At 44.6% G+C, this 72089-nt stretch overlaps 3 protein-coding genes across 5 annotated transcripts in view; 1 reads left to right on the forward strand and 2 right to left on the reverse strand.

The window, feature by feature from the left end:
* Positions 1 to 3014: 3014 nt before the first annotated feature.
* BCAS4 (breast carcinoma amplified sequence 4) lies at positions 3015 to 15070 on the reverse strand. Of its 2 annotated transcripts, none has more exons than XM_053453496.1 (5): positions 14910 to 15070; positions 13081 to 13152; positions 7656 to 7757; positions 7346 to 7480; positions 3015 to 3350 (listed from the first exon to the last, which is right to left on the reverse strand). In XM_053453496.1, exons 1-5 carry the CDS (start codon positions 15042 to 15044, stop codon positions 3222 to 3224), a joined length of 573 nt encoding a protein of 190 aa, XP_053309471.1. In that variant the 5' UTR covers positions 15045 to 15070; the 3' UTR covers positions 3015 to 3221. The 2 variants fall into 2 exon arrangements, with proteins under 2 accessions (XP_053309471.1, XP_053309470.1); XM_053453495.1 differs by lacking the exon at positions 14910 to 15070 and adding an exon at positions 14082 to 14357.
* Positions 15071 to 21976: 6906 nt separating this feature from the next.
* PARD6B (par-6 family cell polarity regulator beta) lies at positions 21977 to 38044 on the reverse strand. Its single transcript, XM_053453492.1, has 3 exons — positions 37687 to 38044; positions 30027 to 30249; positions 21977 to 23448 (listed from the first exon to the last, which is right to left on the reverse strand). The coding sequence occupies exons 1-3, from the start codon at positions 37750 to 37752 to the stop codon at positions 22616 to 22618; spliced, it is 1122 nt and encodes a 373-aa protein (XP_053309467.1). The 5' UTR covers positions 37753 to 38044; the 3' UTR covers positions 21977 to 22615.
* Positions 38045 to 52636: 14592 nt separating this feature from the next.
* Positions 52637 to 72089, forward strand: part of RIPOR3 (RIPOR family member 3) — a 73251-nt gene continuing 53798 nt past the window's right edge. The window contains exon 1 of one of the 2 annotated variants that reach the window (XM_053453488.1): positions 52637 to 52834. The gene's annotated coding sequence lies outside the window, so the exon portion shown is untranslated. The remainder of the gene's footprint in view (positions 52835 to 72089) is intronic. The other variant, XM_053453489.1, reaches the window with a different exon arrangement.

Consider the following 72089-nt stretch of genomic DNA (forward strand, 5'->3'; position numbering starts at 1 on the left):
CTGTGTGTTTTTAAACATTAACCCTGATTAAAATGAGTTTTTAGTAGTATGTGGTCGGCGACAGATCTCTGGTACAAACACTCGTTATTTATCAATAGCGGCTACAATGGGCAGAATCAAGTTTTTTTAGCGGGGGGGGTTGGCTTTGTCATCTTGTATAAATAAATGAGTATAGTGTTTTATATAAATGTGTGTGTATATAATATATAATTACACCCTAAGTAACAATTAGGGATTCCGATCCATATACATGCGCGCGCACACACGTGTGTTAACGGGGAAAGTTATGCTATTGCTTTATACAGCAGAGGAAGACTTTAGGTTATACAGGTAACGTGATGTATTAATTTTAGGAGCAGATTCCTGCTGCTGATTGGCTGCTTCAAAGAGCCAATCAGTGGCAAGAAATGCTGGACTGTGGAGGAGGCGGAAGGCACTTCTTCTTTACTCTTTCTGTCTCAAAGTACTCTTGAGTTCTTTCATATGCGTTCTGTAATTGGACAGAATATTTAAATGCGCATGGTCCCCCTCCCATCACAAATCTTCCCAAATCACCCGTATTTTAAAATGTCTGCGTATAATTGTATTGTAACCTCAGTCTGCAATGCGGTAAAGCATTTATGAAAGACCCTTTGGCACCTACATTATTGTACCTGAGACCGCCGCGTAAACTGTGCTGGCCTCGTAGTAATCTCTTCCAGCGGGAGCCGTCTCGCCTGACCCCAAGACTGCATTCTTGGCATACCCCGTCGGCTCCATCGTAGGGATATCTCGACTACATGCTTCCGAGAGCTTATTGCCGGAGCGAGGGAACGGTGGAGGCACTCGGGTAAGAAGTTTGTCTTTATTAAAATAACAAGGGCTGCAATGTTCAAATTATCTTCTCTCCCCTGGAGTTTCACGCAAATAAAAGCAACACCAAGAAGCTGGCGGTCCAACTCCTGGATATCTGAGAATGGCTCGTTTATTCCGGCACGTGATATGATAGCAGTTACTCCTCTCATACACCGGGGAGGAACACCTGCTATTATACACTAGGCGCTGGATTACAATTTTAGCACAAACAAGCCATTTTCAGCTATCCAGGCGTTTGTACTTTTATTTACCCGTAGCAGGGGTATTCCTCCCCTATCGCTTATTCCCATGCCTATGAACCAGCGCTAGGTTTAGCTCGAGTGCGTTAATTCTCATGTCTCCTACGGAGGTGTATCTCTGCGCTGATTGGGAATAAACAAGCCTTTTTCAGCTATCCAGGCGTGTAAGTCTTCCTGTCATATAATATTTGTAACGTGTTGCCGCCAACTCTTTGTGCTGTGATGTCGTGCAATATTCTGGTACTTTGCAGCTTTAACAGACAATGAGCGATGTAAATGATTTGGGGGACCTCTCGCTCGGTACGGCCTGCTAACCGTTGCGCATGCTGACAGTTGGGTTTGCTGCTGAGACAAGTCAAGGCAAAGTGGTTTTATTTATATTTTCCACTGTCAACATGTAGACTGATAGGTTTCCATGGTAACTGTGAACTTCCTCACACCACAGCCTTAGGAAAGGATAATGGGAACCAGACGAGTCGCAGACCAATCAGAACTCTTCTGTTTTCCATACGGTGAGGCAGCAGCGAACGGAATAAGTTTGGGTTCGTCGTCTGGTGACAGTCATCGGGTTTCAGACAAACTGGATCTATCTGCGCCTCATTCATTGTATTCATACCCATCAAACCCGTAACTACTACTGGGTCTGGAACCTTCTGTATGATATCATGAAACATCTTCCCATGAGCAGCTTTATTGGTTGTTAATATTTCATACCTTCCAACGTCACTTGGTGTTAGAGGGGCTCTTGTTTTGAGACGTGGGGTTATGAGATGTGGGGTTAAGACCCTTTGAGACGAGATGTTTAGCATTGAGTGAGGGATTTTTAAAAAGTGTTTCACTTATAAACCTGTTTCCTGCTGTTTCTTTACACATTATTGGTACTTTTAGGGTTTTAGAACCCTGCGATCCCCTCATCCCCAGCAAACATTCTGAGCTTCTAGAGCGAAGGAAGAACGGATAGAGGGATTTAGGTCCAAAAGAGGGACAGGTGGGATCTATGACGTTGGGTGAGGGTGCTAGTGCTTTACAAAGCCGTTGTCATTTTGCTTGTTGTTCATCTAAACGAGCAGCCGTCTCCTACGTTGGTTACTTGACCACCTTTTTTCTTCCAAAAAGTTCAGATCCACAAAGGGTTCTACCGGTTTCTCTGCAGTCGCCCTCATGTACCATCGTGTCCTAAGCTTTCTATATCATCTCATGGGGGAAGATATCCGTTCCTTTAAATACTAGCAAGGTTTATGGACAATTCGTGGCATATATATATAGTTACTGAGCCAGCGAAGGGAACGCGTGCTTTAATATTTTTTTCATTTTCACTTGTGAGCACCAGGTGTCAGCAACTCTCACAATGTCCTACAGCACACGACCCAAATTAATTTATACGACGCCTCCAGCTGCCCTTCAATAGTTTGTACAAAATCATGAAATCTCATTCTACAGAAAAATCGCCCCCCCCCCGCCCCACCGACTCGCAGGAGATCTGTTTGGCAAAACACTTCTGCTTACCAGAGCGTGCGTGCGCTCTACTGACTGACAGCCAGCTCGCTGTGCGACGGCTCCTAGGGGATCTTATGGCGATCGGCCCAGCCCACTGGACATACGCAGAAAGCATTTCAGCCACGGACCAGCTCGCCAATTTCTAGGTAGACGCAGGGTCTTTCGCACCACCGCAAATGGAGCGAATGGAGGAAGAGCCTCGATACGTTATGAAGATAGAACTGCTCTTTAACACGATTCAAACCTTCGTCTCACCGTTTACGAAGCGCTGGCCGGATTCTCTTCCATCTCCTTAAAATTATTCAGCGGCTTCGATAGAAGTTTATCGGAAAATGGCGAGCGAGCTCAGGGCAGAAGAAGACGAGGCTCCGGTCTCACAAAGCTATTAAAAAAGCTAATATAAAAATAAAAAATGGCGTAATGGGACGATAACCAGTTTGCTTTAATACAACCAAGAAAATAGAGCATTTTAGTTCACTTATGTAACGCTTCACACATACCCCCCCGTGTTTCGTTTCAGAATTACCCCAGTATTATGGTGGATGCTGCAGCGTGGGGTAGGGTTTTGGCACGAAGGGACGAGCATCTTGGAGCGAGCAGTCCGTCCAACTGCTCGTAATCCAACAGCTTTTAAAGCCCAGAGGGCAGAATCTGATAAGACTTTTCATTTTTCACGTAGATGTAGTGAGGAGGAAAATAATCTTCTGTCCTGTACAGCTTTGGAAGTTCGTACGATTTCGGCGGTTTTGATGCTTTTTTCTAAAGTGGGGAGAGAAAAAAAAGATTGATACATTTTCTGCATCTGACAAATAGCTACAGATACTGTATGTAATATATATATATTATAGCCTGGCGCGTGGGGGAGGGTTGACACTGTTCATGAGATTATCTCTAGAATTATTTAACAATTTTAAAGCAAGGACGCAGAGTTGTGGCAGTTTGGGGCATTTAATCGGATGAGGCTATAGGGGGCAGGGTCCGGGCTGGTAATAGGTCTTGCTGAGTTTATGAAACCTATGAATGGAAATAGTCTAAAGCTGTCACATGTTCCAATATTTTTTTTTTATTTAATAGAGCACCATCATATTCCATAGCGCTGTACAATACCGAATTACACTGAGTCCATTGAATATATTAAGGCTGCACTGCCTATGTATAGTTGGGTTGGTGATGTGACGTTGCCCTGTGTTGTGTTTGGCGTGAATATATATATATATATATATACACACACAATGATAGCCAAGCAGCCACCCAGTGGCATAATCTGGCCTAGGAGGGGAGATCTGGAGATACAGTAGCCCCTGGGCCGCTTCATTATGCATTGATCTCCGGGGAGTTCCCAGGTATGCTCCTGGGGCCCAATGTAGAGATCGAGGATTTCTCTTGAAACCCCGATGGACCAACCTCAATAGCGTCTTTCCGCCTGAACCAACGCACAGCGCCATGATATTATGGATCCAGCTGCTCTGAAGGAAGAAGGTCCAACCAGAGCAGGAGAGTCCCCTGCGGCTCAGTTGGTCTTGGGTCAGGTAGAAGACGTTGGGCGGATTAACGGTTTCAGAATTTACATTTCCCAGAAAAAGTAATCTAGTGTTACCTGCATATTCTACGCACATGACTTTTATAAGGTTTAAGAATTATTAAGGTGAATCCGTCCAGACAGAAAATCGACAACAACAACAAGTCCTGTTCTTGAACGTTTGTATCCGATATGTCCTTCAACGTGAATACCTGTGTTAAAGCAGGAACTTACTCCTACCACGTTGGCAAGGACCATAAACTGAGTATTTTCGGGCTACACTTATGAGCTACTTGACGCACAAGTAAGAACAAGTTGATTCCACGTAGCGAGTGGTCACGGCCACTATGGAATATGGTGTCTTGGCTCTCGTGCCAAAATTCTTCAACAGGGGTCTTGCCAAAGTTCTAAAAGGTTTTGTCCTTACTGAGAGCCACAGCGATGACTATTGGTCTGCCTGACGTGGAACCCCCCTCTGCCACCTAACCGGGATCTCACGGTGTCCGCGCTGGCCGTGCAGAGCGTATGGTGGGGGTGGGAAAGCTGAAGTGGAGCTGCAGTATTACTGGCGGCTCCTACAGGCTGAGTGCTGGCGGGTAAACTGCATCGAACACTTCGCAGAAGGGAAACGCTACACAGGAACTGCAGAGCCCCAGGAGGGAGGTAGAGGGAGTGGAGGGAAAAAAAAACGCAGAGAGAGAGAGAGCTGGCAGGAATCTAACAAGCTTAGCGTGGAAGCCTCCACTGACCAAGTAGAGTCACAAAGTCCGTGTAGAATTGTTCTTTCTGGCAAGCAATTACAAGCAAGATCACAACAAAAGGTTGATCGTTTATGTCGGACGGCGGGTATTTGTTTTCTACTAATTGTACATTATTTTCATCATTCTTGTTTTCACGGCTAGACCCTGTTGGACTCGTGGACTCTTTGTGTAATTTGTTTGCTTTCCGGGAAAATATAATAAGACCCCTGACCTTAGTTTCATCAGCACTTAATGACATCACAATGTTTTTACATGACCTAACACAAGATTTCGATTTACATGCCAGGCACCACCCAAGAGACAAACTATAGGTCTTACTCCCTATAATATATATATATATATATATATATATATATATATATATATATTTATCCTTAAAACACGTGGGAAGTGATAGAAGTGTGGCCAAACATAGGGTTTTTATGTCTCTGCGATTGGTTTATTCCTCTTAAATACCCTAAAAACCTTCATGGATCAATCCCTTCAAATCTATTAGATTTAACCTTCTAAATTTACACTAGAAATTGGTGCGTCATAAAAAAACAGACCATACCATTATTAAGAGGCTATGGTTAAGGGACCCGCGTGCCTGGTCAACGTAACGGGCAATCCGGCACTCAGGGACCGTTCTAGTAACACAGGTTGGATCTTTTTGGATGGCACGAGATCCGTTCACCTATGGTGAAAAGAGGCACAAGGGTTCTGTATAATAAATATATATCTATATATAGGGGTTATGGGGACATAGTGATTCCGGAAGACACGTACAATGGTATGGCCCATAGTGCATCAATTTCTAGTGTGGCTTTAGAAGGAAAGATGTTAGAGATGCAGGGGAACATATTCAGTAAACCCAAAACAGTTGAGAGGCGAAGACATTTTTTGAAGTAAAGAATCAACAGAGACGGGAATGGAATTACAGGAAATAATCACGTGAGATTTAACTAATAAAAGAGACCGCTGAGTCATAACAAAGCCGCTCCTCGGCCCTCTCGTCAAGAGCTTCTAATCAAGTAAATTACATACAGAGGGTGATGGATATCATGGTATGAATGTGGGTTTGAAACACTCAGAGTGGGTCAGGGGAAAGCAGATACTCTGGTGGATGTGGCTTCAGGTATCCGGGTGAAGATAACCCTTAATAATTTAGTGGCTGCCATACTACCCCTTTTACTTGGTAGGGTATTCACTAATGAACACTCAAGCTTTCCCTGCAGAGATGTCTGCGCATGGTTCTGATTATACGGCAAACCTTCTCTCCTTCAGCCCCCCTCTCTAGAGAGTCCTCGCTGACACTGGCCGGCCCAAGGCAATGCGACCTCCGCAACCCTCTGTATGAGATTCCCCTTCATTAATACGCGATGAAAAGGCACGGAATTGCAAACACAATCCATGCATACACACAAGCAGACAAAATGCACAAAACACAAGTCACGCGTTTGTTAAGCATCCCTATCCACCCAGGCAAAGGATTTTTACATATTAGTACTAACTGAAATCCTCCAAAGCTATTCGTTAACACGCTATCCAAATTCATTACCTCCCAGTCTCGAGAGGATTACCCCAAAAAAACGCATCATAAGGCGGTTATCATAAATATGTGTATACGTTTAACCCTATTATACTCAGATACTTAGAAAGTGTTGCTCAGCCCTCTGACACTCAATGGGTTAATAATGTATCACACACACTGTTTTTTGTTCTGGGTTGGGAATCCCGAATCTGGTTACTGATCGGTTCCTCTGACAATGCCCCCCCCCCCCGTGTGCTACGATTTCAGTTTGGTCTGGGGTAGGCGAGGGGGCAGTTTAAGGTCTTTGCGTAAAGCCAGATATTATTTGGTGATTTCTAAGAAACTAAAAGGGTTCGGGTCGGACCCGTATAATTATGGCACGGAGGTCAGGATTCTTATTTCCGTATTCCCCCCCCCCCCGCAAAAAAAAATAAACTGCCCAAACATCAGCTGATATCCTACATGACTGTTGTCCTGAGAATATCTTAAATTTTGGTGGTGGGGCTAAGTAGTGGTGTCATTATGATGTCATCATTGTGGTAACACTTAATAGGAGTGATGTCATGATTTTGGTAATACTTGATGGAAGTGATGTCACAATTTCAATAATACTTTATAGGAGTGATGTCATGATTTTGGTAATAATAGGAGTGATGGAAATCTTAAAATCGGGCCAGCTTCGTAAAACTGGTTAGAGAGGAAAGATTAACCAACGAAACTCTCATGAAGCGAATAACTCACTGAAGTATCAATGAAATCGGTTTTATGAGTCAGGAACAGGCACGCCGATTGGGCCAAACGCCGCCGGTCAAAATCTATCTTTCTAGAAACAACCAAACATGGATTGTGACGTCAGATAAGGAGCTATTGCCCAATCCCAGCTACTTATTCTGAAAACTTCAATCTAACGTTGATGCCCTTCCTCTCGAGACGTCCACTCATAGAAGACAGCGACACTTACCCTGAGGAGGAGCGGTATAGGTGCTCCCTGTATCATCCTGTTAAGTGCTTGTGGAAAAGATAGATGATCACTCTCCGCTTGCGCGACTTCTTCCTCCAGGAAAGTGACGTGATGACCGACCATCTTGACAAACGCCTGGGGAGAAAAGAAAAAGTTACCCGTCCTGACTCGACGTCCTCTGTGTAAAAGCTCTGCTGTAGCAAAGCCACACCGTGAGCACAAGCTGAGAAGGTAGCAGTCTCCACATAATAAAATATGGCATTATTAGTCAAGATTTCCTCTCCAAGGGATATCTGACATCATCACAAACCTCCAATTTGTCAACCCGGGAATATATCTTATTCATTTCTTCCACCTTAATCGTAAGAGCCGGGATTTTTTCTTCAAGGATATGAGAAGTTTCATTTCTTATCTGCGTAGAAAAAGGAGAAAACGTAATGTAAACGGGTGACACGCCAAGGAGACGTCACATCGAGGTGCCTCGTGTGATAAAAGCGAGGCCACGGTAGCCAAGTCTTCAAATACGCATTAAGGAGGTTCTCCTACCGGGTTTAGGAACCACAGTTTGAGAAGAACCAGACTAGAAGATGGTTCTGGATTCCACGGAATACGTTTGTTTTGGAGACACAAAGTATCTCTAGCCTGAACAGGTCTGGGGTGGACAGATATCTAAACAGGTTGTAAGCCAGGTGGACAAATTCAGCCCCCCCCCACCAGAGAAGAGGTACGGCCCTAAAATAATCATAAATATTAGGCATCAGAAGTCACATTTCTGAAAACAGGTTTCCTGATCATAGCGATCGGTCATCTCGAACCCCAGAACAATATGAATGCAAAAAAATCACACGTCAAACAAAACGCTGAAGATATCGGAAAGATCCGGAAGCCAAAAAAAGAATAATTTTATCCGCATCGCAAGAAATACGGAAAACACCGATCACGCCGCGGAGGGTTTCACAACGGCAATGGGAGTATAACATTTTGGTAGGAGATTTTGTTTGAATAAACTCTTCTTCCTCCCCTTCGTAGGGAGCATTTTCGCTCCGCTACACATAGGAACGTCCTTGCCATCTGCTGCTGCACACACACACACGCACACACGCACACGCACGCACACACCAATTCCCAGGCTCCAGCCGCCCCCTCCCGTTCCCCTACCTACCGGGGACAGGGAGAGAAAGCCCTATTTAACCAACTACGGCCGAGACGCAGCCTCTTACCCTAAATGTCACAATCGCCTGTATGTGTAAATATATATATGTGGCTCGCTTATACTGTAGGAAGATGGCCTCAGGACAGTGAAAGGGTTAAAAACGTGTCATGCGCAGGTTTTCCCATGTCAAGTATCTTAAATACCTGTTGCAAAAGGTGAAGTACCTTTAATTGCCTTCCCATGAAGGAGGAACGGAAGGGGGGACATGTCGGACCCCTCCACCTAGAGTTCTCCAGAGGGAGAAACTAATGTAAAGGGACTCTGCACCCGTCACATGCCCCTTAATACATATGCTAGCCCCCATCTATGTGCCCTGAGATCTATCCATCCACATGACAAACTTACTAACACTCAGTGGAACCTCAACAAACCGGTGAGATGGCCCTGGACATGCGCAGAAGGCGGCACCCCCCCGGCGCTCTGCCGTTATTAGAGCGTTTCATACTTTTATTAATATGCGCTTTAGGAAGCGTTTTAGAAAAACAGTCCGGAATGAAACTGGAACTTGGCGTTCGCATTCACTCGCCAATTAAACGCAACCTCCGGGTGCAAAGAATCGGGCGATATCAGGAGAAGACGAAAACATGAATAATAAAACTGGACTTTCCCAGCAGAACACGGGAAACATATCAGAATTTACCGGTTCCTTCTCATACTGGAATCAATTCTCCTTTATTGAATCCATGTCTGCAGATTTATAACTTTGTTGCAAACTACTTGCACTCCCCCCTCTCCATGCTCTCCATTCCCGGGTGGGGGTTCCAGGCATGACTCAGATCTAGAGCTACGTTGTTTCCACCAACTCTTTCTTCAATGTCCACCATTTTACTTTAAAGGGACACCACAGAAAATATTTATAATATATTTTAATAAGGTTTATTATTTACTTATTCAAAAAAAAAAAAAAAGCGAATTGTTTTTTAACTTCTTTATCTGTAGTGATAATAATAAATAATAATAATATTAATAATAATAATAGAAACTAATATAATTTAAAAAATGATCATATTATTTGCTTATTTTAAAATAGTAAATTGCTTTTAACTTATTTCTCTAATAATCATAACAATATTAATAATAATAATAGAAAATAATATAATTTAAAAAAATGATCATGTTATTATTAGCTTATTACTATTCGTATTATCTGTTCATTACTGTTCTTAATAATAACATTATTCTGATGACATATTTATTATTTCTTTATTCTATTATTATTATCTGTTTATTATTATCTTACATTATTCATTATTATCCATATAGGTCACGCATCTCCCTAACCCTGTAAATATTCTATAATATCCACATAACGCACGCATCCATATTATGAACTATGATGAAGCATAAAAATACATTGTTACATCAATATCTTATTTAACCCTTCAAGGTCTTAAGACTTGAATATTTCACTAACGGTTAACGTTATATGCATTTGGAAATTTTAGGGGATTTTCTTTTTCATTCCGTCCCTGTGATAGAGATTTGTACCCAAGAATATTCCTTCGCAGAGGCCTTTTTTAATAATAATAATAATAATCAATAAGAAATATATTTATGTACGCATATCTAAATCTCAGCAAAAAATGACGATTAAGCCAAGTATATGAGATCCGCTTAATAAATAAAAGTGATGCGATTAACTATTTGCTTTTATATTAAGGGTGAAAATTAGCATAGATATTTTTAATAGCAAGAAAATATTGTTAACCATTTGAAGGCCACAGCAAAGTAGTGGGATAAGCAAAAGAAAAGGTCAACCTCTGTCCCTTACTTCGAGCCAAAGACCATGGAGCTGACTCTGGCACACTGGGCAAATGCCTAGGGGGCTGGGGGCCAACGGGACCCCAAACTCACCCAAGTGCTACAGCATGCGGCCAGCAGCTGTCCACACACAACATAACCATATAAAGGTAGCATGTGGCTGCGCATGCCCATTCATCAGCTGGACCAACGCGGTGGACTTAAAGTGCCAGGGCTGTCTCATGACCTGCCATGGGGATCACCTTTCTCTGGACATTCTGCTACCTTCTAACATTTTGAGTGTTATTGAGGCTGCAAGTTATCCTGTGAATAAGAGAAAAGGGCCCTGCTCTCGCGCACGTACAATCTATTGGTAGTCCATGAATCTGTGGTAGTTTTTGGGGAATCCATTCCCACTCCAAACCATTTTACCAGTTTAAACATAAATCAGGTCAGTAGGCAATGATCTGAGAAGCATACTGGCGACCAGTACGACTATGAGAGCACGAACAGCTCCCCCTCTGGCCAGTAGGGATATTACACAACACTAGGAAACGCGTCCTCCATTTCCGAGGAATGGAGAGAGAGGAGAGAGAGAGGAGGGAAAAAAATTTCACAAAATGGCAGCCACTTTGAAGAGTCGTCTTTACCGGATCTCTAGCAGAATTTTCCTATTCTTCTTTAAAAATAATTTTGAAGTAAAATAAGCCATATTAAAACAAATCTATCGACAAAATGACAAAAAGGCCATTTTGGCCGGTACGGAGAGGAGGCCGCACCCCGGAAGGGGCAGATTCTCAGGGTCGTACAGTCCGGAGCTGACTCCTTCCTATCCTACCCCGCTGTGATTATATATTCATTATGTATATATTTATAAAAGACTCCCAATTGGTGCTTTTGTTACCAGTCTGTTATGGCTGATATTAAGGCTTGAATGCAGGTGAGTCAATCACCTGCATCTTTGAATAATGAAAAGTCAAAGTTTCCATGAGGGCCGGTATTAGATCCATTTGGGAAACACATTGGGCGAGTCACTGCATAGAATCTTCACGATGGGTTATTAAAGGGTTAATATTTCCAGAGTCTCCCAGGTACGCAGATCTTACTTTATGATTTGCAGTTCGATGAGGGAATCCCACATACAATGTATTGACATTAAAAGAACAGCGACGTCAGATGAGGTAAGAATGGTGTTTTTGTTTGTTTGTTTTTGTTGAGTGAAGGAACAATAAACGACCCCGTTATTAAATCTCATAATCCGGCCCAGGAAAAACATTCTAAGATGTGAAGCAAATCTGTTATTTTTTTCTGAAGAATGAAGCTTTTTTGGGAAGCTTTTTTTTTTTTTTCTCCCAGCGTCTATGGCAACAACCAATCACTGCCTGTTTTTCAAAGTCATGTGACAATTATGCGTTCCCGGCAAAATGTAGATTACGATTATGGAATTATTTCTCGGTTTGGCCTTTCAGCAGCTCTAGGAATGGTGCTTCTAACGATGGATTTAGTTAGAAAAGTGTTAAATTCAGCACAGTAGGCAGGACGGCACCTTTAAAGAAGAACCTTGGGCCCCTTGTGAGTCCTAATTTTGGGGATTTATATCCCATACCCTCCAGCGTGTTAAATGATCAGTGGGACACGTATGTTAGAGGGTGTGGTTAGGGGAGTGGCTAGAGGCGGGGCTTTACGAAACCTTTTAATGTGACTTTATGACCTACTGAAAATGAATTTTATAACGGAAAACCACCGTCACTAACTGAACCCACTACAAAACGAAATTTTCATTAACTGGTTTAGTTTTAAGGTCCAAAGGTCCAATCTATCCATTTACATATATATATAAATGGAAAAGAGAATTGAGTGATGATGTCAATTTATTTTTGACTTTTTAAATCATTTTTAAATATTTTTTCTAATAATAAAATATTTATTAATATTAATACAAAGGCCAAAAAATAATATATATAAATTAAAAGAAAAATATTCCAATGAGGTTAGCACACCATAAAGCAACTCTTCTGGGCTTTAGGCTGTAACATAAGATATATGATTATTATTTATTGATTTATCTAGCGACGGTGTATTCCGCAGCTCAGTACTTATTAATATATTACCAGTCAGTAACAGAGAAGAGGAGTATGTGCTAAGATACCGCTTATTCACTAATCCTTGAGACTCCATTACGACAGCAGGGAGTGTGCTCCAGACCAAGACAGGAGTTGTGGATGCAGGAGCGTTGGGGCTGGAAGACCAGCCCATCAACCCGACAAATCTCAACACTCTCCCTCGGCCATGAACAGGTTAACCGGAATGTATCGAGCAAAAGCTGAGCCTTAACCGGTTTGTGCACACTACTGCCACCTAGTGTCCGACGTAACTGCTCGGAGTAGCAACAGAGCCATCTCATGTGGGAGATTTACTGGTTTTAAGATGGCTGCCATTGCAGAATGTTTACTCTACGCCTACTGGCCAGAAGGGGGTACAGCAGATGACATCATTCTGCAGCATGACTGTCCAAATCGTGGCCCATAGGCCTTTTAACGCCCCTGGATTCTTTACCAACTCTTTACCATCATGTGTGGTGCTTAAATATAACAAAGTGCGCTCTGGGTAGCATCGAGAAAAGACTCAAGTGCATGGAGGAAGGAGTTACGAGGTGGCATGGGTGCAGATACGTTGTCAATGCCACCAAGTTGTTGTCAATGCCGCCAAGTTGTCTTTTTTATCAACACACTTGTTGGCTCAATGAGAAGACACCTTAACCGTGATAGAAAAGACATCTTACCATATCCATCATGGCACAGAACTCATCCAGTCGGACCAGCATGTCTTCTATAGAGTTTTCCAGATCTTCCATCTGTGGAGAGCACGTATCTCATCAAATGGTGGTCTAGGTTTCTAAGAATAAGGTTCTTCGTGAAACAAGGAAACTCAATACACATATCCATGACAGTATAACCAGAAAAGAAGGCTAGGACAAGACGAGGAACGGAACGGAACCTCGTTGGATTAACAACAAAATTCCGATGGTCAACGTCAAGGCCGAGAAACCTGGAGAGGTCTCATTGGAGCTCGTTGAAGATGCTCAACAACTAAAGGAACTCTACAAATGTCATCGTCCTTGAAACCAATAGGACAATGTTCCTTTTTGAGTTAGTTATTTGAGGCCTTTGTAGGCCATACATGTTCCCGGTTGAAGGAGAGTTTGGCCCCTAAGCACTCCCTGTGTGGGTGTAGAACTTTAACTTCAAGCATAGGAGAGCTGGAATACTTTAGCTTGGAAGGCCCAGCAATATGGTGTCTCGGACAACATTTGGCAGACAATATGCTCTGTGGGCATCATCTAGGCCTGTCCTACGCACACTCACCAAAAGGGTCTGCATCAAAAGCACATACAAAGAGCAGAGAAATGATCCAGTCATGGGTAAATCCTTGTAACTCTAGACACCCCGGTGATTATATGTGGAATTGCAGTTAACGCGCAAGAAACTGATTCAGGCAGAGACTTAAAGTCATCAAAACTAAGCAGCCCAAGGGGCAATTACCCCCCCCAATGCCCCCTTGCCAGCCAGGCCCTAAATGCAGAGCAAGAGCTACAAAGAAATGATTGTTTTGAGATCGTTGTTACTTTTCTAACAATCATTCTAAAAAAATGTTAAGCGTGAGTTAAGTAACGTTACGTCTTCGATACCCCACCGATCCTATGGCAATATTTCTTTAACACAGGTGTACTGTGTAATACTGTACAGCGCTATGGCATATGCTACAGCTGGATTACTCACATACCTCGGCACCCGAGTCAGCTGCGAGAAGCTGAGCATACTGCCGGCTGTCAGATACGGCACCGAGCTCCTGCACGGGCAGACATCCCAGAGGTCTATCTGCAACTTTCTGTCGCCCGTGCACCCCATTAACTCCCACCTGTGACAAAACCCCGTCAGACCCGGGTGAGCTTGGGACCGGGGACCGTGGGCCTCTCTGACCTTTTATCTCCTGCCCCTCTGTATCCCCCTGCAACTCTATTTCACCCTGCACTCCCCGCATTTTTGCCTCTACCTCATACCCCTGCTCTCCTACCCCTTCATACCCCTCTGTCACTACTTGCACCCCAACCCCTTCATACTCCTCTGCCACCCCCTGCACCCCTACTCCTTTATACTCCTCTGCCACCCCCTGAACCTCTACTCCTTCATACTCCTCTGCAACCCCCTGCACCTGTACTCCTTCATACCCCTCTGCCACCCCCTGCACCCCTACTCCTTTATACCCCTCTGCCACCCCCTGCACCCCTACTCCTTCATACTCCTCTGCCACCCCCTGCACCTGTACTCCTTCATAACCCTCTGCCACCCTCTGCTCCCCTACTCCTTCATACCCCTCTGCCACCCCCTGCACCTGTACTCCTTCATAACCCTCTGCCACCCTCTGCTCCCCTACTCCTTCATACCCCTCTGCCACCCCCTGCTCCCCTACCCCTTCATACACCTCTGCCACCCGCTGCTCCCCTACCCCTTCATACCCCTCTGCCACCCGCTGCTCCCCTACCCCTTCATACCCCTCTGCCACCCCCTGCTCCCCTACTCCTTCATACCCCTCAGTCACCCCATCATGTACCTCTGTCATTCCCTGCTCCCACGTCCCTCTCTGTGTCTCCTTCCTCACAGTCTCTCCCTGCTGCTCTGTGGCGCGCTCCTCCACTCTGCCCTCTCCAGCCTCATTCCTCCTGAGAAGCCGGCTCCTGCCCCTCATGCTGCAGCCCTGCTCCGCTCCCCGCTCCCCGCAGCAGCCTCTCCCCGGGTCCGCACGCTTCCCCAGCACCTGCCGCGGCACAGAGCTTTACTCTGCCGCCGCCGTGTGGCCAGTCTGCGGCATTGCACCCAGCCGGCAGGAGCGACACCGATCCGGAGTCTGCGGTGACCCCACTCATTCGTTTATCGCTTCATTCCGGATTAGGATCTCCTGCACTCATTACATCACCTGCCTCAAATGCAATGGCAATTCGTTATATATATGATTCCAATAGTTTAAGGCAAATGAATCAGGAGCAGGCACGGCGTGCGGCAGAGCACAGAATAACCGTATTGATCATAAAAGAATCGCCATCAGAAATTAAAGTTTCATATTCAAGATCACACAACACTTATCAATAAAACAGCTTGGCTGGTGGGGATTTCTTATATCATTCACTATGGTAAATGCAAATAGAGAAACTGACCCACCTGATCATCCTATATAAAATCATATAGGGGTTGCAGGTATTTAGTGAGGGGGTCCAGCACTGTACACAGCAACAACCCCCCAGAGCTGTATACAGCAATAACCCCCCAGTGTTGTATACATTAATAACCCCCAGCGCTGTATACAGTAATAACCCCCCAGTGGTGTATATATTAATAACCCCCAGCGCTGTATACAGTAATACCCCCCCCCAGTGCTGTATACAGTAATACCCCCCCCAGCGCTGTATACAGTACATGTAGGTTTATTAAAAAAAAAAGCTCACTTTATCTGCAGACCTGGAGCCGCTGTTGCTGTCAGTCGTGTGATATTTTGGATCACTTTCCCGGCTCAAAGACCACACTGAGCTGATGCTTTATGGCAATGCTAATGAAGTCCGTTCCTCCATAGACTTTCTTTAGTCAGAGAGTCCAGCTGGGTGATTAAGACTGATAACACCTTTCCTGTATGCCACAAGACAGTACTGATTCGTGTGGACAGATTCTATGTGGAAGCATTGAGACTTAGTAGAGTTTGTGTCTCAAGTTCCACTTCTCACCTCCTTCTCAGTATACATATCTCAGGGATACAGAAGACTTCTGGAGCCACACTAACTCGCCATCATCACCAGCTTCGGTGTTGGCGGACCATCGCTAATCACCGGTGTCCGTGGATGAGGCAGCTTATGGGAATATCAGAATATCGGTTAACTAGGAGAAAAAACAGTTTCTAATGTCGGCTTCTTTTGCACAGCTCAGTAGAAGTTACAAGTGGAAGTCAAACAGGCAAGAGGTAACATATAAACATTTATCCAACATAAATAACATTTACATGAATTATAGGGTCCTAATACAAAAAAGCCATTTAAGTGTCTTTACAGAAATGGCCGCTAGATGGCAGTACAAGCACATAAACAGCCAATGCTCTTACTTTATATATATTTCACATTTTTAGTGATTTTTCAACAAGAATTTACATTTTATTTATAGATTTTTGTAAAAATGACCAGACTTACCCAATTTCTCCAGTCCTAAAACCAATCACATTGGGAAAACCTGCCAGCCTCATCCCATTATAAGTGAAGGGAGGGCATTAACTCTCCCTTTAGTGAATAAACTCCTCTATGCTGTATTATTGAAATCATCATGAACAGCAGCATAACGACCAATCAGTGTTTTGCTATTATTAGAATCCTCACACCAGATATATCTCTCACAAATATGTGGGGTTTTTTTTGTGTGGATACAAACTTGTGTTTCTGTTGAGGTCACAAGTAGTGTCATTGGCGACATCGCACACAGATACTTTGTAGGAAGGTCACATATGCAGAGGTCTGAAGTTTTGCTTCAGGGAGATTGAGAAGGGGGTCGGGGAGGGGGCTGAGCTCCATTAACCCCCTCTCCCGGAGCGCTTCCTCAGATTGGAGAAACAGGGGTGAGGGTGTCCCGGTGTGGCGCACCATGGCTCGGCCCTGTTGCAGAAATACTCCAAGAAGCCAGGACATTGCAGACAGATCCACAGAGAAGAGTCTGCATCTCCCTTTCTCCGTTGCTCTGCCCTTTTGAGGAAGCGCTCCGGGAGGCCTGGTCAACAGAGCTGATATCTGAGAGAAGCGGACCAAGAAAGAAGTCAGAAGAACAAGAAGACAGAAGAACGAGAAGAGGCAGGAGAACAAGAAGCCAGAAAAACGAGAAGAGGCAGGAGAACGAGAAGAGACAGGAGAACAAGAAGTCAGAAAAACGAGAAGAGACAGGAGAACGAGAAGAGGCAGGAGAACGAGAAGAGACAGGAGAACAAGAAGTCAGAAAAACGAGAAGAGACAGGAGAACGAGAAGAGGCAGGAGAACGAGAAGAGACAGGAGAACAAGAAGTCAGAAAAACGAGAAGAGACAGGAGAACGAGAAGAGGCAGGAGAACGAGAAGAGACAGGAGAACAAGAAGTCAGAAAAACGAGAAGAGACAGGAGAACGAGAAGAGGCAGGAGAACGAGAAGAGGCAGGAGAACGAGAAGGGGCAGGAGAACAAGCACCAAAAGGAGAAAGGGGCACGAAAGTGGTTGGTGGAGAAGGTAGGGAGACAATGAGCGTTAGCGTGAGAGAGAGGGGGCATCAGGAAGGCTGGGGAAACAACCGCGTTTCCGGGACCTCCTGGCTTTATCATATTACATCAGAGTTTTAAAATACGCAACAACCCTTTATATAACTTACCTTTTTTTCTCCTCCATTTTAATTTTCTTTTCTCTGCCTTTGCGATGTTTCCACAGAAAAATAAATAAGAATGACCGCTGGTAGACGTACGCGCAGCCTCCCTGCAACCTTAACACAAATCAGAAAACCATACCATGCTACGGACTATGCTGACTAAACATTTCAGCAGCCGTAAAGTGAGATTTCCCTACCACTTCTGCTGGGAGGCTGTTCCACTTTTCTACCGCCCTCTCAGTAAAGTAAAACCTCCTTCCTAGCTAAAAAAAAATAGAACAGCGAAAATATGAGGCAAGCAGATGCCGGTTAATTCTCTTACCTAAGCAGGAAAAATGTAAAATAAATAAAAGTAATGACCTAATCAGCGATTAAATTGGGGTTTTGCTCAACGCACCAGAGCGCGCTCCAGCAATAAAAGCATGTGATTCATAATCTGGTATGCGCAAGGTCAGAGCTCAAAACTTTGAAGAAAGAAAAAAAAAAAGAAGGAATCATCGTTAAAAGCGCTCATGCGGCATTTCTTTAGGGTACGAACGCATTATTACAAAACACCCGATCACGTAACCAGCGCGAAACTCACCGGATATTCCGCTGGCGTCATTCATCCCGCGGTCTAATTACCAACCGGTCACCTGGGAGGAATGGTAAATTAATGACCACGGAGCGTTAGGGAGCCAAACATGCGCAGGACAGACATACGGCTCCTGAATCTAAGACGAGACCAACGACTGATTAAGATCCGAGTCTTTACGGCAGGAGAGACAGCAGACTAGACGGGGGCCGAGTGGGGCCGATCTGCCGGCGGGTTCTGAGTTTCTGTAGGTTCTTTGCTTGTCCCTGTAGTCCCCAGTTTGTCACCGGACAGGTGTTGGCAGTGTTGCCCGTTTCTGTTGACATCATGATGGTGTCACTTGTCGTTGCCGTCACCCATTGTCATCACAGCCATGGTTTTCTGATTATAGGAGTTGAGCTTGCAGGGGAATGAGGAGTGTGTGTGTGTGTGCGCAGCGCCGGGGGGGGTGGGGGTACATTACTGTATACAGTGCTGGTGGGTTATATTACTGTATATAGCACCGTGGGGTACATTACCATATACAGTGCTGGGGGGTTATTACCGTATACAGCACCGGGGGGGGGGGGTAAGTATATTACTGGATTATCAACTAAATACTCATAAGAGGAAGTTGGGGCTGCTGCTTACGATATATACATTCAACCAATGCATACTCTTATACAGATTGCCATACTTATCCTTGAAGGCCCCTTTCGCACCGCGACCACAAGTGCCACGATATGATGTCATATGATGTCATACCCCAGAGCCCCGCCTTTTAAAGAAGAGCAGCGCCAACTAAGCTGCTGAGGCTGTGCACACCTGGTACTGTCCTCCATAGCTGTAATCGGTTGTTTGGGGAGACCACCGACCTCCCTTTTAACCAGTCCATTGGGCAGTGGCCCTACATGAAGCACGGTGGCCCAAATGGGCACCTGGCTCCCTGCTGGGCAGCAGGACTACCACTCCCATGACCCTGCTGCCCCAGACCTGGCCGTGGGATCCTTCCCTTTCGTATAGGTGACTTTAATATAGACGAGGAAGCCGAGTCATGATATATTCTATTGGTTTATTTTTTTTCTTTTTTGTAAAAATATAAGACATGGACATAAAGCAGAAGCTATGGTTTGATTGTTTAAAAATTAAAATTCATTTAGTGATATAAATGTGTATTTTACATTTGAAGTAGTATTAAAAATACTGATATTTGACATTTAAAACATTCTTGTTTGTGTAAAAATCACATTGCTAGGCCCATAAAAAATACATCATTTTCCTTTACAGGTCAGTCAGCGCACATCATATTCTTAAATTTAGGCTAACATTATGTAGTTTAATTTATACAAAATAACATTATCGTACAGCATGATTTGATTTAAAACGTATACAATTTATCCTCAATTCCTTATATATATACCCCCTCCCCCCCCACATAACTCATGCTTTGTGAGAATCAGATACATCAGTGGTAAAATTAGTCAATTTAACTAATCTGAACCCAAAAAAATAAATAGGAGGTAATATTAAAAAGGTGCTGTTCCACTAAACAGTGTTCCAGTAATCGTGTAATCAGCGGATGTGTTTTATTCCTTTCTTTAAACCTTACCAGCTTTTTCAGCGTCTATGGCAACAACCAATGAGGGTCTGCTTGTGTCGCACGACAAACATTCCCCGAAAAAAGACGGAAGGGGCTTAAAGGGCTAAACAATTGTTCCTGGAAAGGGTTTGTGCATTTGGTAGGAATGTAAGTGGAACAGCACCTTTACCTATAAGAGGGCCTGGCAAAGAAGCGCGTTCAGTTTGGATACAAAGAGTAAGCTTTGAAACTTTTGTAACGGTTTGAAAAAAGTGATTTCTAACCTTATTTTTTATTATTTTAGTCCTGGCTGCGTCGGGTGGATCGTTGGCGAACTCCAAGCTATACCATGAGGCTCAAAATCAAGGATAAAACCTCCCAACGTCTAGCCCCGGTGAATCGGAGTGCTGGGGGTGCGGAGCTTGGGAGGTAGAGTCGTTTGAACCGGCAGTGCTGCTGCGCATACACACTATTCTGCCCCAGACACAGAGAATTGTGCCCCCCCCCCCTGAATCCCACCAAGTTCTACCTCCGCCCGGAAAAGCGGGACAATCGGGAGGCAGGTAATACAGCATAAGACCGTTCCTAAAACAGTAGTGCCGGGTCATTGACACCGGAAAGCTACGGCGTGAAGGCCATGGTGTGCTTACTGTACCGGGAACCTGCAGAGAGATACCGGCACGTGCAGCTACCCGGCACCACGAATCCCTTGGGCTGGATGACCGAGGTGACCTCAGTTTTGTTTCCTGATTACGAAATTACCCTTTTTTTAATGTTATCTCACATTCTAACTGCAGGAGTCATAAAATTAATTTCCCAACCGCATCTGCACTTTTTCACCGGGATAGTAAGAGTGCTGAGGCTTACTAAACGGGTGGAACTCCCCGCACACCCCTTATCTCTTCTCTAAGACGGCGCGAGAGGACATTGCGAGCCAGAGAGCCGATCCTCAGGACCGGGCAGATAAAGACCTACACCGAACGGGAACAGAGCATGCGCTTATGGGAAATAATCTGTGTTTACAATATATATATAAATACATGTTGTAGTTACTATTGTGCTGGTTCAGCAGCTATAAGGGAGGACCTCACTTAGGACCCCATTATTGGGTTCAAACAAGGAGTTTGAACATTGAACTGCTCAATGAATAGTTCTGAAGATGCGCAGAACGCGCCCCCTAGATGAACGCCCCCCTTGAGATAGAGCATCGCCGCAGCCGGCGGTTGAGTGTTTTGGAGATTTTAACATAAATCAAAGAGGTAGTATGTAAGCAATATAAAAATCAGTCACGATCGTACACATGCATGATGGCTACGAGTACCACCCATATAAAAAGAAACATTTTCACACCCTTTAAATCGGATTTAGTAAAAAACAGAGCGGTATGGAGTAGGACATGATTCTCATTACAGCCCGAAGCACAACGATTTAACGTTTAAGAATCCAGTTACAGAAGGCTGGCCGCGCTGTTACTTCGTGATCCGGTCGTCTTCTAGGAGGAGTACCACATTTGGAACGAAACCTCCGCTTAATATACTCTCCCCCTTCACAGTATATATTTAGCACACTCAGCAGTTTGACACAAGAACGAGGCAATATAATATAATATAAAAGACGTTGGGGGAAGCTATCCACGGCTCGACCCGTGTCCGGTCTCGGGCTTGTGCAGTCTTACGTGAATTGTACACGTAAACATCAGCAGCGCAGTACTGAAGTAGTATATACACGCACTCACTCACACACATACTTACACCTGTAGTGTAATAAATTAGAACTGCAACAGACAAGCAGAAAAAATTAGTTAAAAATAAGGGGCAAACTTATTTTCTGCAAGTGGCAGGGCTGCCTGGGGTCACCCTATGGAGTTTTTGAGACAAAAACCTTCCCAAATATATATTATATTTCTATAATTTTTATATATATATATATATATATATATATATATATATATATATATATATATATATATATATATATATATATATATATATATATATATATATATATATATATATATAAATGGAGGATAATAGACTGCTTTGCTTGATACAATCTATCAAATGACTCTTCGCTGACCCCCTTTTTTGTTTTTTTGTTTTTAGCCAGGAAGGGTTGCTCACCCGTCTGGCCATTTTAGGGGTTTAAAAATCACTCCAAAGTCTCATCTATTGAATTATACATTATTCAGGGCCAATCTTGACTCTTCTTGCTGGAGGGACCTTCATTCTGAATTACGAAGTGAGAGACCTGAAACCGCAACTACCTTGCTTTTGGTGAGAGATCAGAGGAGATCAGAAAGCCTTCTAGGACTAGAACAGAAAAGGAGATTGTCTCAAACATATATTAGATAAATCACTGAACATGGATAATATGCGAGGTAAAGCGGAATCGGGGGGGGGCATAGGCGCGACACGGAACCTTAATGCACGTCACATGCATTGCGTCTGGAAAGACCGCAGACTTATGTAGTTTTGATGGTTGAATCCTAATACAAAGTGGCATATGCAAATTTACATTAACCTATGGAATGTGAAGATAAATATATGGTCTTTTTTTTCTCCTTCATTTAGACAAAAATAGAATTGAACGAAATAAAAGGAAAAATAATAATTAACTATACAGATAAAAAAAAAAAAAAAAGAAAAAAAAAAAAGTAGTTTGTATACAATGTCACACAGATCAACTGCAAAAAAATAACCTAAGATGTGCAACCAGCTAGCCATTAAAAACCTTCAAATGGCATCTTCCGGAAACCGTAAGCACGTGGCGTTTAGAGTGTAATGACCGTGCCGTCTTCCTCCAAGATTTTACCCTCGTGCATACTTTGTTCTAGGCTCTCTCCGCTGGCGCTCATGTGCACGTTGAAATTGCTCGATGGGATGAAACCATTGTACGTGGAGTCGTGGTAAGACTCGAGCTGTGTTAAGGATTCCAGGCTCTCCGTGCTGGGAGCGGCTCGGGGAATCTGTTGGGGTTCACCGTTGCCTTCGATGATAATGTCCTCCTCGTCGCTTTCTGCTTCTTCAGGATGGTAGTTCTGAATGATGCGCTGCGGCGCCGCGTTACTATACATACTGGTACTGCTGTCCGTGGACTGTCCTGAACTCCCAGAGTTCCTGCTGTTTCGCACCACATTATTCCTCTGGTTTGCCGGCCTCACCGTGATGATCAGGTTGTGACTGTTGGCAACCATCATGTCCGTAACCTGGTCAAGACTCTTCCCGGACACTTCGATGCCGTTGACCTCGAGAACCTCGTCGTTGACCGCTAATAATCCAGTGCTCTGCGCCAGTCCACCAGGAACCAGCCGCGATATGAAGATTCCCGGCACCTTCTCCAAGCCATGCGGCGTAACACGGACGCTGGAGCCGTCGCGGATGTAGAACCCAAGCGGCTTCTCCATGCCATGCTTGTACAGTCGGACTCTGCGGTGGGTTTCTGGGAGAATGTCGACGTCAATGATTGAGGAAACCGGTCTGAAGTCGCTGGGCATTCCAATCACTATATGGGGCTTCTTCCGGTTTTCTGGACGCAACACTGTCGCGAGGACGGTCTTCTTCTTGGTCAAAGTGTCCGTACCGAAGGCGCTGTAATCTGCTTCTTCTGGAATAATAATAAAAAAAGCAAATTAGTACCATTTCATAAATATAAATGCATTCATTTTTGGTCTATAGGATGCATGCAAGACAAACAAAAAAACGAAACAATATTTCGTTTCTTCAACACAAAACACTGAATCCTCGGGGAACCAGAAGAGTCAAAGTTGAGTCATTTACTAAACTAGTAACGTGTGGCCCCCAAAAAGAAAAATCTTAGCAAAAGAAAGCTTGTACCAGCGGTAGAGTTTGTTGCATTTATTTTCGGAGGTCAGGAGGTTTGCTGAAATTTATTTACACGGCCGGACTATCCGGCAGAAAAAAAAAACCCCACAAACTGTTAAAAATAAATGCTGCCGTATTCATAACCAGTCACGGCTCCGTCAATAACCATAACAGGTTTTACTTAAAAACCACAAGACCGGTAATGTGAATTATAGATGGGCTTCATAAAAAAAAGGTTACAGCTCCGCATACCGAAGGTGAAGAATACAGAAGCAGAGTATTCCCGGAGACAATCTGCTCACATCGCAGGCGTTAGACGTGGACATCAAGAATTCCGTACTATTATTATCAGAATAATAAAATAACCCTTCAAATAATAGCGATATATTTCTCTCTTAAACCTGAAGGACTCTGATCCGAGGTGGATATAGTTATGCAGTTCAAAAACTCAGTCCTAGGAACAAGAAAGAGACCAACAAAACATAGCCATAGAATTAGGGCTAAGAGTCAGCTTTTAGGAGCCTCTGCCGGCCGGCGGGCTTCGCTATGGCGGCTCACAGCACGTCGTACGGCTTTTCTGTGGTTACAACCCGACTACTATTTGTTGTCTTTTCTTATCAGAGAAACCGAGAGCAAAGCATTTCGAAATCTAAAAAAACACATTAAATGTATAAAAATAGCCATCTATACGGACCTGTAGGTCATACAAGCTGCGCTTTAAATAAAACCCGACCCTTTAAATGGGACGGCATCTAAGTGGAAGCCGGTTTCTTGCAGAACAAAACCTACGATTTCAGGCGTGAGGACGAGGCGTTTACGATAAAAAATTAAATAATTAAAAATGATTAACAATAGAAAATGGCGGCCGAGACATTCCGGGAATGTAAAGAATCCCGAGGATCATAAATAGTACGTTGTGAAACGGTGAATAACCTGGCTGCTCGGCCGATGCGTCACCGCAGGCACACCTCCGACACGAACCCTGCTTATATAACCAACGCGAGTCTCTTTACTCGTCTCTCCACTTCAGCCTCGATAATTATATTTCAACGATTGCGAGATATTTCAAAGGAAACTAATAAAGAGTACTAACGACCGCTAAGGTTAATACTCATAGTATCTGTTACGCCACATGAAAACCCGGTCAGTGACAGCACGTACAATCCGCCTAACAAACATTACATTTTATGCTGCTATGGCAACAAAGCCTTTCAACAGCCTCGTGAGAAGATAGGACGGGTAAGAGCAGCTACGCAGACAGTAATTCACGCAAAACAGGACGAAACTATAAAGCAATTACAAAAATCTAATGTTCCGGGGCCGTGTATGTAAAGGTAATAAGGATCCAGAGCAGAAGAGGCAGGGTATTGGGGTAGTTGGCAGGTATCAGGATTTTGGGTGAATCTCAGATAATACAAGTTTTGCCTACTATGTAGCCACTCCCCCACTGAGGTAGTCACACCCCTTTAATTACATTCATAGAAGAGGTAGGAGGGTATAAAATGGGTGTGGCCAAGCACAATTAATGCCACCCATACCAACCGGTCAGTAATTCCAATTCTAGGGTTATTAGGACGGCCTTCTAAATACCAGGAAGCCAATGGAAACATCGCATCTAACCGACCCCCCTTCTCCAACACCGTAAAGGGGACCATCTACACCTTTTGCATACAGACCTGACCCCCGCCATGTGATTTAAGGTCAGCCATAGAGGTGAAAATGGTCTGTAGGAAAGAACTTTGACAAAGGGGGAAAAAAAGTTACTCCCTCCCTCCCCCAAAAAATCCCCCCACATCCATCAGCACTGCAGACATATAGGAACTCCATCGCTCTGAGCCCCGTCTCGCAGGGTGCCAGCCGGTGCAAGGAGCCACACATTCCTCCAGGTATTAAATCCACTGGTGGGTCTGGCAAACCGACAACTGCTTTCACTCACCGCACACGGGAGTGTGGGGGGGGGGAAATCACGTGACGGATTCCAGAACATTCCCCCGGAGTGTGGCCGGGGGGGCCGATATTCTATATATACCTACATATTCTCTACACAAGGACAGAACAAGCTTAAGAATATACAAATAAAATACAGATACTCCGCGCAGGCCAACAGGAACACCAAGGGACCTGTTACACAGGTTCAAAGAGGACGCGATGATTTGCTTATGTTCACTATATGACAGCGATAGTCAAATCCAGTCCCTGAGGGCCACGGTGGAGCCAGGAACGCCGTGTATCCTCACCTGAGAACGAGCTGTGTAATTGAAATGCCTATGCTTGTATACGTACACACACACATATATACATACACACGTACATATATACATATACAAAGATGTGTTGTCTGCGATATATAATATACGCGTAATATATGTATGTGATTGATACAGAGCAGGCCGACTCCAGGCTTCGTGTAACACACCCTATTATACCGCGCAGGTACGTCCCAGCTAACCCATTCTGTGGAGAGGCTCTTGGACAAGTCAGCAGTATCCACATTACATGGGTCAGCCCTCAAAAACGACACGGCTACAGAGCGCGATAACTCAACCAAGTGCAGCGCGACGGCTTTCATCCCGAGTCACTTCTGAGACGAACTCCTGAGGCTTATCTGGGGCTTCTATATTCCAGAGAATTCAAATTCTTCTGGGACACGGTCCCACCGAGTCCATCTAATGGCAGAAGCAGTTAGTGGACCTTCCACCGACCTCAGAGCGGGCCCATCGAGGTCATCAGAAGATTCCCAAAGTTAGCTCTAGTTTTAACCCGAGTCAAATACAACCCGGCTGAAGTGATCTCAGGGCTTCCAGAATAGATCCTACACACACTTTCTTTTATTTTTATTTATTTATTTTTAACAGGAACGAGCGTTCTTCTAACGGATATCTGCATCTAAGTTTGGCCTTCAAGGCCGAGGATATATTCCTCACGCGCCGATAATAAGCCTCTATAAAAAGGAATCTCTGCCGGGTTCACAGATTCTTCTGAACTGAAGCAGGAAGAAAATCTGCATTTCCCCGTCCAGCCGCAGACAACGCGTCCAATTTGACAACGGCAGACGTTTGTGCTGTTGCAGGGAAATGCTGGGAAGCTGCTCCAGGCGAGGACTCCTGACAGGTTGGATACATCGGCCGGATATAGAAACGGCAAAATTTAATCTGGACGACATGTTCCACCATACATACCCGGAGGCTCCTATTAATGAGTGACATCGTTATAGGCTACGTAAGTGATGATGATGTAATTACACTTCTGCGCATCACCTGTCCTTATCCGCCCTTTACTATGAAAGCAAACCATTAACCCTGCTGGGTGACGGCCAGACAGCTCTCATTAAATCTATTTAAAAAGTACATCGCGAGACTCCAGGTCCTAATGTTCTTCATTATCTGTTATCAGGACAATACATTCCATTATTCTAAACACCAACACACAGCACAAAACATACAGGAGCCAACGCAGTCTATTACAGAACGCCGGCGGAGAAAAGAGGCCACTCGATGGTCCATACCATAGAGAAAACTATGCATTAAAGTAAAAAGAGGGGTCTGGGGGCCACACAATCCTCAGTTTTACACCGACTTTTTCTTTTTAAATAACGAGAAGAAGTGAAGCCAACTAGGAGTTCTTGTGTAGCGAGTGGTTATTGAAACAAAAGGCACCTTTGTCTCCTCTCATGCTGATCGTTAGAGGACTGTAGAGCAAGAACGTTTCTGGCAAACGTCCAGAGGGCAGAGCGTTAATAGAGAAATATGCGAAAGGTGACCGTACGGAGCGCTCCTCCCCGCGTGGGCCAGCTGGTTAATGTGTGTGGAGGCAGGAACGGCACAAGAATGCAACACGACTTCCAGGAAAATCCGAACTTTCATAGCAATTCAAACAACGATAAGCAACGTGAGTATCGCGGGGTGAACAGCACGGGATTACGGCTGCGAGCGTAAGGAGAAGCAAACGCGGACAGGTAACGTTGGAGAACGGTTATGATGGAAATCTAGAGAGGTCTACAAAGATAGTATAGAAAACAGCAAAGTGCGTGGACGCCGCCGGTGTTAGGACTCCACGATGAGGCCAGGATCTCCTCACAAAGTCAGAGGTGCTTCTGTGGGAAGGACAGGGAGCTGTATTCACTAAACCATGCAGACGACCCAAGTCTATAGTACTATCCATTATCGAGAGCCAAGTTCAGGGAAGATCATCGTGCAAGGTGGCAGACCTGGCCAACGAGGTTTCATGGAGGTCATCTCCCTACATTATCTATGCTTTATGCAGGGCCATCTCACTGGTATTGATCCCATCATGTCGCAAAACCTGATTAAAACCAAGCGAAATGTGAAGCCATTCGTCCCGAGCCACTTCTGAGGCCTGTCTAGGACTTTATGTTCCAAAGAATTCCAATTCTTTTTGGACACGTTCCCATAGAGTCCATCTAACGGCCCTTGCACACGTGTAATTAATGTGCTGTTGGGTGGGGGGGACTATTTGGTGACTACTTTCTACCTGGTCGTAAAACAGATACATAAAGACGAAATCCCTCCGGTGAACGCGTTTACAAGGAATCCTGTTGTAGATTCTTCCATATCAGTTGGGTGGACTTTCCCTGAATGGAAAAACGTAGCGATATCGAGGGAGAGAACACGTTAACAGACATACAAAGAAGACACTCGCTCGGACAGCACGCGCTTCCTGTTTTCTCCAAGAACACCAGAAAACATGTAACATAGTACTGTGTGAAGTACGGCAGCTTCTGGCCCGGGACGGCACGTATCTGCCCATCGGGCTGTCAACAAAGGAAAGAAGTCCCTGTCACAGCCAATAAATCACATCTTCGACACCGGTTTGCACATTTTTTATGACTTTAGCCTCGGGTTCCCAGAATCTCTTTACTAAGTTTACCTTGGCATTGTTTTCCTACGCTAAAGACCATATTTTGTCTTATTCTGGTTACAATCGACGGGGTTACTGTATCCACTAGTAGTTTAGAGAACGTCGGCACCTGCAAAGCCTTCAGTTCATTCTCGCAACATTAAACTTCAGCCGCCAACCACGAGCAGAGGGCTTAACAAAAGAATGCTTACAAGGAGGGCGAGGAAAGGCTTCTGGAGGGTGTAAGAGGGATACATTTCAAGGTGGAAACTGCAACGTATCCCAAAAAGTCTTCAGTAACATAATACGCGTAGAGTAAACTAGGACATGGAAAGTAAGAGACCAAGGAAGCGAGGAGATCTTCAACCCCTGAAGGCAAAAGACACGGCAGGTTTCTGGGATCAGAAGTAAAAAGCTACATTATTGCCTCGATGAGGCGGTCGAGAAACCTGAAAACTCTGGCAAGATTAGTGCCCCGAAGGACAAAGTGTAAGCAGCTGCGGCCTAGACCATGTGATGTGTCCGAAAATAAGCGCGGGTCCTATAATACCGGAAATACAGGAAATAAAAACTTGCTGCAAGATTGATAACTAAATCCAAAACACGAGACTAAACCAGCAGTCTCCAAGCCTGGGATTTTCTTTGGATTCTGGTAACTGTGCGGGACGATATCCGCGTGCTACAGTCGCCATAATATACCCCCCGCCCGGGAGTAACTTTTTACAAATATCGGTATAACCAGCCACAAACAGACCTGTCTGGCAGCAAAACAACCTTCCTGAGGCTCTTCTACCATTTTGTTTGATTATTTATTAAGAGTTGATATAATTTTTGTGCGTTTCAGGCAAGGCCATGTGAGTTGTCGATGAACTCTCATGACCTCGTCTATAACTCGCAAAACTTAAAGTCACATGCCCTTGCAAGCAACTCACATATTAGTGAATACGCACGTTGTTACACCTCACGCAGTCAGCTTGCATACAGATCCCGAGCATTTTATGGCCGCGTTTCCAGCTACCTGACCAGCGTCACGGCTTTCACTTTCCCGCCTATAGGGTCAATGGCCCCGTTATCCGTCACAGCCAAGGACAAACACATACTATTTGCACAAGCTCCCACAGCAGGCACTAATACAACTGACTGACACAGAAACGCACATAGGTGGGGATAGCATTAACCCAACGTATGCCAGATGAGCGATATATCAGATATTGCATTTAACGGTACGTGGTTACAGATGCCTCCGACCGAAGCCAGATAGCTGACTGCCCTACTTTTAGCTGTTCTTGTCTAAATAGACTCGCACACATCCGTGACCTTTGTGCTTTTATTGCAGCTTTTATCGCAGAACCAGTCAAAAACATGCAAACCATATTTAAAGGAGTTTGTGCACTCATGGCGGCTCCAGCAAAGTCACACAAAGCGGGCCGCTCCTATCAGCGGATTAGAACGTAGGTTACGGAAAATACGCAGAACGCAGCCTTGATTAGAAATATATCTTACCTTTTCTTTGCAGAAATATTCTGAGCAAAGGGTTCGCGGTAGTTATTGCTTTATGGTAATTCTCATCATTATTTATGGGCAGCAAGTCCCCGTGGATGTCCGCGTACCCCACTAGCACATCCACGTTGGGGATTTTATGGACATGCTGAAGTAATCCATAGAATTCTTCGAACTTGCCGGGCTTTGATCGTTCCAGAGCAAAACGCCGAAATTCCGCGCCAAACTAAAAAAAAAAAAAAAAAAACAAATATTAGCATTACCAAAATCTGCAGGCAAAACACAAAAAAAAAATATCCAAAAAATGAAACAACGTTACAAGTATAAGGCGTCTGCACCAGCCTGTTAGAAATTCCTTCAATCCCAACATTCTCGCCTTGCTGCTGAACAACAGTTTTACATTTAGAATTGTGCTTTTGGAGTCATTTTAACAAAATTTCCCAAATCTGCTCAGCAATATTCCGGCCCCTTGGAGAAATACCCCCCTTTTCCCCACAAGGGATCTGGGAGGCCTCGTTAACAGAGCCAACACCGATGAATAGCCGGTAAAGAAAGAAGACAGGAGAGAAAAAAAAAAAAAAAAAAAAAAAAGAGGCAAAAAGAAGAAGCGGTAGTCATATCGTATTGTGTCCTTCGTGCAGAAGATGATGTGAGGGTCATCAGAAGTACTTTGGTATGCAATCAATTAATGAGTGGGGTTTGCAGTATTAATTACTTGAAAATTTGATACAATTTTGATGGATTAACTTTTCGTGAAGAGACGTCCTCTTCTCCAAGCAGCAAGCGGGTTAAAGAACCTCATCTCTCCGCATTAACTGGTCTTTCATGAAGGCAAAATTGGAAGTTTGCGCAGAAGCCGCTGCGGTTGGGCTTCCGCGCTTCATATAAATGAAAGTTCTCGTGTAATCGCAGGACCAGCTGGACCGGCCCACAACGCCCTCGCGATTGCTTAACCCAACTCCCCACAGACACATTATGAAGCACAGCGACATTGTCGCTGGAGAGGTATTGATATCGGCCCCGCACATATTTATACCCCCGTTATAATATTTCCTCAAAAAAGACATTTTTCTAGGGTATATAGTTACCGTCGTTTCTGGTAAAGGGTTAACAGTGAGTTTTTGCCGGGAGCAAAGGATCCTTCAGCGCAACTCACTGGGGTTTATTCACTAAAGGGAGAGTTGTGCTTCAGCTCCTCGACGTCTTTATATATTAAGAAGGTCCTACATCAGTGAGCTTCTGCTGCATGAAGAGCTTGGCCGGACCCGGATAATGTATAGCTAATCAGAAACATTTCTTCAAAGTCTCCCCACGCCCTGAATAATGCGTTATACATAATTTTACATATGTCAGCCCCGTAGGGAAACCTGCCGGCGGTTAAACCAGAACTCTCCTGCAAGCTCTCCATTTACTGGATAAACCCCTCTGCTGCGCTGTACCCGTCAATCTGTGCCTACGGATCCTTGGCTCAATACCATAGCCCTAAATTAACCCCGTAAGCATTAACAATTTGTCGGCGACTTCATGGCTCCTGGTGCGTAACAGCACCTGCGATGAAAGGCCAGCGATACCTCGCTCCACGGAGATCGGACACACCTTGGCGTGACTAAGAACGCGACGTACGGAACGAAGGAGGACAAAACCCGGTGTCTGAGTCACCCTGACAAACACGAAGCGCACATACATTAAAACGGAACCGCCTGATAAGATTCGCTGCGTTTCAGAATCGCGCCGGAGCTCCCGGCACATTCTGTCCTCGGGGTGGGGGGGAGGCCACTTCCAAAACTGGCGCTTAACCCTTTAAAGACAGTAAATACTAACGCCTTTACCCAATGAGGCGTACTTCCTTCAACGACTGTCTACCTTTCCTGGCGGTGCTCAGGTACGTGAAAGCTGTCCCGTCGCGTGAGGCTACGACGGGGGCCATAAAAATACCAGGCGCATCGGGACTCAAGAATGCCTACAGCTTTACGGTCTCCTACCTGATAAGGAGATAAGGCCGCATCGCACACGTGTGACGATACTACGTTTCGCCGCGCGAGTAGGATGCGCATGACTTAAGATGAGCTCATGGGACACGCCGCATAGATTCGTTTAACCCCGCGCACGCTGGAGAGGGGAGCAATGGCGCAGGCAGGTCATAGAGGATGCAAACTATTATTAAATGGCCATGGAATATAATGTGTGGCAAATGAATCGCAAGGTTCTTAAAAGTAACAATTTTTACGTGGATGAGATACATCAGACTTTTTCCTCCCCAACCAATGCAACGTCTGTATTTTTATTTGGCCGCAAATATATTTATGTAGCGCTTTAAAAGTATAACAAAGGGGGGAGGGGGGTAAGACACATAAGCGTACAGACATTTTTACTGGGGTACAAGAGACGTGAATACATTAGGAAAGGAGGTCCCATAGAGCTTTGAAACAGAACCTGCCAACGGATCGGCCCCATTCGGCCCCCGTCTTAATCAGCAGCCATATGCCGATCCCATGCAAGTTTAAATCCCCTCACTGTATTAACCTCTACCACTTCTGATGGTGGTCCACTCCATTTATCTACTACCCTCTCAGTAAAGCAAAACTTCCTTATACATGTCATCCAAGCCCCTGACCCTCTAGCTTTAGATTATATGCTTTTATTCTAACATTTCTTCCCTTTTGTAATTTGTTCCTGTCTATTAATAAAGGGAAGAAAGTCCCAAATTGGGGCCAATACTATGTAAAAATTAAACAGAAACCAGGAGGTACCCCCCCCGGGGAACGCAGGGTTACTAAGCGATTCCACGCAGATAATGGCGAGGGCATACGTTAACCCCGTCTAATAAGCCAGGAGTTATTCCCCTTTTAATTCATGGAAAGTTAACCCCTAAATAACACTGAAACCTGACCACGCTACTAACCAGACCGGAACGGCTACTTCTCGCAGCCCCAGGTATGCGCCGCACCCTCGCAACAACCACATCAGCCAATGCATGCCTGCGTTATACAATCGCATCCGAGAACGGCACCGCGAACGTAAATCCGCCACTTCGTTTATAGCATTTATTTGGCACGGCCACCGGCGGTGTAAAAATAGGCATTCGCCGGCATATAAAAGGCCTACTGTACACCAGCGTCCCTACTTTTTCCCCCCACTTGTTTTCTCTTTCCTTATTAGTTACAAAAACAAAAATAGATTGTTTAAAGCCCAAGGTTCTTTTTTTTTCCATTTTAGTTTCATAACACGACAGGAAAGCAAATCATCGCAGTGTAAGTGTTTGCACAACACGGAATGTGTTAAGTAAATAAAAATTACAAGTCACCACTTTACAATAATAAAAATTATAATAAAAAAAGGAATAATCCAAATGCTGTCCGCGCAGGCAGTCCGGGAGAACACCGCGGGGGCCGTTTGTTTTTGCATCTACAGACAGAAAACATACCCTTGCATTGGCTTTAGAGTTTAATTCTAGCGTGTACAGCGGAGGGGCCGTTTTACTTAACTATGCATTATGGAGGGGTGTAGACAGTAAGCTTTACCTGCTAAAAGACTTAGACGACCCTGCGTTATGCACGGCTTGGCAAGAGATCTTCAAAAACACAGTTTTAATTATACATTACACAGGGCTAACGACGACTATATAAAAAGCTGACCCTTCATAATGCATAGCACTAGCAGAGAGCTGAAATACTCGAACCCAACACTAGTGAATAAACCCCAGAGCTGCCGGGTATTGTGTTTTTAATACTTCACACACACCGGTCGGGAACATAGAACAACGAACGGCGACTACCAAACGTGCCGAGAATATATCCCGAGAACGTAGAACGTGACACTGCATTCGACAACACTCCTACACACTTACAGAGACAACACAACAACAACAACAACTGAAGGATCGAGAGATCCACGGGATCCTCCAGAGATTTAAGTGGCAAGAAACGCTTCACAGGCCCTAAAAACCATCACTAGAGCCTAAACTCCAAGGAAGAACAAAACCTTCCAGACTCGCAAACGAGCCGACACTATCTCCCGATCGCCGGCCGACAGCTAAATATCAGGAGTGGGAACCTGGCAATAACGTTGATACGTCGGGGTCTATTCATGGTAAGAGTAGTAGATTTGCGATACTTTGTATTGCTATGCATTATCAAGGGCAGACCCCCGGGAGCTTCCCCCACAAAAACACCAGAATCGGCCCCAAATAATGCATGGGAGGGTCAGCTCGCCCCTTATTATTTAGAAAATTCCTACAAACAGCCTGTAACAACGATCCATATAGTCCATCTTAGAACTGTTCTAGACTCGCTTTAAGGATATCTCTGAAAAGGTGGCCTTATCACCCCCCCCCCAGAAGGTGCGCTTTCCATATCCGCGATTAAACGATCCAGTGGCAACGAGCTGCGCGTCGGGAAAGGGGGCAGCTTATCAGAGGTAATAAACCAGCGACAGTGCGGAGGGGTATAATCACCGCAACGCGCTCACAATACAGTACAGCCAGCAATCTGCCGTCACGCTGCGGCACAATCACAGGCGGCGGGGAGATAACAGCGGAGCGGCCATTCAAGAGCTGCTGACGGGGAGGCATCCGGGCGATTCAGACACGGCTTCGCTCGTGGATCTATAACCATCAACTAATCAAACGTCTTTACGGGGGGCTGCTGAACAGCGGACCGGCCATTGGGTGCCATGCAACTCTTACTAAAGTACAACCACCATTACCCTCAGCCAGCTGATACTGCCATTCAGGCATCGGGGCAATTGTAACCGTCAACATCTCACACTACATCACATAGATTGCGGTATTACATCCCACAATCACCGGCAATGTCAATCCTCCGCTCCCCCGTCAGGCAGAACGAGCATTTATATAACATATTATACATACTGTATATAACCTGTTCAAAAGTTTGGGGTCACCGAGCTGTGCCGTTGGAACACAAGAGTGATGGGAGTGATAAAGCGCCTCTGTACACCTATGGAGAGATTCCATTAAAATCAGCCGTTTCCAGCTACAATAGTCATTTACAACATTAACCCCGTATGCGCTGGATTTCTGATCCATTTCATGTTGCTTTAATGGAGAGAAAGGTGCTTTTGTTTCAAAAACAAGGAAAATGTTGAACTGTAGCGTGATTTATACATACATACACATATATACATATATATATATATATATACATAAAAAGTGACTTATTTCCCTACAAGAACATTTGGTTAATAACCCATTGCGAAGAGCAGCCATTGTAGCTTCAAAGGATTCACAACTAACTTCAGCAAAAGCCGGGTGAGATAATATACCGCCCTTGGTCCAACATGCAAAGGGTTAAGTAAAGAGAAGACGTCATTAGGGAAACCCAGCGAGGGACCGGTCGGGAACCACCGGTCAATTTTAGGATAATAACTCAGCTAACCAGTTTTGGAACAGAATTTCCCCGAACAGCCCACCCCTTTAACACAATAAAAGTTTAGAATTAACCTCTTATTTACCACTTAACACCTGAATACAAGCTTCCAAGTCACATTTTATAATTGATAAAGAAATTAGGGTCCCAAAAAGCACTTTGTCTCAACAAGAACCTTTTTGTTCTTCTTGCTTCTGCCACCTGGTTGAGTCCCCTAATCAGGGCTACTTTGTCCTGAATACATTCAGCTAGGTGCGATGCCATCCAAAAGTTTGGGGTCATTCCAAAACGTCTTGTTTTTGAAAATGTAGTGCATTGAAACATGAAATGGATCAGAAATCCAGCGCAGACGGGGTTAATGTCGAAAACTACCGTACTATCGTAGCTGGAAACGTTTGATTTTTGATGGAATATCTTCATAGGCGTACAGAGGTCCTTTATAACTCCCATCACTCCTGTGCTCCAATGGCCCTTTATCACTCCCATCACTCCTGTGTTCCAATGGCCCTTTATCACTCCCATCACTCCTGTGTTCCAAAGGCACGTTGTGTTAGCTAATCCAAGTTTAAATCCAAAAGCCTAATTGATCGTCAGAAACCCTTTTACAATTATGTTACAGCTAGAAATGTCCTCGTTTTCCAGGAAAACAGTTCATTGACCCCAAACTTTTAAATGGTACTATTGACAAAACACAGCAGATAAGATCACGTTAGTTCGGGAAGGACCCGCACCCACGACGAGGGATCTGCTCCATTAAGCACAAGAGGTATACGGCAGGTTTCGGAATAAACTGGATAGGGTAGCGGCTGGGGCCACATCAGTATTTATTATACATGGCACCAGTGCGCACAATGGCCGGCAGCATCCCCTTTGCGAATTCCGATGCCCGCTTGGCAGCAAAGGAGCCCGTTTCCATAATATATATATATATATATATATATATATATATATATATATATAGATTAATAACCACCGCCCATATATACAGATTACAGGTGTTTACTGCAGTCTATATATAGCATACCCAGTGCATTCCTAAGTACACCTAGGCTACGTTACATAATATGCCTACACTCATCTCAGCATACACTCACAACATAAGCATGTACACTCACTAAAGCGTGTGCTCACCCCTGCCTTTTGTATACCAACACACCTTAAAGTTAATATTTACCAATACCGAGGCTTGTAAACAAGGCTGTTAATGCGAATAAACGCAGACACATAGGGGTTAAAGCAATAAAGTTATTCATACAGAGATGTAATATATATATATATATATATATATATATATATATATATATATATATATATATATATGTATACACACACACACACACACACACACACACACAGCTCTGCTTTTAGATGACATACGGTATATTCACATTTTAGATATTGGTGAGGAATCGCTTAAAGCCCGAAACCCCATTGAGGCGCTACGGAATTTGATGGCATCATATAAAACAATAAATAATATTAAGGCACAGCATGTATGACATTAATGTAAACATATATATAGGGGATGATTATATACATACACCCACGTATAGATGAGATACATTAATCTCCAGTGTAACCGGAAATGCCGAACTATTACTCTCACCGCCCTATCAGATCTATCCCTGATCTGTACAGATAGTAACACGGGGTATCCCTGTCAGAGCCCAGTTAGGGGGGAGCCGGTGACTGGGGCAGAATTACATGGAATGTGGTTTTTCTGGGGCCATTTTGATGGGTAGGTTCCTGATCCCTGCCAGAGCCTCTCTACCTGCCCCAGGGCATGGCAAGGGCACTTTGTCTCAGTCTAAAAAAAAAGGCAAGGATGACAGGTGGCCCACCCAACACCACCTGTCCTGGCAGGTGCCTCACTGCCTACCTCCTTTGCCCCAGCAGGTGCCTCAGTCCCTAACCCCTTTACCCCCCGGCAGGCACCTCATTCCCTGCCCCCTTTGCCCCCCGGCAGGCACCTCATTCCCTGCCCCCTTTGCCCCCAGCAGGTGCCTCATTCCCTACCCTCTTTGCCCCCTGACAGGTGTCTCATTCCCTACCCCCTTTGCCCCCTGGCAGGTGCCTCATTCTCTACCCCTTTTGCCCCCTGGCAGGTGCCTCATTCTCTACCCCCTTTGCCCCCTGGCAGGTGCCTCAATCCCTTTCCCTTTTTTGCCCCCGGCAGGTGCCTCATTCCCTATCCCCTTTTGCCCCCCAGCAGGTGCCTCATTCCCAACCCCCATGTCCCCGGCAGGTGCCCTTTTCCCCACGTCCAGATTGCGCACCTTACTCTTCACCTCCACGGTGCCGAGCGCCCTGCTGCTGCCCGCAGTCCGATGAGCCTTGTTCATCTTCTGCCGCTGCGTTCTCCTTTCCCTCCCGGTGTGTATCGACACCTCACGTCTCCCTAGCTAGTCGCCCAGTGACACGGAGCTGCCTCCCGGTCCGCCTGCGTCACCTCTCCCCGAACTCCCCCTATAGCCGCCTCCTCCCACGGTATCTGTGACTGTAGGGAGGGGGGTGATCGCGGCCTCGCTCTCACTTACGGCGCGTGCACCTGCAACTAGACCGACACCCCCAGAGCGCGCAGGTAGCCCGTGCTCCGCCCCCTCGCAGGCGCGCGCAAGCACCGCGCGGCCGCTGTTGCTGAACGTACAACCAATCGGGAGCGCAGGTAAGCGCTAGCCCTCCATCCTGGGCCACAAGACCTCCCCACTCATCGCTCCTGTATCTGTAGACCCGCCCCCTTCTGATGTAGCTGCCCACTCCTCGCTCGCTCCTGTGGAACTAGACGCGCCCACTCATCCTTCTCCTGACACGCCCCCTCCCCTCCCTTTGGGCACGTCATGGGACACCTGGAGAGCAGGGAGGTGAGGATTACGGCGTGTGCGCGATGACGTCACGGCAGGCGGCTGTCATGGCAACAGTAACAAATACCCGGCCAGCAGAAGGTGTTGTGTCAGCCAAGGAGTGTTTACATTAACAGGATAATTAAGAATAAAATCTGTGAATAACTCTGCTGAGGGAAGCGGCTTCATTATAATAATCCCGTGTCTGTGAAGAATCCTCTGCTGCCTCACTTGCAGCCTGCCGGTTTATTAACAAAAACACCAACCTCGGTTTATTGGCCAAAAGCTAATATTTGCTGACCTACTTGTAAACTGTCATCTGATTGGCTAATGTAGAGTTTCTCCACACCTACTATTTTCATACCTCCCGGGTTTTCCTCCTCATGAGCGACAGTCCCTTATTTGGCCCTAAATCCTCCCCGGTTGTCCCTCTTTTCTAGGAGGTCAGAATGTTTGCTGGGTATGAGGGTATCGCAGGGTTCTACAGCCCTAAAAGTCCCAATAATGTGTATAGAAAAAGCAGGAAAATAGAGATTCTTCTGGTGAGGGAGGAGCTTATCAAAGATTTCGGTGGCCTGTCCCCTGTGGGGAAGGACCAAGAGGATCCGGCCCTCCCGCAGGCCTTTTGGGCGGAGAGAAGGAAGAGGCTGCCTAGACCCATTTGGGGAGTGTGACCCTAAAGAAAAGAAGAAGAGGACCCGGTGTCCACCATGGCCTCCTGGCACTTCTTTACACAGTGAAGCACTTGCACCTCGGGGAGGGATGAAGGTCAAGCGAGTAGCTGTGAGAGAGGGAAAGCTCGGTCTTCTTGCCTTAAGGCTGAGGTCGCTTGGGCCCCCCCAGACTATGGCCCAAGGTCACAGTGTGTTTTGTGTGGTGGTTACACAGGACGCCTTGTTTGTTGGCGCCGTCGGTAAGAGCTCTATGAGCCTCGGACCCCTCTAATAACTCTTAGACGCTAGGCCTCAAGCTTTATGACACCTGCCTTAATGGCTGGGCCCGGAATGGCGCCCTTTTTACGTTTTTGAATGTTGTGCACGTGTGGTTTTTGTCTGTAATATATTTTTATTATAAATCACCGATACGGTTGAGCTTTCAGAAATATTTGAATCGCTAAAAAGATTAATATTTTTTCTGGTAAGGGTCCAATTATATGCTATAATTACATACCTCCCAACTTCTGCCCGTCCTGATTTGCTGGGGGGCGGAGCCTGGGAAGTAGAGTGTCGCACAATTCAGTATTTATGCTCCGGTGTCCCAGAGAATGAAATCAGGATCATGGGATTGCGATCCTGAATCCCGCCGTCCCACCAAACTCGATGGGACAGTGGGAGTGGCAAAATTGGGACTGTCCCGCGCATAGCAGGACAGCTGGGAGGCATGTAATTATATGTTATACCTGGGAACTCTCTGGGTTTTGCCTGGCGATTCCAGGTGATGCCACACCCCACTCCCGCCTACTTCCCCGCCCACTACGTCCCGCAATGTCATCAGCGCCACCCACCGACTTCAGTGGAATCTCCTACCCTTATTCCACAAGGGGGGCTTCGGGTAGCTGGAGCCAGAAAAGTTCCCAGGTATGTACTTGACACTTGTCCTTACTGTTGTCCCTAACCTGAAAGTAGAAAAGTGACAGAAGACCTAGGCCACCGTTTCTCCGAAGCCTGTGTGACTAATCAGAGGTCTATGGTGAAAGGAATTTACCGGTGTACCGGAGAATGCTGGGCTATCAACCCCGGAAAGGGAACGGGTCAGGTTGAAATGCATTGAGGTCAATGCTGGTGTTTACCCCTTATGATCAGCCATCTTCCTGTTCTCAGGATCAGTTCTTGATTGTTGAGGGTTTGGCTACCTTCTAGGCATACGTGTTATACTTCGTATAATGTAATAATGGTAGGTCTACATTACTAAGAGGGTGGTAGATAAGTAGAACAACTTCCCAAGAGAAGTGCTAGAGGCCAAAACAGGAAGTGAATTAAAACATAAATGTGATCCTCAATCTTAGACGAGACCAACGACTGATTAAGGTTTGAGTCTTTACAGAAGGAGAAAGACGGGCAGAGTAGACGGCCAAATGGGTCTGATCTGCAGGCAAATTCCATACAATGGATTGGACGTAAAAAATATGTATTTTTGTTAAGTTCAAAGAAATTTCCTTGGTAAACAGGGAAGTTTTTAAAAGCTAAAAATGATGTGGAGGTGGAGAACGTACCGTCGGCGCGGAATGTTGGCATTTCGTAATCACGTGCAAACTGTTAATAAAAATAGCCTAAACTAGCGGGATTGCTGCTTTATACGGGAGGCGCCTTTATCTCGGGCTTTGATGGGAGATAAGCTCTGAAGTTCTTCAGCTAAATACTCAGAATTGCTGAAGTTCCTCAGCAGGGTGTAGACCTGCAAACCTCAAGTCCCGTTTTACAGGAAAGGCAAAGGGCAAACGGCGGTTTGCTAAATGGAGTTTAATAAAAGTTTTACGCTTCGATGATCCGTTCGTACGCTTGGAATGCGAATCTTAAAGGAAGATTATATATTTTATTTTTTTTTTAATGAATGTATCTAAAAAAAAAATCCATGGACGCTTTGTTGCCGCGGCGTTACATCGCGAATGTCGCTGGAGCCAATAGGAAACCTAAATCATTTTTATATTTTAACATCAAAACCCAACGTGATGGCAAATGGAGATAATTAAAAGTAGAGAGTATTGCATACCTCCCTTTTTCTACCATTGGCGAATCAGGATGCTGGTGGGCGGAGCGTGGAGGCAGCGTGTCACTCAAACTGGTAGCCATACTGGGCATGCGCACGATTCTGTGCATGAGCAGTAATGCATTCTTCGGTGTCCCGGACCACTAGAGCTGAATGTCGCTTCCCGCTGAGCTCTTCCTTTGTCCCAAAAAGTGGTGGAAAGAGTGGGAAAATCGGGACTGGGTTTTCCTTGGGGTCCCTTATAAATTGGAAATCCTCCATGATTAAAGGATAGACTCGCACCGCCCTGCATTGTATGTTAAAAGCCAAAACACCTCGTTCCAAAGCTAAACCCCAGTGAAACCCTTTACACACCCGTTAGAACTGGGGGAAAACAGGTCCTGCCTTTGTTTTTGCTAAATATCAAGACCAGGTACTTTAATGCACAAACGTCCTAAGTTTCAGCCACAAATTGATTTTCCTGAAGGCCTTTGTTTTAAAGAAAGAATAGAATTCCTTTCCTTAGTAGACGGAGTCTTTTGTCGAAGGTGAGACCTTTTATTGGGCCAACAGAGAAAGAAGAGACCATAGAGGTCACCATCTTTTTCAACGTTCTTCTCCTGGACCAACGGGCTGGATCTGTTTTCCATTCTCGAGTAACTTAAATTGAGTTACTTATGACGCTAAACAGTTTACGTCCTCTGATTAGCCGTTGTAGCAGCCAATCAGTGGCAGGAAAGCACTGTCAACGGGAGAGCTTTCTGCACACAAGGGAAGGGTCTTCACTAGCGTCTAGTCTACCACAGCTGAACTGATCTCCTGCACCGGGGTGGGGTAAGGGGGCAAATACGTATAGGGGGAATTCTGCAGACTCAGAATTCAAAGTGCACATGACAGCCGGAGTGTTTCTTTTAACTACAATTTTAACACCTTGTTGTCTCCAGCTTTTTTTGGTTGCAGAATCAGGCAAGTGCTACTTCACCCATAGCCTATGAAACCAGGGCTGGGGCGTCAATGATGGAGCACTCTCATGTGGATATATATATATATATATATATAATGTATATATAAAAATGTTTGCTTGCGAAGTGCACGTGATTTTTTTGGAGGGATATTTTTGATGTTTCAATTAACTTAAAAAAGGGGAAAAAAATCTGAGCGCCGAGAGCAAAATTGTAATTGCTTCTTGGAGGTGGTGGGGGGCGCTAAGTAGCTCTTTTGAACAGCCCTCAAAGAAAAGAAGAAGGGGACCTGTTTGTCTACCATGGCTTCGCCGGCACCTTTTTGTTTTTTTATTATTTTTTCACAGCCGTGCCACCGACCTTGGGGACCTCAAAAAAAAAAAAAACAGTTCAATCAATCGTGTACAAAGCAGTGTTTGTTCTTCCTCTGGGTAATTTCCAGATCCCAATCCTATCGCTGATTATGACTTATTATGGCCTTATGTTTGGATTTAGATGAATAAGGATTTTCTAATCTATCGAGTGATTTCATTATAACCCAATCTGGTTCTGTAATGAATGGTCAGTGAAATAACTAGATAAGAAAGAAACGCTCCTGTATCTCTGTTAGTTATTAAACGAACCTTTTTGCGTAAGTGTTTTAAATAATAGTTGTTCGCACGGCCTTATACTTTCATTTTATTCAGTTCTCAAAAGGTTTTAAGAAAAAGCCAAGCAATAAGCAGACCTGATGCTCTCCCGAATCTTATGTCTATAAATAGACAATATAAGTGTATTAAAACCCAACTTATGTGTATACTGTAGGAAAGGTAGGAAACCTGCGTGATTATTCTCCCCAGTATGTTATCTCCCAGAGGGTCGGAGTCGTAAGATCATATACACTTTATTAGGTACCCATGTTCAATTGCTTGGGTAATAGCCAATCACATGGCCGCAACGCAATGCATTTAGGCATGTAGACGTGGTTGAGACAACTTGCTGAAGTTCAAACCGAGCATCAGAATGGCGAAGAAAGGGGATTTAAGTGACTTTGAACGCGGCATGGATGTTGGTGCCAGACGAGAAACTGCTGATCTACTGGGATTTTCATGCAGAACCATCTCTAGGGTTTACAGAGAATGGTCTGAAAATTATCCAGTGAGCGGCAGTTGTGTGGATGAAAATGCCTTGTTGATGTCAGAGGAGAACGGGTAGACTGGTTCGAGATGACAAAAAGGCGACAGTAACCCAAATAACCCCTTATTACAACCAAGGTATGCAGAATACCATCTCTGAACGCACAATACGGCAAAGCAGATGGGCTACAGCAGCAGAAGACCCCACCGGGTGCCGCTCCTGTCAGCTAAGAACAGAAACTGAGGCTACACAATTTGCGCAGGATCACCAGAATTGGACAATGGAAGACTGGAAGAACGTTTCCTCTCGGTTCCAGCTGCAACATTCAGAAGGCCGGGTCAGACTTCGGCGTAAACAACATGAGAGCACGGATCCATCCTGCCTTGTATTAACGGTTCAGGCTGGTAGTGGTGTGGGGAAATTTTCTTGGCACACTTTGGGCAACACAACAGTCTACCTGAGTATTGTTGGTGACCATCTCCATCCCTTTATGACCACAGTGTACCCATCTTCTGATGGCTACTTCCAGCAGGATAATGCCCCAGGTCACAAAGCTCATATCATCTCAACCTGGTTTCTTGAACATGACAACGAGTTCCCTGGGTGTGTATATATAATACGGGGTAAGCTTAGCCGCTCTTGCGGGAGGAACATGCCTGGGAACTCCCAGGGTTTTTGCTCCAATATCAGGGTGACGGGGCAAAATCTCAGAGACACACAGTCCGAAGCTGATTTCTTCCTATTCTACACTGCTGTGATCATATATGACTCCCAATTGGTGTTAGAGCCATTTGGGTAACACATTTGGCGGTGTCAGTACATAGAATCTTCATGATGGGCTATTGAAGGGTTAATACTTCAAGAGTCTCAGGATCAGCTCACTTAGAACGCTCTCGGGTATGTTCATGATGCATAATATGATTGAAGAGTAAAAATCCCAATTCTACCACAAACTTTGCCACACGTTGACATAAAATACCAAAGGTTTGAGTCAGACCCGAAAAGCTCCATATGATGTATACTGCCGTCACACGAGTCAATAAAAGAATGAACAAGAGGGAGGGAGTCTCTGAGTCTAAAGTTCCATTTCGTGTGCTCATATACTGAAACTACCTGTCTACTTTACTGAGAAGGTGGTGGATAAGTGGACGAGCCTCCAAGCATTAGTGGTAATTGCCTGTTGTGATCAGGTCTGATGAGACAAAAGGACTGATTACGGTTTGAGCCTTTACAGGAGACTAAATGGTTCTTATCTGCCATCAAATTCTAGATTTCTGTTTTATTCTTGTCTGGAATGGTTAGAACACAACAGCGGAGCTATGTTTAGCTAGGACTATCATGACCAACTCAGGATAGTTGACAGCTATGTGAACTATGCTGACAGTCTGAATCATACCTACTGCAGGAAATTCCTTCAATAACAAAGGTGACATTCTGTGAACTTGTTCTGCAGGATTCCATCCTGATAGAGGTTTGGAGCATTCCCAGCGCATCTTAAATGAGTCATGGCGCCACCCTGTGGCCGAAAGCCTCACTACACAAAGAAAAGCCTATTTTTCACACCAAGATTTAAGATTTTATTAGCTCAAGCATCAGTTCTTAAAGATTATTTTAAGCAACCATCCTCTTTTTATCTTTTATCATACTTCTTATGAAATGGCAATAACCCTTGAAACTATGTAGGTAGCTTTATCCATAAGTACTCAAACATAGAATATGCCAGTAGGTCTGATCTATTGGCCCCGTCTAGTCTGCCCATTTTTCTGGCAGTAAAGACTGAACCCGTAATCAGTTGTTGGTCTCATCTTGGATTCATGAGCCATATACCTATCCCATGCATGTTTAAATTCCCTCACCGTATTAACCTCTACCACTTCTGCTAGAAAGCTGTTCCATGTATCTACCACCCTCTCAGTAAATCACTGGATTAGACAAAATCCACCAAAAACTAATATTTTCCTAAGGAATCAAATTCTACAAAAAGAGAAACATATACTTAATTAGAAACAAAATATTAAAACATAATAAATAAGGTCAATAAAATCCGACCCACAACTTACTATTTCAAGTTAAATAAAGTTACACGTTTTAATTATTTCTCTTATTGTTTTACATAGAATTAGAAATTGAAATGTAATATTTTCTTTTGGACAAATTCCTTCCTGTACAATCTTACATAATAAATCTGGCCTTCGTAATCCCCTTTTATTTACTTAAATGATGTATTTTAACAATATTTCAAACCGTCCCATTCCATTTTTTTTTCTAAAATCAAGAAAATATTTTTAAATAATATATCTTTAAAGATATATTTCAATATTCACCATTTATTTTGGGTGACCCGCGACCCAAGGATAAATTTATATTATTAATATTATTGACTTTTTGATAAAGACATTAAACGAATGTCCAAAAAAATGAATCTTCTTCAGGCAGACAGCCAATGCTGGTGTTTAGACAACGTGGGGCCCATGGCAATAAATTTAAATGGTGCCCCCAACCCAAGCATTAATTATCAATGATAGATTAGCAGAATAAATAAAAAAAACCTAAGAATCAGAGAGGCGGTATGATTAATGGTTTCAGTTCATGACTGTTGGCTAGTGTAACAGTTAATAATATTAATGTGAGCCCCAATGAGTTCTTATGGCAAAAGAATGTAACTGCTGTACCCCGATTCTCAGGGGTCTTAAATAAGGTCTTTAATTATTCAGCGAGGGCAAGACTGGCTATCTGGCAAACCGGCCAAATGCCCAGTGGATGCCCAGTGCCCCTTACTCACCCGATCTGCCGCTGCAGCAGTGCTGGGCTAGCCATCGGCTACACTTATGTCATTAGGTCTTCTGGCTTTAAAGGGCCAGGACCAGGTGCTGGTACAAGGGGGATCTACTAGTATGTCACAGAGGTCGTGACCTCCAGTGATACTCCCTTTTTAGCTGGGATACTATACCTGCAGACACACCCGTCTTACTTACTCCAGTCCCTATTCTGCTATTAGAGTATTGGCAGCTTCCAGAGATTTATTGAATCTTCCCGAGTTAAGAGAATGCCTGCCCTGTCTTTTCCTAGATCCAGAACCTCTTCACTTTTAGCTAATAGGATTACAGGGGTCCAGCCTGGTATCCCAACTGGCCATGAATCATTCTGCCCTCCTTGCCAGCCCTCCCTTGGCATCATGTTACTATAAACATTATTGTGGCTCTCAGGGCTGTAGAACCCTGTGAGACCCTAATAGCCAGCAAACATTCCGAGCTACAAGAAAATAGGGGCATCGGGCGAGGAAAGAGGGGGCAGATGAAATTTGGGTTGGAAAGAAGGTATGAGCGATGATGTTTTTGGACTTTTATTTAAGCCAAGTGTGACCGGGTGAAGTCAGGTGCTTGGAAAACCTGAGTCTTCCAGCACTCACATGGTTAACCCAGGAAGGCTAGTTGGGATCATCAAGAAGTAAGCAGAGACAGCTGATGATAATGAAGGTAATGCTTGTCTCAGACTTCAGAGCTGCATGGGGCAAGCGGCTAACCAGATGGGGTTCCAACGCTCTCCAAAACACAGTAAGAACTTTAATATTCTTTCCTGACCGATGTGATGTTTGTTAAAAGGTTGGGCCGGCCGGATAGATGGGGCTTGGACTGTTAGTAAGCTGTCCCAATGTGGAATAGGTTTTATTTTACTTTGTGTTGCCTTAAAAGGAACCAAGCGTGCCAAAATGTTTAGTTCTGGTAAGAAGAAATAAAAAGTGCCTTTATAAAAAGCTATTTGGGATCTTTAATCTGTGCTATGGGAGGCACATGGGAATATACTGCATCTTAAAAACCATATAAATGTTTTTTTCCATTTTCTGTTAATTAATTGGCTTTTCATTTGTGATATGTCTACTTAAAAAAAAAAATATGGTGTTCAAAAAATACTAGTTCTTTCTTAGCTGTAACCAAATCATTCCCCTTCCCACCGGTTCAGTCCCTCTGCTTTGGAGTTTGACACAGTTTTAAGCCCCCTAGTGATATGCCCCCTCTTACATCACTATGTCCAAGCGGTCAGGCGTAATATAACACAATCTACTAAATGTGTAGACGAGAACTATTCCTAACTCGCTGAGGTCAAAGTTTGACCAGTGAGCTCATAGGTCAGAGTTCAAGTAGTATTACATAGAACAGATGTGTCATTTGATACCCGGATACATTTGACCATCGGTGTTGGTATGTAAGGCGTTAGGTCCAAGTCGTAATACACAGGAACTGTGATGGACTTTTTTTTTTTTTCTTTTCTTTTCTTTTTTTTTTTTTTAAGCTGCTGTTCCACCTATTCTGCTCAATTCAAAACCTTTCCTTACTGTTGAATGTACAGAAATACTAATTTGTAAGTTATTTGCGAGGGCATGCAACTTTGTTATGCGAGTTACAGACTTGGACATGTAGGTTTTTTTTTTTTTGTTTTTTTTTAATGTGCTGGAACTTGCAAGTTGAACTTCTGCTGCAAACTTGTGTTTTTAGCCAACTTGCAAGAACTCATAGTTTAGTGAATAAACCTGCCCCTCTTTCTTCCTAATGTCTCCTGATTGGGGTTGCTTTCCTCATTCACTTAAATGGGTTTTGACCAGTTTGCTGATCTTAAGCCAGTATTTATATATTTTTTTTTTAAAAAAATGCCTCTTTAACCCCTTAATGACATGTACGGGCTCAAAATGCATGGGTTTAGGGACCGCCCATTGTCCTTAAGGGGTTAATAATCCATCGATAAACTCCAGCACCACATACTCTGTTTGCTACACATTCCTGCCAAACCCTTTTAATTGAAAATAATTTATTTCAATGTGTTTATTAATCAGATTCCATGTCACCAAAGGTCAATGGATCACAGTCACCTAATATCTTACGGCAGATCAGGGGTTGTCTGATCAGGAGTTCTTTCTATGTTCCCTCTTGCCATGGCAGGTCTACTTGTTTGTTGACCTCGTACAAGTAACGCATTCTTCATCACTGATCACTAAAAGTATCCTTTTTTTTTGTACATCATAACTTGTTTGTCTCTCACTTGGTTTATTAGACTCATCTGATGTGTAACAAAACCATATGGAAACTGTTGCATTGTATGGAATGTAGATGGCTTCTTTTACATTCTACTAACAGCCGGTTGTAGCTTCAGCCAAGCACGGTGCCCCTACCTGGCCAAGAGCATTAGGCTTGTGTGACATCCCTCACTACACTTCTGATCAATGGAAAACCCATTGGTTATCAACAGACATAACTCAACTGGAGCAGGACGATTAATTGCAGATTAATTAAGCTGGAACTCGGCAGGGAGTTTGGACTGAACCCTATCTATGGACTTTAATCCTAACAGAACATGAGATGATGAATTTAGAAACCTAGATTTACACGTGAAGACACAAACCATCATCAGTTGTTGGTCTTGTCTTAGGTTCGTGAGCCGTATGCCTATCCCATGCTTTAAATTCCCCTACTGTATTAGAAAAATGGGCAGCCTAGACTGGGGCCGACAGCGTCTCCTTTGCAATCCAATTCCATGTTTCATGTGCGTCATGTGACATTCAAAAAATCTGACTTGTTTGAATTTTAATTTTTTTTTTTTTTTTTTTTTATTTCAGGCTGAATTTTTCAAACCCTTTAAAAAACCAGAATGTTTTAGCTATAGCGGATGACGATATCTATTCCTCTCAACCAGCTGCGTAGCCCGTAGTGCAGAGCAGAGCTGATTGAGGATCATGCACGTTATTGTCTATAGCAGGCAGGGTGCTGTTGGTGCCGGGGTAACGGGGACTGCTTTAATTTAACGTTCTTCTTGCTCCAGCAGATGTCTTGTTGGCAGGCTGGTGGAGCACCCTTGGGTCACGAAGCGCGATTGTTGGAATTTCCTGACTCTCTCGTATAAACATACCAAACTAATGACATTGCATCTCGCAGGCCGTGTCTGTCCCCGTGTCCTTTCCAGATAATTACCCGCGAGAGGTAAACAAAAGCCACCAAACTAAAGACATCCTTCGAAAGGTTCCAGCTGTTCGAAAACATGCTATATCGGTGTGAGATAGTGACGTGGTTTTCCTCCTTTTCTGCTACATATGGTGAATATTTTATCATTAAATATTATTATAAAAATATCCCTTTTTTGGTTTTAAATGTATCAAAAATCTCTATTATAATTAATAATAATAATTCGATATTCTGTCTTGGTTGATGGGGATGGAAGGCCGCGTTGAAGACATGAGTGGGCAGAGTTGCAGGGTGCCTGTCTGAAAACTTTTTGAGTTTGTCGTGGAGGCCAAGTCCGGGTTGATCATCTGGCACGCTGGGCAAGTACCCGATGGGCCGCTGTCCGACGTCACATTATCCAGCCATCGGCCACACTTGTGACATTTGGCAGCCGCAAGCCTTAAAGTGCCAGCGTCTTCTTGTGATCCCCAGTCCAGCCCTGCTCCATGTATAATGGCGGATTACCAGGACTCTTGGGCAATATTTTCTTTTTCGGTGGAAAGGGGTGGTTTTGTCTCTGCTCATATAATCTACCCGCTTACTGCCCCCGTTGTGCAATACGGGCAAGTGACACTCCCATGTGTGGCCAGTCCCACATCTGTGTTGGCGTTCAGGGCCACCTCAGGAGTAAAATCAGAACTGCGCTCTTCATTGGTGAGGCTGCATGAGAGATCGGAGCGTCCCTTTAAATACAACGCAATTCCCATAAATGACCAGCAGGGGGCACCAAACACAAGCAATCTACAAGCCCACTTTCTATCATTTAAAGAGAAATTTAAATAGGGCATTTATTATTATTATTATTATTATTATTATTATTATTATTATTATTATTTATTATTATTGTAGTTTGTCACACTGCTGGCATTTCGAGTAACATTATTTGACGCTGACTATTTTTTGCAGGGATAGCCTGGAGAACTACAACTCCCATGATCTTCAGCCAGGAGGGGTGAGATGGTACATTGGATCGTTAAAAATGGAGTATTCAATAAAAAACAAAAATTTCATATACGGCAGTCCTGGAATCATTTCCGGTTTCATCTGGGATTTGACTCTCCTGTTGCAAAAAAGCTAATGAGGGGCATGTGTTATAGGGGGAGTGGCCAGAGGTGTGGCTAGGGGAGGGGCTTTACTGGGACTTTATATGCCACTTTGTGACCTATTGATGGCTATTTTTTGTAAGGCGATGATAGCTAATTGGGGCTTTTATGGCTGTAGAACCCTGCGATACCCTTGTACCCATCACACATTCTGACCTCCTAGAAAAGAGGGGTATCAGGGGTGGAAGGCAGGGATTTGGATAAAAAGAGGGACTGGCCCTCCTAAACAAGGACACTCGGGATGTATTTTATATTGTTTACTGAAACAGAAAAAACGCATGAAATCAATGGGGTTTATTCACTAAAAGGAGGGAGAATTGTGGTTTCAACTCTCTCGCCTCCCTATTCATTACTGACTCTGGCAAGAAGGGCTGAGCTGGCCCTGTATAATGTATAACTCAATGAGCGAGGAGGCTTTGGAGAAATCGCACTGATTTCACTTTATATTAAAGCTCTTCCTGCAGCAGAAGGTGGCTGGCGTTAGATCTTCCTAATGGATAGCGAAACCGCAGCTCTCCTGCAAACCCTCCGTTTAGTGAATAGACCCCTCTGTCTGCATCCGGGAAAGCTTTAATTAATAATCAATGATGAAGCTGACCATCGGCGGTTTACCGGCGACACGTACAGAAGACCGGCTTAAGTGTTGGGGTGCGTTTTTGGTCTACGAGCCCCGCTTTCTCCCCTTGGTTCAGGACGTGATGGAGCCGAGAAAGGATGAAGCATTGATGGATGAATGCCTGTGTGTGATGACGGCGTCTGTCTTCTCTCTGACCCGGGCGATGTGACAGATCTGCTCTGGCGTCTGTTAACCGTCCTTCCAGCGTCGCTACGGATCACGTCGTAAATCTGGGGCGAGATCTGTTCCTGTATGCTGGAGAGGGGCAGCCTGGGGTAAACCCGCTATGGGAATCATAACTTGTTGCAGGGAGTGCTTCTGTTTCATAATATAACATTATTAGGCCAATCTTTGGGGCAATATCCTGCGAAAGGGTCTGATTACCTGGGGCAGTTAAAGAATGCACCATCCGAAGACAAATGGCCCTGGGGCGACTCTCACCGTTGGTTAAAGGGACACTGCGGGCATCGTATGCACCTGAATGTGTGGTCCCTTTAAATTGTTGTGGTTTTGCCCCTGAATATATTTGCCCCTTTTATTGCCCCCAATCCTGATGCAGAGGAGATGTGTTTGAGACAGTGAGTAGTATACTTGCCACCAGTCGGCTCTAGCGCCAGCCTGACGAGGGCATTTCTTGTTCATCTTTATTTAACCAAGGCTGTATCTCCCAACTGTCCCTCTTTAGAAGGTACAGTCCCTCTTTGGGACCCAAATCCAGTCCCTTTTTTCCCTCTGTCCCTGTTTTCTGGGTATGAGGGTTCTACAGCTCTAAAAGCCCCAATAATGTGTATTTTAAGCTGCTTAAAGAATATAACGGGTCACAAAGTCATCTAAAATATATAAAGCAGTCCCAAAATATTACATTTTCCTGTTTGTTTAAATAAAAAATGTTGATTATTCACATAGATTTTTTTTTACTCTTTATGCGATATTTAGCGGTGTGGAGCGTACAGCAGAGAAATTACTGAAAGGCTTTTACACAGGTGTTCAGCTTAGACAACATGTCTACTGAACGCTGTCCCCAAGAGCTTGCAATCTAACCATTTGTTTGAAGCAGCTTTCCAGGGTATAACGGGTGAGCCATGAAAAGCAAAGAAGTAGAACCCTTAATTGACATGATCGAGCGGCCGCACTTACTTCCCTGGTCCTCAAGAGGTTAAAGTAATTTATTACGCCTTTTTTTCCCCAATTCTTCCATAATTACTTTTGAAAATAACATTTAAATAACTTTCAACGTGTAAAGCCCTACAAATGGCTGCGAACTCTAATCTTCCTAGCCAAGAGGAATCCCACTAATAATGACTTAGGAAATATAAGCCCCCCCCCACCCCCCAGATCAGATTGTCTGAGACCACCTTGCCATGATTGACTGGTGCGGGCGTAACATTATATTCATAAATTACATGAAGGGGTTAAGGGATTGCGGTCCGTGCAAAGCAACAGATCCCTGACCAATAATAATCATTATTCGTGCCATGGTGGCTGTTTGGCAGTGAAAGGGTTCTCTCCGGAGCAGAAGAAATTCTTTAAAAAAAAAAAAAAAATGTGGGGGGGGGTCAGTGGGGTATATTTTTGGGTGTTAAAAGCCTGTTTGTGATTAGAATGGGGAATGCATTGTGTAAAATCCTAGTAAACAGAGATGGGGAGGAAAAAATCCCCCCCCCTTAGTACCCCCCCACCAGAAGGAGAGCGATGCTCAGATGTTTGCAGATTAATAGCAGAGGGCTCCTCGGCACAGCCACCGACTCTACATGTCCTTTCAATTAGCTCCACTTTCCCAGTCGGCTTGCCAGAGCGAGGGGGTAGTAGAGGCGGGGAGGGGGGATTGGTGGGGGGTAGTTTAGCATTTTGCTCAAATAGAAGGTTTTTTTTTTTTCTTTTTTTTGAGCTCACAAAAGTTTTTGGAAAGCTGCTGAAGTTTGGCGATTTCTCCCCCCCCCCCCCCCCGCTGTACATTTCAGAGAAAGTCTGCCTGTTCCGCTGTGTGCTGCGCTGGCTTGGCGATAAGAGGCGCTTATCTGCACCCTCCATGCATGGCACCTCGCAATAAACATCGCTCCGGGGGCAAGCGGCGGCAGGCAGAGCCGCTCGTGCAGGGACGCTCGCTATAAGGTAAGCGATCTATACCTACCCTGCTTCCCTTACATACGTAACGCGAGGGATTGGGGGTCTGCATGGCTGCATCGATGCCGGGTGGGATAAGGAGCTAGATCGTGAGTTCTGCAGACTACAACTCCCATCATGCTGAACATTTTGGGGGGCACATTCTCCAGTACCGGGGTATCAGGGGCGGGCAGCAACCTTCTTTGTAAAGAACATTTGGCTAAATGCCCCATAAGCCTTGGTGTCCGGGTACAGAGACTCTTTTTTTGCCCCTGTGGGGTACCAAGGATCCCATGTGCCTATAGGGACTTCTTGATTGTTTTTGATAATCCCTAGTTTCATAGACAAGTCCTTCCATCCCCCTGCTTTGCGAAATATCCTGAGCCTGATGGGAATTGTAGTCCGCAAGAACGCGGTGTCCTCGCCTTATGACCCTGCTGTCTTCTTTAATGGCTGTTAATGAAAGAAAGTTCTTTTTCTAACCAAAACCCTTTAACTCTTTATAACCGCAAAGCACTAAGCGTTATACAGGTTCAGGTGCAATTACTAAACCGGCAGTCAAATGGTTAATCGGCGCATATCCAAAGCATTAAAGCAGTTATTGACTCGCTGATCTGTCATGCTTTCCTCGCGGAGGGTGACATTGTATTGGGAGAATTGTTATTGAATGTTCCGTGATGTATATAACACATATATGTATTATTTTTAAACAATGTTGATATATTTAAAGAAAATAACGCATTTCTGTGACGATGCCGGACGGCGTGCCGTTCCCTTAAATTAAGTATTAATGACACTTTATAGTACTTTAAGCAAATCATTTTATTAAAAATATCACGTAAAACCTCTTATAAGAAGCCAGTTTCTATGGCAACAATCAATCGGCGTCTACATTTCGGTCACATGATTAACTATTTCTGGGAGGGCTTTGGATGTTCAGCAGTGCTAGGAATGATGTTCTCAAAGGGTTAAGTTCCGTGGAGTAGGTGGAACAGCAGGATGATTTTGGGCACCATGGGGGCAATTTGCCTCTTGGCCCTGGATAGCATAACCTATTAACCCTATAATAGCCAGGAAAACTAGGATACAGACATATGGAACCGTACCAGTGTCCGCGGTGATGTTATTTCAAAGTCATTACCCCCCCCAACACCTTCAGCTATACATTGGATGGCAAAGTAGCTTGTGATCGAGGCTACGGCTTTCCCTAAGGCCACCATCATAAAGAGGCACTGGGACTTTTAGCGGAAATCCAAGACAGTTGGCGAGAAAAGGAGACATTATATTGATTGTAAGCTCTTGGGGTCAGATACTCCCTTTTGCTCTGTTCCAGTCTGTTGAAACTGGTTCTGGAAGCAGGTACTTGTATACCGTGTCTGGCCGCTGTCCACGTTTTGACACTTCATAATAACGCAATAATGGCAGTGTGTGAATTCACTGGGGACGGATGATCTTTAGCTCACGTTTCCTTCCTGACTCCAATAAACCTGAATGCAGGAATAGATGTTCCCTGGCTGCGTAGTTTTGGTCTTCGCAGGTAGGGGGCGCTGTAGGTTATGGAGATGGTTGCTTGTTCATATGAAAGAGTCAACACTCCTGAGGATAAACCATTACAATGTCCGAGAGTTGGATAGTCCCTCTCTCAGTGACCTGGAAAACCCTTGTGGGATGCTCGGTGGGGCTTATTCACTAAAAGGCGAGACGAAGATCTGGTACGGCAAGTAAAAAAAAAATATAATCTTCCCATCTAACGATGTGTTCTGAAGGGCAAACCCGAGGATGCTCCAGAAGAGAAGGGTCATGCTTAATCTCTAAGAAATATTGGGTATAGATAGATGAGATTCTTCCAATCACTTACAAACAATCATTTAGTGGACAAGACCCCAAATAATTATTTCATTTAATGGAGAATGTGTGATGCCCCCCCCCCCTGCATGTTGCGGCTACGATCATATATAGTATGGAACAATCCCGCCTTGGCAGTAAACGCGTTGGAAAACCAACAGTGTTCCTTTTATGTCCTGGAAACAATGTATCTTCTGGATTTTGACGGCATCTGTTACATCCTGTTCCTTATTTATTTTTTTATTTATTTTTACTTTTTTTTTATTTTATTAATCTTTCCCAAGGAATCTTGCCATGGGGAACGTTTTATTATTTCTCTGCATAGAGCCGGTCCTTGACCCAGACGCAGCTGCATCATCGTTAAGCTCCATCCAGTCAGAGTTCCTAGGTATCTCTGGTCGGGTGGCACGCGATTGTTGGTTATATGTGGATATGGTGGGGTTTTGGCATTAAAACCATGTGTAATAGCGTTATTTATATACAAATATTCATATATGTCATTGTATCACTATTGTTATCATATCAACTTAACAATGTAGGGTTTGTGAAGCTATGTTGGGTCCCACAGACCTCACCAAAGTCATCTTTGCCCGATTCCATGTTTGTCGTACGATCTAGTGGCGCACCTTCTCAGTAGAAGTGTGGTAATGCTGCCACTTCTCTTAAATCTTTACAGCTCTCTATGCTATATGAAGCTAGTGAGCAGGGCCCACTTTACCTAGTGTGTACCATGGGCAAAGGCTCTACCCTATGCCTGACCCAGGGCATCGCCTCCAGCCACCCCCTCTGTGGCTGCCATCTTTATTGTGGAGCGCTGGAATATTTTGGTCTTCACAGGTAGGAGGCGCTGTAGGTTACTGAGAGGTTTGTACATATGGAAAGGGTCAATACTCCTGAGGATAAGCCCGCTCTGGAGGAGGTCCTCTGTCCTAGCTGGTCATGCGAAGAACAGCAAAGGAGCTTAATATATTTAGAGTGACTGCTGGCAGACCTGATTTAATGGATAGCGGACTTGCCAATATCTTCTGGCAAGCATCGGTGTTTGTCGATATCTGCCAGTTTTGTTTATAAAAATTGTTGCCAATTTTTTTTTTCCTTTCTTTTCTTGTATAACATTGGTAGTCCATATTCCAGATGTACAAAGAAACGTTCTTCATCCAGAAGTAACGTGTGGCCTCACTTTTGTCACTTGGCAGCTGCCGGACCCGTCATGCCCAGCCCGACCCTGGCTATCATATAGAGAAGGCCTTGCTTCCCCAATGCCAGAGGGCGCCATAGTGAAACTATAGGTGATGACCTCCAGTAGAACTTCATGCAACTCTTTGTGATCCTCATAAAAAGGTCTACCAGGCACAACGCAGTCCCCAGCTCTTTGTGATTTAGGAAGCAGCAGCATCGGAGAGGTTTTAGCTGTAGCATCAAAAAAACCCCCCAGAAACGGTAAAAAACCCAAATAATACTTCAAATAAAATCATTCTTTCTGACAACACACACAAACAGGAGAGCCTTCTGGTCCTTCTTCTTCTCCTTCTCATATTTCCACCCAACACTCATATATTATTATTTATAAGATGAGCTGCAATGTGTTTACTTGAAAAGACATCTTGGGTTTACGTAAGGATTTAGAACATTCCACTCGAGGCACAGATTACTTGTTAAATTTTGTAAACCAAGTTAATTTGGAAGCTTCGGCCAAGTTTGTTGTCTGCGTTACGTTATTTAGGGAAGTTTTTGCCTAAACAAATATGGTTTCCTAACACGGTGTCTGAAATGATGACTTTTTGTGGACCCCCCGACAAACACAGGAGGAATGTTATTTATTTGTATGAAGCTGTGTTGTTTAAATTAAATTTTAGGCTGTGATTTCTGCTTTTTTTTTTGTGTTGATTAGTTTTGTATACTTCTAGAGTTGTTTTTTTTTTGGGGGGGTCTTCTGCTCCTCGCATCTGCTATTTCACTTCCATGTGTAAATAAATCCTAATTCGTTCAATACATAGAGAAAAGGCTGGTTAATGTTTGTGGATCTGGTTGATAGGAACCCCAAAACGCAGATCCCTTCGAAGGAATCTACTCCATTCGTGGGCTTAATGGATTAAATGACCGTTTCTGGGTTCATAATGAAAGGTCATAGAGTTTGCTCCTCAGAGGTCCAAAGACCAAATCTGACCTTTGAGGGGTTTTGTTATGTTGAAAAGGAATGCAGTTACGTATATTCAAGGTTCTTTTTTTATTTATTTGGCAAATTTATTTAATAAACATTTTTTTTCCTACAAGTTTGAAAGTATGCTAACAATTTTCAGAGGTCCTTGGCTAATCTGGGTCTATAATAGCCAAGAAGATGAATTTGAACCCCTTGTTTTTCATTATGTTCTCATGGAACTTTTCAGAATATTGAACGAACGAACAAACTAACAATAGGGAAGGAGAAGTGCAGAGCATGCTCAATATAGGGGCAAATATAAGACTATGGTGATGGTCAATACCTGATGTCCATTGGCCTTGGACGCTGTGGTTGCCCAAGTTCTGATGTGCACCATTAAGAAGAAAAAGACAGTTGTCTGTTTACTAAAGAGGAGAGTTTCAATTTAAACTTCTCTATACATGAGCGTAATCGCCTAGCTTGTCCTGAATAATGTATAATTAAATCATAGTGGGGCTCCAAAAGGTTAACTTAATCTTACTACGCGTTATCTGGGGCCAACCAACCTTTTCTATTTCAGGAGAAGCTCATTGATATTGGCCCTTCATAATACCCAATACTGGTTCCTTTATGAAATATATTTATATATATATAATTTATTTTATTATTATTTTTTTACATATGTAGCTGTTCTTTCTTCACTTTCCTAAGTAGCTCAAGCTTTTATCAAGCTCGTTGCCTAGCGGAATTTCCCCAGAATATAAACTGATACAGAAAATAGCTTAGAGTAAGTTGGTGGTATGGCGAGAGCAAGTTAAAATCTGATATTAAAATGAACCCCACACCCTGTGCTGCTACAAAAAGTATGAAACCCATCAAGGACAAAATTGTGGATCCGGGACCACCCTACGAGGCCCACATTTAACAAGGAGAGCATGCTTTTTTCACTCAACTTTACAGTTTGTTGCTTCTTAAAGCTTAATAATTAAGTGATTTATATTTCCACCAGCGATGTTATGGCTTCCAACCAGCAAAATGTGAAATAAAAATGGTTGGGTTATTTTATAGAAGCAGCCATTATTTTACCTATATAACCTATGACGAAGCGCTATCGCTTTCATTTTTTTTACTTAAACGTTCTGGGTGATCTTCCCTGATCACACATACAATTTAAATTTTATTTTTGTAGCACTCTGATTAGAGTGTAAGGCTTATAACACAATCTAGTTTAATTCTTTTTTTTGGTAATTTTATTAAATTTTTTTTTTATATTTTTACAAAAAAAACTTTATGCCTTTAAAAAAAAATAAATAAAAAAAAAAAAAATTCATCATTTGTATTTACTTATGTGGTAGGTTATTATAATAGGGAATTAAATAGTTTATTTATATTTAAAGATAGTTATATACTTTTTGAGTTAGGATATTGCCTAATATGGCTTCTTTTAAAAAAAAAAAATTAAATAAAAAAAAAAAAAGATAAAAAAAATTTGGTTCGACTTAATGTACACCCTACCAGTTGACATCAAAGTTGTCCATTTTCAAACGGTCCCTTCTTTAGCATATAGAATAAACATATTTTATTTTTTTATCACCCAGGGTTTTTGGCATATAGTCCTAGTTTTTTTTTTGGTCGCCGACCCCAATACAACTGAAATAACATCAAAAAAAATAACAAAGCGTCTTGAAGCTATCTGCTTTGCCGATCTTGGCTGCCCTCTGCGCAAACCCTACTCACACTGGTATCTTGGATCCATTTGATTTTGGTCGTTGAATGTTGTTGGAGTAGCTAGAATCTCGCCGCGGCTGCTTACGCCCCGTCTTTGACGCAGGCACCACGGTAAACGTTGAAATGCTTGTTGACAGTTTTGAGAACTTTTTCATCGTGGTATCAAGCATGCGAAGTGGCCGTTTGTCACAGCGACAAGTTGTTTAGTGAAATCGCTCTTTGATCTTTCTGTTGTAATTGTTGGGACGTTGGCGGATTCTCAAGGCAGCCATGATATTAGACTGCATTATAGGCTAAGGGAAAATATTTATTATTACTATTATTATTATTATTATTATTTATTATTATTGTTTTTAAGCAGTCCGTCTTATCTAAAGAAAATTGTCGTATATTACGAAATGTGCGATTTTAAAAAGTGTGGTATGTCTAAAAATGAACGGTCCTTTATTATTATTTTTTATTTTTTTTTTAGAAATAAGTTTAATGTACTTGTTTTGTTAACTATTTGTTGTTCTGTTAAAAGCACAACCATGTATTTCAGCGCCGTGTGTTTAAAACCAATTCTTTACATTTTATGACCTGGCTGTTGGTGGTCACATCGCTTGTAATAATAATCAAACTAGGACAATAGGAAATCTGAGAGCGCTGGTGGGTCAGGGGTCCAGAGCCCTCTTGACTTCATGATGAATCCTTGGGATGGGGGTGAGAGATTTGGCCCTGCTTAGGTAAAGGATAGGCTGTAGGATGATGATTTGGCTCAGACTGGGAGAGACAACCTCTCTGATGCCTGAAATGTATGCCAAAGTTTTAAGAAGCAACGACCTATGACGTGTACTCGCTTAGTCCAAATTAGGTCAACTAAGTCTTCTTCTCCATTTACTTGGATGTCTGGTCTACTCTTTATTTTCAAATCTACAACTACCTCTTCCCGTTTTTCCGGACCGATATTTCTTAGTCTCTTTTTAGTCTTACTCGGCATATTGGACATTGCATAGTAGGAGAGAATGATAATGTTAGGGTTAGGGAGAATGACGGTGTTAAGGTAGGAAATGACAATAATGTTGAAGAGCTTGGTGTCGGAGTAGGAGAGAATTCTAAAGTCTGGGTAAGAGAGAATGATGATGAAAGAGCATGAGAGATTGTTAAGGCCAAGTTAGGAGGGAATGATAAGGTCAGGGCAGGAGAGAATAAGGTCAGGGCAGGTGAGAGATTAGGTTAGCTTCTATTGCAACTGTAAACGTTTTGACACATAATTCCTGGATACACATGCAAGTTTGGAGAACCTTTGCTCAGCCAAAGCTAATAAGGATCCTACAAGGAGGAACATTTCTGGAAAGCTTCTACATTACAGACATTTAAGCCATCGAGTTAATCGTGGACAGATCGGGGAGATGCCTACCATCTTTTTCCTATAAACTCGCATTAAATGTTCCTTTTGTGAGTTTGTTTGTGAGAACAATGATGATCATTCAGTAACAGTCGCATCCGTGTGTTTATTAAAGGCATTGTTACAAAAATCAGAAAAATATGTCTGGGATATTCCAAAGTACGGTTAGAAAAGCAAAGTTTTTTTATTTTTTTTTATTTTTTTTTGTTAATGTTTCTTTTTCCATAAGATCCCAATTGATGTGGTTTTCTCCTTCCTGCACACGGTCCAAAATAATTACGCTGCACTAACTAACAATAATAATGCCAAACATTTTCCATCGCGTCCGACCGCCGCTCGTTTCCACGCATTACCTTTACGAGTCGCATATTGTAGTTTTATTGGCATCTTGTCAATAGAACGCAGAGTATCCGAACTTTTTTTAATGGATTTGGCAGATGGTACGAGTCTATACAAGACGCCATTAAAAGTGTCGGAGAGAAAAAGGGGGTGTGGGGGGGGTAGACTTTTTTTTTCTTTAAACTGGCAAAGCAGTCGAGGGTTTAAAGCTCCAAAAAACCTGTATTTAAGCATAAAATCTTGAACCTAATCCAATGGCTTAGGTTGATTTGTGAAGTTTTATAGAACGTGTAATGTATAGGCAGGTAGTGTTACAAACGTACATGAACATAATACTCGCGTTATGGATGGTGGTAAATTCCGGCAAAATATTATTGTAGGACTACCGTGGGCAAGTGGATTTCTGGATTAATCTTTTAAGCCGGTCTACGGGAATCCACACAAGGGATGATTCAAAGGGAAACTGTAGCCCAAAAACCCAAAGGAGCGGTGAAACTCGATTATGGAGAACATTTGAAAGTAATGATAATGGGTGTTTTACGTTTCTTTCGATAAAAGGGCACACCAATATGTATGTTAACCCCTTAATGACACCCCGTACATGTACGGGCTCAAAATTCATTGTTTTCAATGGGTTTAGGGACCGCCCATTTTCCTTAAGGGGTTAAAGTACTTCTTTGTGAGTATTTTAACGTGCGTTCCTTAACTTGTTGGATAAAAACTAAACTAAATAAAGAAATGACTTGGTTTTTAGGAACTGCTGACTGTTGGTGAGTATATGTAAAGGGGCATGCTGAGGCTAGTGCCACGGGGGGGGGGGCATGGTACCCAGACAACCTGATAAGGTGGTGCCCAGCAGGGTCTCGAGACACATGGATGGGTGTTAGTGTGTTTGCATGTTAGTCTACGCATGTTGGGGGGCCTAAAAATGTCTCACCCCTCGGTATATGTTGTGGGTACAGGCAGCGGGCCTAGAAGAAAAATGATGTTGTGAAATTAACCAGGCTTTAGTTGTTTAGGTCATTATTTACGATCGTTTGAGCCGAATGCCTTTTACAGTCCAATGAGAAAAATATGAGGCTTCAGGAGGCGGCCATTTTGTTTTCTGGGCTGCCAACTTCTTCGGCCTGTAAAGTGATTTATAAACCAGGAATTCAATTATTCAATTTTACAAGCAAAGCCAGTGTCTCATAAAAAGATATCACAGGTTTGATTGTAAAAGCACTCAAACTAGCCCGTATTTAATCAGTTAAAGCCGCTGTATGAATATCCCCAGGAACCTGTTTTTATTAGATCTATTGCCATATCTTGCAATGTATTTTAAAAAAATAATTTATTTGCTAACGAGGTATGGTGATTTTCAGTGTTCCCTAATATGACGCACCCCGCGCAAATCTATTTTATTCACAGGATTGGCCATTTCTAGACTTCTAAATCCAAGTGAGGTCGCTTGGCTCACCCCTCCTCCAAAATGTTGTAACTTATTTAACTTAAAAAAACAGCTTTAAGTGTAATGAAGGTTCTGGCCGGAGGTTAGAAAAATGTTGAGGGTCATGCTGTTAAAAAAGGAAAACAATAGACTATCTGACTCATCTGCAGGGAGCACAACGTCGTCAAGACTTTGCAGGGAACCTTATTTGATGGCAAAAACAGCAATTTTGGAACAAGATTATTGATCAAAGTTCTAACATTAATCAAACGTTATCCAGCGAGTAAAAATTATACCTGGTTTCTACCAGTTTAAAGGTGTAGGAAACGCACCATTGCGAGCGGTCTTCTTGTAGGCCATGACAAAATTGCCCACCACGAAAGGTAGAATGGTATAAGGCTGTAGGCATTTACCTCATCAATTACTTATAACCAGACCTGGAAGCTCTCTCCGGGTTTGACCAAGAGTCTCCAGGTGAAGCACGGATTCCCCGAGTCTCCAGGTCCCTCTCCTCCTTCTCTCATGTAAAGCTCTCCAGGGAGCGGGAGCTTCAGGTAGCCTGCTCCAGCAAGTTCCCAGGTATTATATACAGAGGTGTGTTTACCTTCGGCCTCTTCCCTGCATTAAAAGGCTCGCCGTGCCTTTACGACTCGGAACATGGGGATATAACATTGTTTCTTGGCTCTCCATGTCGTAACGGCACCCGGCACCTTCTAACGCCGTCTATGGGGACTGCGCTGAGCCGGCAAAACCTCCATAACGTCCCATTCAGCAGCAGGACACTGAAGGGGGTCTGCTGATTTGCAGAAGGGGGGAGCGATGCCTGGTCCCCCTAGGCTAGGATACATCGCTGTGTATATACGTTAATACTTCATTAATAGAACTTCAACAATGATGGCCACTGATAACGTACTAAGCAAACCCGGACCCGACTCTCCCGGACTGGCATGTGACAAAAGGCTTTGGGGGAGTTTCTGCTTCATTTTAATTGCCTAGAAAGCCATTTTCTCGATGCATTTCATCCATAACTGACATAACATCGCATTTTTCCTCCCCTAAAGCAATCGCGGCTATGCTAAAATGTTTGTATTTTTAATAGGTCCTAAGGAATGCGTAGAGGGGGGAAACGGGACATCTGCTTTGGATAAAATGCTAATTTGCTGTAACGTTATGAAATGCCATCACGCTGCACTTTGACATATCCGTGTAGAGTTTAAAACAACGCCAATCTTTTAACGTCTTTGCCCAGGGGCGCTGGCGCTAATGACGTGGGTGGGATTAACAAAAGCTATCGTTATCCGAGGGGATCCGGTCATTTTTTAGGGGTGCAGAAAATGGCTATTTTTGGTTTGCCTCAGTCTGTTATTTTTAGGTTCCAAGAAACGAGAAAAGCTGACGTAGTTCTTACCCGTTCCTTCTCTTCCTAGTCGATATTGCGAGCGCGGCCCCCTTTACCCAATGTTCTTCATAAAAGGTCACTTCTGGGTTTGTCAGACCCTTCGAATATATGGACTGTAAAATGCGCTGGGGAATCGGGCACTTTATAAATTAAAAAAAAGATGTCATTTTGGGGATAGAACTGAGGAGAGAACTCTTCTAGTAGTTTCTTGGACATGCGTAGAACTCCCAACATTCCTCCGCTGGCTGCTTTCAACACTAAATGCAGTCGATACTGTGTACAATATAGCAGTAGTAAGCCAAGGGCGGTCTTGGTGGATTTTTTAATTTAGAATTTAGATAAAAAATCATCTGATTTTGATGCATTTGATAAGCAGCTCACAGCTCCAACAGACCAAGACCTCGCCGACCTCCGTCAAAGGCTCCGTTCCACATCTCAACTTGACTCAACATATCTCCATGAAGGTTCTTCCCACGTTCTCTACATTGGGACTGCTTTGACTAAATTGGGGCCAAAATTAAACCCATCAAAGCTTGCATTTAAAAAAAAAAAATCATCATGAGCTTACAGTTACAGTGATGGCAGCTAGAAAGACAAAAGACTTATACAAACTCTGTATTTGAGGGTTTCAGAATTCCTTTTCCCTATGAGATGAAGTTGGACTCCAGCCTCTTCCGGCTCCCTATGACTCTTCCCCAGACCAACGTAATTTCCATCAAAAACGTAGATTATGGTTTTCCTAATGTGCCCGTATGTGTGGTTAATACCGGACTATGCTGAATATGAAAACTGTAGAGTGTTTAACCAGGAACGAGAGATGTACATCATGGACGAAGTCATACTTGTTGGCTGCCCCTGCGTGGAGTCCAGCAAAGCTGTAAATGGGTTTAGGTTCTGGAGCCGGCTGTGGTTTTTACTCGGCTTGTGTACATTCGTAACGTTTGCGTATGCTAATCTGTGTTTGCAAACTTCCTTCAATTAATGTCTTGTGACAACCTTTTGAAGGACAGCCACCAATTTTAGCTACAAAAACAACCCCAATGCCATTTCCTATCTGTCAACACCAGGAAAACGCATCTTGTTGGAGTAAGGTGTTATCTTTCGGGTTCCCACCAGCCTGAAAATATAAGCATGAGTTGACAAAAAACTGAAGTCTTGTTCTAAATCCCTTAATAACCAAAATATTCCTTCCCAGGGGCCCTAGAATATAGTTTTGATGACTTTGTAATGATAACTCTCTGTTGTTACGCGCGCTGCCGCGGCTCCCTCTCCGGCTACCGCCGGCAACCCCACCTCCGTCCCGCATGCGGGTTGCCGACGGGTGACACGCGCTGCCGCTGCACTCACCTTGGCCGCTGGGTCCCCCGACGTCGGTGGTTCCGCCTCCGGTGCTGCCGCGGTGACTCGAGGGGCTCGTGGTTCCTCTTCGTCGGGCGCGCGCACCCGCTCACGCTCGAGGCACGTCGCCACGCGCACACGCCGGGAAACCGGCGGAAGTGCGCCATCTGGTGGTGGTTCCAGATATCGCACCTAATATCAAATTAGGGCGCGACACGCTCTACGGCGCGGCTGATGACGTGAGTGTTACCTTTCCTATTTAAACCCCATTCGTTTGCCTTGTCTTTGCCCGTTCTAAACGTTCTCTAGCGTTGGGTGTGCTATTGTTCTTCTTCTAGTTTGATCTCTGCTTTGTGTACCGAACCCTTGCCTGTTTATACGACCACGATTCTTCTCTGCCTGCCTACGTACCCGGACCTGTTTACCGTTTTGCACCTGATCTACCTGCCCTGACCTCGGATTGTTTTTTGACCTTGCTGCCTGCCGTTGCCCTCGACCTCGGACTGTGTTCTGGACTTTCTTTAGCTGTGCTTACCTGCATTGTTGGATCCCTCGTCTACCTGACCGTAACAGTAGAACGGGCCAACACATGGATCCCGCGGATATGGCACGGCTGCAAGCCCGACAGGATCTCCAAGACCAGCGTCTTGCCGCACAGTCTACACAGCTCCAAACGCTGGAACAAAAGGTCGACGCCATGACCGATCTTCTGCGTTCTCTGACCGCCCTCCCGTCGGTTCATAGGGAGGCCTCCCACGAGGGCATGGGGGCTGTTGCTAGGTTCCCGCTACCCGAGAAGTATTCCGGGGACCCGAAGGAATGTCGCGGTTTCCTCAACCAGTGTATGCTCCACTTCCGAAACCATCCCCAGGCGTTCCAAACATCATCCAAGAGGGTATCATTTATCATATCCCTACTTAAGGGTGATGCATTGCTATGGGCCTCGCCTCTGGTGGAGCAAGAATCCTATCTGCTTGAGGACTGTCCCGCTTTTATGGAAGCCATACGAACTGTTTTTGATGCTCCGTGTCGTAAGGAAACCGCTGAGTCCTCTCTGCTTGACCTCCAGCAAGGCCGTAAAACCTTGGCCCAATACACTGTGGAGTTTCGCACCCTTGCCCATGAGACCAACTGGGAAGAAGGCGCCCTCAAGGCCGCCTACAGAAAAGGGCTCAACGAAAAGATCAAAGACGCCCTAGTGTACCACGACACACCTATGGATCTCGAAGAGTACATCGCCCTCTGTCTCAGGGTGGACAAACGAATCCAGGAAAGGTCATCAGAACACAACAGAGGAAAAAGACCGGGGTCCTACACTCCAGGCCCCACAAGATCTTCTTTGTCTCCTCTTCCGTCCGTTTCCGCTTCAGATGAGCCCATGGAAATAGGAACCGTCCGCAAACTCTCCGAGGCCGAGAAAAGATACAGAAGAATACAAGGACTCTGTCTCTATTGCGGTCAAGCCGATCACCTGTTGCCTACCTGTCCTCTCAGACCGGTAAAAGAGAACGCTTAGGGATCACAGGAGGAAGCTCCCTAAGCGCATGCCGTTTCCCTATTCCTCCCAAAACACGCATGACAGTACCCATAACGCTCTGTTGGGAGAACCACTCCGTGGCCACAAGGGCCTTCCTTGACTCCGGAGCAGCTGGCGTTTTTATGGACCAGCAATGGGCACTGACACATCACATACCACTCCGCACCAAGGAAGCACCCTCTCTGGTGGCTTCTGTCGACGGCTCTCTCTTGGGAACAGGGATCGTCACTCAAGAGTCCGAACCATTGACCCTGCAAGTAGGGGTCACACACCAGGAACGACTCACGTTTGAGTTAATCAAATCACCTCACGCTCCTCTTATCCTGGGATATCCGTGGCTCCGTTACCACAACCCGATCATAGACTGGCAAAGAGACGAGATCTTATCATGGAGTCACCAGTGTCACAACCACTGCATCATACCTTGTCGACGCCTTAATCTCATACTCGAGATCGCTCCTACTGACCCCAGGTCTCTCGTTCCAAGACACTACTGGGACTATTTGGATGTGTTCTCCAAAAAAGACGCGGAGAGACTACCTCCACATCGGGCCTACGATTGCGCCATCAACCTGTTGCCAGGCTCCGATCCACCACGGGGCCGCACCTATCCGCTGTCTGAACCGGAGAACAAGGCTTTAGAACAGTACATCAAAGAAAGTCTGGAAAAAGGCTTCATTCGTCCGTCCTCATCCCCTGCTGGAGCCGGGTTTTTCTTCGTGGCCAAAAAGGAAGGCTCATTGCGGCCATGCATCGACTACCGGGGATTAAATCGCATCACTATAAAAAATCGTTACCCGCTTCCCCTCATCACAGAGATCTATGACCTCCTAAAAGGAGCAAAGATCTTCACCAAGTTGGATCTCAGAGGTGCGTACAATTTAATCCGTGTCAAGTCTGGAGACGAATGGAAGACGGCATTCAACACCAGATTCGGGCATTACGAATACACCGTTATGCCCTTCGGGTTATGTAACGCTCCTGCTATATTTCAGACTTTCGTCAATGACGTTTTCAGGGATATGCTCCTGTCCCACGTCATCGTGTACTTAGACGATATCCTCGTGTACTCTCCTACGCTTGAAACCCATCGACATCATCTGAGGGCCGTGTTACAGAGACTACGGGAGAACGGTCTGTACGCCAAGGCCGAGAAATGCGCCTTTGAGAAAACCAGTCTGCCCTTCCTTGGATATATAGTCTCTTCCGACGGTCTCCATATGGATCCGGCTAAACTTGAGGCTATCACAGCATGGCCTCTCCCTCGTACTCTCAAAGCCATCCAACGATTTCTTGGCTTTGCTAATTACTACCGGCGCTTCATCCGGAATTACTCCGCCATAGCGGCTCCCATCACCGCCATGACTAAAAAGGGGGTTGACCCAACCCTCTGGACTCAAGAAGCCAGAAAGGCATTTGAGAACCTGAAACAAGCCTTCATCTCGGCTCCTGTCCTTCTACGTCCGGACCCTACAAAACAGTATCTCCTGGAAGTCGATGCTTCTGAAACCGGTGCCGGGGCTATATTGTCACAACGCAAAGAACAAACCACTAAATACCATCCCTGTGCCTTCTTCTCCAAGCGTTTTTCCGCAGCCGAACAAAACTATGACGTCGGCAACCGTGAGCTTCTGGCCATCAAAATGGCATTTGAAGAGTGGCGTCACTTACTAGAAGGTACCGAACAACCTGTGGTCGTTGTGACAGACCACAAGAACCTTGCGTACATTGAAAGTGCTAAACGATTATGTCCTCGCCAGGCACGGTGGTCGCTCTTTTTCACACGTTTCAACTTCTACATCACCTACAGGCCAGGAACCAAGAACATCAAAGCTGACGCTCTATCCCGTCAATTCGATTCTCAACACGATCGGCGCTGCAACGACCCCATCATACCCTCCACGCGGCTCATCGCCAGCTTATCTACGCACACGATGAGCCGAATCCGTATGTCCCAAAGGACCATCCCGGCCAATGAACGTCCTCCTCCAGGTCGTCTCCATGTGCCTCCCAAATATCGCACGGACGTCCTTCGCTGGGCTCACGATTCCCTCCTGGCGGGTCACTCTGGCTTCCGGAAAACGATGTTCCTCATCCGTCGTTCCTTCTGGTGGCCGTCCCTGGCCAGGGATATCCGGTCTTATCTCGCTGCCTGTCATACATGTGCACGACAGAAGTCCCCCCGGACGCGTCCACAGGGCCTCCTGCATCCACTTCCCGTTCCTACGGCTCCCTGGACACACGTCTCTCTGGACTTTGTTGTGGATCTACCTAGGTCCCAAGGAAACACCACCATCCTGGTGGTTGTTGACCGCTTCTCCAAGCAGGCTCACTTTATCCCTTTGCCGCGCCTGCCTACCTCTATGCAACTGGCTGACATCTTCATCAAAGACATTGTCCGCATACACGGTCTTCCTCTACACATGGTGTCCGATCGAGGCACGCAGTTCGTATCCAGCTATTGGAAACACCTTTGCCGTAAGCTCGGCATACAACTCCACTTGTCGTCAGCCTACCACCCAGAGACCAATGGGCAAACGGAAAGAACGAACCAAACCCTCAAGCAATACCTGAGGATGTACAGCAATGTACGACAAGACAACTGGTCATCTCTTCTCCCGCTCGCCGAGATGACGTACAACGGGTCCCTGCACGAATCCATCGGCAGTACCCCGTTCTTTGCGGCATTGGGTTACCACCCGGTGATCCTGCCTCCTCCGTCTTCTCGTTCCTCCTCTGCTGTGCCGGCGGTCGACCGTCGAGTGACTGACATGCGGAAACATTGGAGTTCCCTTCGCAATGTTCTCTCCAATGCACAGCATCGCTGTAAGCGAGCGGCTGACGCCAAACGATCGTCTCCCCCGGATTACAAAGTGGGTGACATGGTGTGGTTGTCGACTCGCAACATCCGCTTGCGTCAACCATCCAGGTCCTTGGGTCCCCGTTACATCGGGCCCTTTCGCATCAGTAAACGTCTTAACGACGTGTCCGTGTCCCTTGACCTCCCCCCTACCATGCGGATTCCTCGGTCCTTTCATGTCTCCCTGCTCAAGCCTTGCGTCTCCAACCGTCACTCCGTTCCTTTCCAGCCCCCTGCTCCGCTTGTCGTCCGGGGCCATGACGAGTACGTTGTCGAGCGGATCCTCGATTCCCGTCGCGTGCGGAATGGTATCCAGTACCTTGTTGCCTGGAAGGGGTACGGTCCTGAGGAGCGGACGTGGGTGCCTGCTCGTTTTGTTCACGCTCCCCGCTGCGTCGCTCGTTTTCATGCTCTTTGCCCCCTTCGTCCCGCTCCGTCGCGCTCGGTGCGCGCTCCTGGAGGGGGGGGTACTGTTACGCGCGCTGCCGCGGCTCCCTCTCCGGCTACCGCCGGCAACCCCACCTCCGTCCCGCATGCGGGTTGCCGACGGGTGACACGCGCTGCCGCTGCACTCACCTTGGCCGCTGGGTCCCCCGACGTCGGTGGTTCCGCCTCCGGTGCTGCCGCGGTGACTCGAGGGGCTCGTGGTTCCTCTTCGTCGGGCGCGCGCACCCGCTCACGCTCGAGGCACGTCGCCACGCGCACACGCCGGGAAACCGGCGGAAGTGCGCCATCTGGTGGTGGTTCCAGATATCGCACCTAATATCAAATTAGGGCGCGACACGCTCTACGGCGCGGCTGATGACGTGAGTGTTACCTTTCCTATTTAAACCCCATTCGTTTGCCTTGTCTTTGCCCGTTCTAAACGTTCTCTAGCGTTGGGTGTGCTATTGTTCTTCTTCTAGTTTGATCTCTGCTTTGTGTACCGAACCCTTGCCTGTTTATACGACCACGATTCTTCTCTGCCTGCCTACGTACCCGGACCTGTTTACCGTTTTGCACCTGATCTACCTGCCCTGACCTCGGATTGTTTTTTGACCTTGCTGCCTGCCGTTGCCCTCGACCTCGGACTGTGTTCTGGACTTTCTTTAGCTGTGCTTACCTGCATTGTTGGATCCCTCGTCTACCTGACCGTAACATCTGTATGGAGATGCCTTGAAAAAGGTGAGAGAACCTGCCGTAGTCCATTGAGCTTGGGCTAAGCCAACTAGAGTGAGGAAAGATGGAACCGCTTCTGGCTTGGCTCCAACATCATCTCTCTTACCCATTAAAGGCAGGGCAGGTCTGGCATTGGACAAAAGCATAGGGCATCTTATTCCCCTCAAGCTTCTGCTTTAATCGAGGACTAATGAAGGTCAAATGTCGCATGTAGGTCCCCTAGGTGGACAAAGCCAAAAAACGGGTTATATGGCGGCACCTCTTTCGGCTCCTAATGTCCATCTTTTGTCCTTGTTGACTCCTCGGATTTGCACTGCGTCTACAGGAATGGAGTTTGAACGTTAATGTTAGGGGTTATAGACATATTTTGATATCGAATATAAATATTTATATATAAGTTCAAGTGGGATTCACATTTTTCCATGGTTACATTATACAAACAGATATCTAGCAACTGTTCCTGTCAGTTAAAAAAATAAATGACCAATATTTTTACTATTGTCTAAATAGACTACATGATAGCGCGTTAAATGCTTTACTGACATATCAACCTGCGCTATATTTGTCAGCAGTTAGCCGCAAAATATTCCCGGGGTCAATGATACTCCCTGGAGGAATGTTATGACCCAGCAATGAAAAAATGCAGATGTACAGAATGTGAAGACAAGATGTTGTAGAACATACCTTATCCAGGGCTAATAAATAAAGCATAATATGGATAGGACAGCTACTCCGCGTGTGACCTTGTTTCCCACACACTATGCTTTTTATTTGGTATGTACGTACGGGAACATCGAGCAGAAGAACTTGGATCCGAGCGCATGGGCTAAGAAGGAAACTTTGGGGATTTTAAGATAGCGAAAGGTCTTGGTTTTTAGGAATAGAAGAACTGATCTGGAACCACAGCAGATATGTTGTCCAGTTGAAGTCTTCTGCCCCACCAGCTGTTTCTTGGCATAGAAGTGGTGGATTATAGTGATTTTTTTTTAATTTTTTTTTTTTTTTTTTGGAATACACCTGAATTTGGTCCTAATTTTATTCTCATTTAGGATGAACTCCAAAATATATGTTTGGCCATCCTGCCCACGCAGGATAGTGAATAATTATGCATGATCAGCAGGAGCTTCCATTGTGGACAAAGAGGGCTTGGTCTACTTGCCCCAAGCTTTAAGTTGTTATATAGTGACTGAGAAGACCAGCTTTGGGGTACTGGAACCAAAAGTGGATTTAGGATTTATAATATTGCCTGGAGCAACTAATGCTTCTTGACCATCATGTGATGTCACATGTGACCTCAAAGTCACATTAGACCACAAGCCTAGTTTGACCTCCATTACATCAAGATACTTTTTAGCAATTTGTTCTTAGTAGTTTCTTAAAAATATACCTGAAACATAATTTTCAGGTTGCCGATTTGGTAATGATCACAGTCCCAAGGAATCTGCTGGTCTGGCACAGGAATAACTAGAGAATAGGAACGCTGTTTTTATGCTCGCATTTCACGTGCCCATATCCATTGGCTGCGTTTACTACTTCATCGCCTTGCAGTGCCAGAACCGACTTGTGATCGCCAGTCCGGTCCTGGTTACCGCGTACAGCATTGAATTTAGCCTAGGAAAACCTTGAAAACAGCTGAATTTTTTTTAAAAAAACCTTGAAAACTCACATTTCTGTTCAAAAATAGAGATGTTACTGTATAAACGTATTCATCAGCCAAGAGGATGTGACCAGAATGTCAACGGGCCAGGGTTCTCTGAAAGTATGAGTCATGCGGATATTTTGGACATAAATACAAATCATTAATGTTCTTCATGGAAGAAGTTCTTTTCTGCAATTAAACCAAAATAACTAATTTTTCCACAGTATTGCGGATATGCATGGTATGCATGTGTGAAGTGGGCATGCTGTAAGCAGCCAATCGGATATGGATTCTCAGCCATGCTTCCATCCCATTGGCCACAGGACTCTAGAATATTGACGATTTTTTCTTTACCTGCTTATGTATTTTCTCCCAGGCTAACGCTTCTCTGCTAAAAACCTAATACTTGGCAAAACCAACATGTGTTTTAGGGTTTTATGGGTTCATCTAAAGGTGCCGAAGACT

The sequence above is a fragment of the Spea bombifrons genome, chromosome 13 (genome assembly GCF_027358695.1).
Source record: "Spea bombifrons isolate aSpeBom1 chromosome 13, aSpeBom1.2.pri, whole genome shotgun sequence".
Taxonomy (NCBI): domain Eukaryota; kingdom Metazoa; phylum Chordata; class Amphibia; order Anura; family Pelobatidae; genus Spea; species Spea bombifrons.

What these genes read in the sequence shown, in the direction of transcription:
- PARD6B (XM_053453492.1), bottom strand. Translation starts at nt 37,752, where the DNA reads ATGAACAAGGCTCATCGGACTGCGGGCAGCAGCAGGGCGCTCGGCACC. An exon ending in CCGTGGAGGTGAAGAGTAAG is followed by an intron (nt 30,250 to 37,686) that starts GTGCGCAATCTG and finishes TTTTTTTTTTAG; the next exon opens with TTTGGCGCGGAATTTCGGCG. An exon ending in AATATTTCTGCAAAGAAAAG is followed by an intron (nt 23,449 to 30,026) that starts GTAAGATATATT and finishes TTATTATTCCAG; the next exon opens with AAGAAGCAGATTACAGCGCC.
- BCAS4 (XM_053453495.1), bottom strand. Translation starts at nt 14,339, where the DNA reads ATGCGGGGAGTGCAGGGTGAAATAGAGTTGCAGGGGGATACAGAGGGG. An exon ending in TCTGTGCCATGATGGATATG is followed by an intron (nt 7,758 to 13,080) that starts GTAAGATGTCTT and finishes TTTTCTACGCAG; the next exon opens with ATAAGAAATGAAACTTCTCA. An exon ending in CTATACCGCTCCTCCTCAGG is followed by an intron (nt 3,351 to 7,345) that starts GTAAGTGTCGCT and finishes TCCCCACTTTAG; the next exon opens with AAAAAAGCATCAAAACCGCC.